At 44.4% G+C, this 72,089-nt stretch overlaps 1 protein-coding gene across 1 annotated transcript; it reads left to right on the top strand.

The window, feature by feature from the left end:
- Window positions 1-14,337: 14,337 nt before the first annotated feature.
- On the top strand, window positions 14,338-67,402 carry NTSR1 (neurotensin receptor 1). The gene is made up of 4 exons (XM_065645678.1): window positions 14,338-15,057; window positions 50,921-51,122; window positions 61,244-61,334; window positions 63,638-67,402. The coding sequence occupies exons 1-4, from the start codon at window positions 14,389-14,391 to the stop codon at window positions 63,885-63,887; spliced, it is 1,212 nt and encodes a 403-aa protein (XP_065501750.1). The 5' UTR covers window positions 14,338-14,388; the 3' UTR covers window positions 63,888-67,402.
- The last annotated feature ends 4,687 nt before the right edge of the window (window positions 67,403-72,089 follow it).

Genomic DNA, 72,089 nt, shown 5'->3' with positions numbered 1-72,089 from the left:
TTTCCCAGTCATAACTTCACAGCTAATTTGTTTTGTAAAAGACAGCAGAGTGGACCACTGGGCTCCTCTCACTTGTATTCAAAAGGTGACCTTTTAATTAAAGTTAAAGGGACTGAAAGAGGATTACCCAGTCTGAGATAGCAGCTCTGAAGGGTGAGCATGGCAGATGTACAGGCATGAGGATAAACAGGAGAAATCATGGGATAAACTCGGCCTCTGGGTCTCCTGAAGAGCTCATGGGGGTTGCAACTGCTTGGGAAAAGCTCGTCCTGTCTGATGTGTTCAGCAAAAGCGAAGCCCTGAGAACTGTGTTCGAACTTCCCGTGCTATTAATGCAAATGGAAGTGATCACTGCTGCTGCTGGGACGCATCTGAATCCGCACCAAGAAGGAAAGGGAAAATGCTCTAGTCATTGTTTTTCCTGGCTTGTGGCTATTCACAGCACTCTCTGAGGCAACACGTGGTGTCTGAGAACTTTGTGATCCTTTATCTGAATCCTCTGCTCAGTTAAATTTGGAGGTATTCCTTTCTCATTTGGCTGATCTGGGCAGAGAGCAAAGCCATATACTTTTTAATACCTGTTGGTAATCTTGGTAATAAAAGTTCCAAGCCCCCCAGAAGTCTTTTATTTTAATTTGTCTTTTTTAAATGGAGGAACACATTAGTTACTCCCAGGACTCAGGAGAAGCTTCTTGCGCACAGTCTCAGGATTATTTCTCTATATCCATGTCAAACCACATTGCATGTCTGTGATATAAGGAAAAAGAGGGTAGTAAATCCCCCCAGCCTGAAAAGCTAATGCATTAGCTTATTGCTCCCCTACCCTCACTAACACCATAATCTGATGGAATTAGGAGAGATGGTTCAAAAACCAGGAGAGTGGAATGTTTTCCTCCAAAGCCAAAGGTACCCATGAACCACTGCTTCACATTTCCAACTTCAATGAGGATCTTGCGTGAGAAGCGATGCTATCGTATCCGAGCAGATGTATAGGAGTAGAGCCATATGTTTTAATGGATTGTCGTTCCCAGGTGGGTTATTGCAATCGCTGTCCTACAGACAGCAGCACTTGTTAGGAAAGAATATAGAGGCTGAGGCAAAGCACTTGTCTTGACAGGAGATGGTTTCACAGTTGTAAGAAAAAGAGTGTTTGAGGTCTCTGTGACTGTCTGGAAGAGGTGCCAGGGTTTTCTCACCAGCTTGGCCCCTCTTCTTTTCTCCTCTCAGCACTTGGAGGGGCTCCATCCCGCAGCTTCATCTGCTTGGCTTCCTTCAGCGAGAGCTCTGCTGCCTTCTGCTCCGCTTGCTGCTAATTGAGTCATACAGCTCCTCCGCCAGCCACCTGGTGCCTTTGTTAAAAGGGGAGTAAACCTCAAACTGTTCTCTTTTCATTTCTAAGGGTAAAAATTGTCAACTTTTCTCATGTGTAGACTCATGAATATGTAGGAAATTCAGAGACCCCATCAGAGGCCTGATCCTAACTTAAACCTGACCCTCAAAGAAAGACAGACCAGCTCAGAAATCACTTGTCCTGGGCCTTAACCATTATGCAGTTGATGCCCTCTCCCATGATCTTTACCATGTCCTTAAGTTCTCACTTGAGTTCACACTAAATGAATGGAATCACACCTGTTGATGCAAACTGGATAGGGCACCCTGTACCAAATGGGGGAGAGGTTTTTGTGAATATTTCATCACGTCCTAGCTGAGGTCAAATGGAGGAATAATGAAAAGTCACAGAGTATATATAATTTCAAGCATGAGGGGATGGAAAGGGCCTCAAGAGAGGCTCTGCTGGTGGCTGGACTTGGGTTGTGGCAAGGGAGAGCTGCAGCTCTGGGCACCAAGATGGACCATCTGTGATGTGATGGTCCTGGGGGGAAAGGAGTGGTGGAGAACAGAGCTGAATCACCGCACCATCAGGACACAGAGGCAGTTTATATGCACCATGAGTCCCAGGGATGCTCATGTTTGTATCCCACAAGTCTTGTATTATTCATGGGAAGATACAGCTTTTTGACTGAGGAAAAAACTGTGGATGAATCCTGATTCGCTTCACACCCTGCAGATAATGATTTTACTCCATCGTCCTCACCTGAATAAAAGAGATTTGAATGTGGCCAATGTGTTTTGAATGCTGGAGTGACAATATGCATATGCTCTTGGAGACTGTCAAAGGACATGTAGTGATGGAATTGGGAAATTTTACAGTCACTGGAAAAGCATTAGAGGATATCACGTCTCCAGGGCCACAGAGCTGTTAAAGCACTACCTCAGCCATGACAGTACTAATTGTGCTTTGCGATTCATTGGCTTTTGGGGAAAATGTTATGCTTAAAAACCTACAGGACCCACCAGCCCCTTTTGAACCACCGGGACTTTCACTAAAACATGGAAGAGTTCCAGTATTGTCATAACCTTTCTTCTCCCTTTCAGGAGCTTTTTCAGAGTCTTAGGTGATATTTGTAGGTCTCATTGGAATATGGAAACTAATGAATAAAGGAGAAGAAACCAAAAGGAAATTAGTTGTTAACAACATTACATATGCACACATACCCAGGCCAGCCCTTTCTGCAAGGCATGTGGAGAAAGTGGGTGTGTACAGATTAATTAGACTTTATCTTCTGGTTGCCAAAGAAGTATAAATTAGCCATGCCATAAATTTGCCACTCTTTTTTTTTTTTTCCTTTTTTTTCTCTCACTTTTTATTTTAATTTGCCTTCAACAGAGTTTTAAATACTGATGCCAATGTAATGTGCTTCCCGAGTAGCATTAGTGTTGAGTCTAAACCAAACATTATCTGATTAAATCTTGACCCAAATGAGTTTGTCTACTTTCTGTGCTTCTAAATACATATTTACCATATGTTGCCTCATATGCTGCTTTTCTTTTTTACTGATACTTTGATCCAAATGTTATAGTAATCATATGTTGCTTTTAGTCACGAGTCAAACAAAGTTTCGAGTTTGTAACCACTTTTACAAGTCTGAAAATTAAATAGCATCAACATCCTGGCCAATCCTGATGTTGTCATATCTTCCCGTCCCCAGAAATGGGGGACAAAGCCTCGGTGGACGCGTGTCTTTGCCTGTACCGAGTCTGCCCGAGCACACAGCACCGCACAGCTGTTGCAGGACACCTTTTATGGTGCAATGTCATGTATGGGTTAAATTAATCTAATTCTCAGAGGAGAAGCAGAGTGACTGAAGTCAGAGCACAAAGGCACCTTTGCTTTCCTGGAGTTCTCGTACAGATCTGCCCCAGGTTGGGGATGACACCCCCTCCTGCTTTGCTACTTCTCCCTGAGGTTTCATCTCCTTTTAGCCTTGGGAAGGGCAGGGATAAAGCCAAGCAGCTCCTGGGGGCTGCAGCCCACAGGTCAGGGACCCCCCTGGGCTCTCAACATCCTCCAGCTCGACAGTAGCAACATCACAAGCCTTTTAGCAGTTGCTGTGCCTCCAGCCCCGGGTCGCACTTGAATTCTCAAACGAATCAAACAGAAACGTGTCAGGTTGGATCAAGGGCTTTCGTTTAACAGAAACAGCCCGGCTGGTCCTGGGTTCTTTTTCTCCAGCCTCCTGCAAGGAAAATGTGTGTTATCTGCTGGGGAAGGCTACATAGTCCCACCACTGCTCCATCACAGGTTGTGTCCTCTGCACGTTCCCATGCGGCTTCTCATCATCACACAGCAAATTCAGCCCCTGGTTTAGAACATGGCTGTTGTCCTCCTGCCCTTCTATGTGCAGGACACCATGCCCAGTAGCAAAGGGCAGCTGAGATGGCAGTGGCGAGCTGGGAAAGCCCGTCCAGATCCTGGAGCAGAGCTGGAGATGTCCCAGATGCGAAGCTGCAGTATCTGCATTCCCACCAGTGCCCAGCCCCACCATTCCCAGCCGTCTGGGCTGCCGTGCAGATGGGCTGAAGCATCCCAGATACTCCATCAGCCACTGGGAGCTGCAGAAGCAAGACAATAACCCGGTGGCATTTTCCTGGGCTCTGGGTCCGGCTCTGGCTGTGCCAGGGCAGGAACAAGCATGAGGAGGCGTTTTGCAGGTACCGGGCAAGCCGACCCCTTTGCTTGCTCAGCCATTCTCTCTGTTCTCCTCTTCAAGGCTGATTCTAAAATCGTCATTATAAAATCTTCAAAGAAGTGTCAATCGGCAGACACAGCAGCAAAGCAAGAGATTTTGTGAGCCTGGGGGTATTTTTATTCATTTATGAATGGTAAGCAGAGGGACACCATCTGTTATCAGGTAGTCATTTTTTTCCCTTCCTACCAATTGTTTCTGTGTTTGCAGCATGGACAGTCCCATGAGTCTGTCTTGCTATCGTTCATTTATTTTATAAAAATCCCTAAGAACATTAGAAGCATCTGAGCAGGGACCCCCACTGCATTATCTGCATCTACCTGCGCAGTAAGTTTCAGTGACCTGCAGGTCTGGACATGGCCCATTTCTTCCCAACTTTGTGGTTATTTGTCTGAGATGCACAACAGGAGAGTTTATTTCAAATTTATTTCATGTTATTGGGGGGCCAACAAGAGTAAATCAACAGACACAAACACAGAGAAGTGGTTATGCTAGCGGCTGTGTTTCCAGGTTAAAGAAAAATACTTTGGGATTCCACCTGTCTTTTAATTTACACCAGATCCGTGCATCGGTGGCTGAGGCTGTATAAATCTTCTTTGCTCCTATATGAAGATTCTCAGGCTGGTTTTTATTCCCAAAGCAAAGCCTCTGTCCCACAAACAATCTCCTTGCATAGACACAAAGTTGCTCCAGCCATTGGCTCCTTCCTTGCTCAGATGTATCAGTCAGGTCAAATCCTTATTGCGGGTCCTGGGGAACATCTTTTTTGTCCAAATTTCCAAACCAAATGTGAGAAGATTGTAGAGATCCTGTTTCTAGTCTGATGCTTACAAATGTTTTGCTTTTTAGGCTGGACACAAGGCTTAGTAAGATTCATATGTATACATAATATTCAAACTTGTTCAACTTCAATCAGATTTGACAATGCCTACAAAACCTTTGAATATCTGGAAAATCTAAATCTTTTTTTAGATGTTCTTAAGTATTTGCACTGTTCAAGTGAAAGTGAACATAAATGCAAGTTTAATATTTATCCCAGTTTGTTCATGGATTTTATTTTCAGGATTCTCCGTTCTGTGAGGGTAAAATAAATGTAAGTTATTGGTAATAAATATTCACACTTAATTCCTCTCTCCCATCCCTCTTTATGCTCACACTAGTTGCTCTTGCTTAAGCTCTTCCTTTTTTTAACCTGTTTCCTAGCAAACTGTGGTTATAGGTGAAGTATTTTCTAGTTCAAGCCAATTTCTAGAATTATTCAAGCGTTTAATTTAAAAAGAAGCATGTAATTATAGCAAAGTACTTCAGAAAATTTTAATCTCTATACCATGAAGCTGCCTTGGGAATGTATACACCTCACCACAGGCTGAGCTGGGACCCCAAAACAAAGCCTGTGATCCAAGGCGCTTCAACTTCATCGCCATGGTTGTTTCACAGCAGCTTCAGTGTTGCTTTTGGTTCCATTAAACGCACCTACAAAAGAGCATCTCAAGGGAGTGGGTTTCTGTCTGAATAGCAGAAGTTCCTGTGTTTAATTTAAATACTTAACATTTAACATCCTCTCACCCCATGCTCAGAATTTATTATAAACATAGGGATTTATATCTTCAATGGACAGAAATGAAGAGGGAAAGCAAAGTCTGCTGTTCTTATCATGGACCCAAATTCACAAGTGTTGGCCAAACAATGTTATGTATGGTATTTTCATATATTATGAATACGATCCATGATTATTGACTTATTGCACTGCTGGTGCTGAGCCTAATGATGGTAACAGCAGCTCTGAGCAGTAAGAGCAGGTTACCTGCAGTTTTATTGCAAACTGAGCTGCCTGCTCACTCCTTGCCTTACTCTAAAGCAAGAGCATTTCTTTGCTTATGATCACACAAAATTGACTTCAGTCATCTGTGCCAGGGTAGAAATCGCACTCCAGAATGGGGGTTGCTGTTGGAGCCACAGGAAAGGTGACATAAAATCACCGAATGCCATTTAAGCCATTTAGGACCAAACATTATCACCAGGATATCAGCAAACCCAAGGGCTGCAGCAATGGGACTGTTTCAAGGGAGGTTGTGTTTGAGGTGTTTGCTCAAAGCCAAAACCAAGCATGAGGATTTGCTGCTATTTTCTAGGTTGGCAAAAAATCACATAAACACAAGCTGTAATAATTAGCTCAAGACAGGAAGATAGACTTACCTTGAGTTAGAGGAAGGGGATGGGTTTTGTCCCTGCTATTTCTCCACTCATTTTGATTTAGGTGGTGGCAGGGGAAGGTTGAAACACATTGGTGGTGTCTGGTAGTCAACTCGCAGAATTAGCTGAGAGGCGGCAAAAATCAGAAATTCCTGATTTCTGGGGCAGGTCTGGGCAGTCAGGGACCCAGCATGGGGCAGGACCCGGCCACCGATCCCAGGTACAGTGGAGACAAGCCGCTCGCTGAGGGTGTCTGCATTCCCTCCCCACGAACTGGTAACATTTCAACCTAATTTGCCTTGTAATGAGTTTCATATAATGTATTTCAAGAACAATAGCAAAACTTGTGACTTCCCAAAGAGAAAATCGAAGATGCTTACCAGGAGTTGCTGTCGTTATCGACACATTTTGGGGTTCTGTCTGCGTGATCAAATAAGATAACAAGAATGGTGATGATTATTGTCGTCATGAGCAGTTCCTCTCCAGCACAATCTGATGAGGATCAATACCACTGGGACAGAAGGACAAGGCGTTGCAGCAGCTCTGGATCTGCCTCTCCCTTTTCCTCCTAATGAGACACAATGTGGGAGAAACACTGCACATCACTGTGCATTGATTTTGCACTGTTGTGTATTTCTGCCCTCTAAAATTATAACTTGTGCAAACAAAATGGGGCAGATTCTGCCACTCTGACCCAGTATTGTTTTTTAATTTTAATTATTGAGTTTCACAGGTTCTACTTCTACTTGGTCCTCTCTAGCAGAGGAACATCCCTCCTTGCACTGAGGTCAAGCCGTCATCTTGTCAGCATAGCTCCAAGAAAGGCAAAGACTGTCTCTCTGCACCATCCCCTTACACAACAGCTGTGCCAAGCTGTGCAAAATTTGCTGAAGGATTGGCTGAAGAATCAGAGCAAATCCTGGAGAATCAAATCATTTATTTAAATCTTTTTGTTAATTTAACTCTGTTCAGCTGTCTGCCAGTTCATCTCACGGCCCCATTTGTGGAAGTTATAATCATTATCACTTCTGTGTTTACCATGTAGTAAAATATGACTTTCTTTGATTAAATTATCATTGCTGAGCAAGAAAGACTCCGTTTAATTTTTCTGACCTGTTTCTCAGCCCTGTCATCAGTCTGGCTTTGCTGCTGTTTAGCAATTTCTTGTATGAATGCACCCTTCTACCCAAATCACTTTCTAGACTTTTTCCTCCAGCATTCAAGGCTGGGTGGGCAGTTTTTGCTATTTTGCTGTAAAGTCTTATACTGCACTAAAAGAGAACTGATTTTGGTTTCAACATCCCTCCGTGGGCTTTGTGAGCAAAAGAGAAAAAATGCAGCCTGTGTTCTTGCATAGAGCTGAGAAAATGCCTTGTGTATACATTGATTTGGTGCCTCACTGTAACACCCACTCGGGATTTCCTTGGTTATAACCGCACTGCTCTGCTATGCTCCCCTTTAAAATCTCTGCCAGTATGTATGAGATCTCCTTATTTCTGTGTGCTTGGAGAAATATAAACACAGTGATTAATTACTGTTAAAGGAGTATTTTGGGATGAAATACATTCACTAATTTCCTTTCCCCTCCTCCCCAAGCGAGCCTGTGTGCTGCCTTAAACCTGGTCCACCCCTGTGACTTTTCAGTGACATTAGACTATGTGAGATGGCGGGTTGGATAAAGCTTCTCGTGAAGACTCTGAGCTAGAAACAAGCTGTTATTTCAAATGCCCTTTTGCACCAGTGAAGGTCTCTTTATTTCAAAACAAGAGGTGGATCATCTTCTTTAGAAAGTATTCTGGGAGAACCTGAGAAAAAAGCTTGAACAGTGTTTTCTTTGCACTGTCTGCTACAGTATTCCACAAGAGAAACCTTCCCTCGTCTCCCAGCTACAGGTGTGTGCCCTATGAGCAAAAGATCAATTCTAGCAAAGATACCATAGGATCACCCCTTTGCCTTGACGTTAGGTTTTGAAAAGATATTTGCAGTTTGGCCATGACAACGAGCAGCCAGGGGAACACTCTGGAAGCAGAAAGGAGCACACGCTGCAAGAGCAGACATTGTTTTCTGTAAGATGCAAAAACAATTTCTTTTTTAACAATGCAACAGTTGGAAATATTTGTGCTTGGAGTCAGAACAGTTTGTTCGTGATTTATGAGAAAGTTTAGAAAGACAGCTGTTGTCCAGAGAGTTCCCCTTCTCGGTAACATCTTTCCACTAAATCAACCAAAGGTTTCTTTCACACGAGCTGGGCTTTTTTTTTTTTTTTTAAAATTTCTTCAGTGCCTGTAGCTCCCCAAACAGCTCGGGTCAGATTTACAAAAAACTCAGGCACCAAATGCAACTACAGTCAAGCCCCAGTATCACACTGAAAAGCACTGAATGAGCTCCCTCTCTAACAGGAGCTGAACTGAATTAACCTCCCTGACCATTTTTTGTAGATTTTTTTTCTTTTTTCATCTCCTGCCTCCTTTGCCTGTTTCCTTACAACTTAATTAAGAGCAGTCCCAGGACTGCGCTATGTTGCAGCCTGGGGCAGGGGCTATTACCTAAATGTGGAAGGAGCTCAGGAGCCTCTCGTGGCCTCTTGTTCCTCCTCCTGGTAATAATTTGGAGGAACATTCTCATCACTCGCAGAGGTTGCAGACCAGCGTTAGCATCCTCTCCTTGCACAGCAAGAGGGATGCTGGCATGGGCTCCAGCAAATCCAGGCTGCCAGGCTGCCAAAAATGGGAGGATGTGGGCTCTTAAAGGGAATAATAGCAGGAACGAGCCAGATCGCGGAGTACAAATAATATGTATTCACAGCAGGTCACGGTGTGCTTTGGAAGACACGAAATGCCAAGTTTTCGAGTCTGCTGAAGCGGCACAGAGTGACTCGAAGCCGGTGTAAGGTGTCCCAGGAAAATTTCCACTGGGAGCCTCTCAGGGGTGACCCTGCTGGCCCCTGCAGCCCTGGTCACCCCGATGGAAAGAAAGGGCCTTTCTGGGTGTAAAGGACCAAGGAGCGTCTGAACAAATGTCCTGTTGTTCGGTGACATCTGGCCAAGGAGAAAGCCTTACCGGCCCATGGTATTTCCAGCACTTAATAAAAAGACTCACGCTAGGACAAAGCACAAAGCATGCCTGGTGCTTTGCGTGTTTCCTGAAGTCCAAGGCATTTAATAGAGATTTGGGCTAATTTCAAACGTGTGAGAAGGTCACCAGTAAGAGTGTTTGGCTGCCAGGGGTTTTTACTGCGCTGCTTTTTCATTTGCATTTTAAAATTGCCAGGCATGCTGGCAGAGAAATTATTTGGGGGGGATGAGAAAATGAGGTTAATCTGTGATTCCTGAGATTTCCTGGAAAATGTTGGTGCGTTATACAAGGGGAAGAGCCGGTGCTGAGCTGGGAGCTGGAGCCGGAGCATCCCCTGGCAGCCAGGGCTGCGCTCCGAGCGGCACCGCTGAGCGGAGCTGTTGGAAACGCCGCTGGAACAGTCACTGCGGCTCCAGAGAGCCAGGGTTGCAAAAGCAGATTAAATCCTTTAGAAATAGAGTAATTGCCCGTTCGCGTGTGCACTGAGGGTACCGGCACCGTGCTTGAGGCTGCAGCAGACTCCCAGCTGCAGAAAATGCAAACTCTCCCCTCAGACTCCTCTGTCTCTTTTCTTTGTTCCTGGAATAAAACAGAGGATTTTTGAAGGGAAACTGTGTGCAGTGTGAGAACGAATGCCTATGTGTTGACCACTTATATTGCATATTATAAGATAAAGTGCATTTATTGCCATAAGGAATCTGATTTGGGCTTTTTGCGGTAACAGCTTGGAGGATCCGAAACCTACCTTTATCTCTAAACTCAATCATTCGCTATCTCCTGTGTGTGTCCAGTTAATCTATCAGGGACTATCAGCCAGTACATCTGTTAACTTTAAAGGAGTTTTGCTAAAGTAAGAGGCTGAATTTGAACATGCAGCACAGAGAAGATAAGACCTGTAAAAGATGTCTGGACCTCTAATTTCCCAGCTGTCTCTGCCCAGAGACTGATCTTTCTGCAGGGTACTTCTCTTATCAATATCATTGTACATATCTTGGTGTGTTCTGATTTTTGGTTTACCTTTTTTTTTTTTTTTAAATCTCCCCAGGGCTGCTCTGAGTATGGTCTGTCCACTTTGCCAACCCACACACCAATGTGCTCACACTGCAGAGTCTCAGCAGATTTCTCTGCTATGAAAATCAGAGGCAATAAATATCCCATATATCAACTGTTTTGATTTAAAATACTCTCCTGAAATCATTTCAGGCAAAGGCAGTAAATAACATGCAATCATTGGGAATCTGTTATTGCTCATCCAAACTAGCAATACTTTATTTTGCAATATGTTGAGTGTAGGATGGGATGCACTTACACTCCTGTAAGTAATCATGCAGTCAATATTGTCACCAACAAAGCTTATATATGTCCCTTTTTCTATCACCCCTTTCTCCCTCACTTCCCTGTTTTTCAAGCGCAGCATCCTCAGAAAAGCCCTGCACACCTCAGGATTTTACCTTCCTAACCCACCTTAGACACTCCTGACTTTTAGGGAGAGCCTGTCTATAGTGAATACACCTGGAACTGATTTTAAAGGCTGGAATCAGCCCAGTGTTGCCTGACTGAGGAGCCTGCTCTAACAGGTATTTGGAGCTGGGTGCTCAGACCTCAATGGCAAAAAGGTCGCTGCTGTCCCTTAGCACCCACCTCTGGCAGAGGATTCTCTCTGCTGCTTCCTGTGCCCTTCAGAAAAATCCCACCGGTGAAATCAGACTGGAATAGGATTGATATGAACAATTCCTAGTGGTCCCCAATTGCAACTGGAAAAAGCAAAGATGAAAAACACTTGGGTCAACATAAAAGGGAGGGAGGCAACCTGCGGGCCTCACGTCTGGGCACCGTGGGACCCTCAGCTCAAAGTCCAGGCACTTTTAATAGATGAGGTCTTTGGGTGACATTTTCCTGCAAGATTTTAAGTAAATGCCTTGCTGTAACATTTGAGATCAGGTGTCTCTTGGTTTCCATGATTCTTTTCCTTTTTAAGCCACAGACACACACATACAAAATATATTAAAACGAGCCCAGCTTAACTAAAAGGTCGGCTGGTTCAGAAACAAACAGCGGGGATTTAGGTTGGAGGCTTTAGCGCACAAGAAGATAGTGGTGCATCTCCAGCTCTGTTTTTGCTGGAAGGGGAATATGGATTAAAACATTGCAGGGAGCAGAAGTGAAGGCAAGAAGAGTTACTTCAGTCATTCATTTCATTATCCAACACCAGGAAAGGAACTTCACAAATTCCCCTGGCTATGCATGAGCAACAGGGAGGGCAAAGGGGTGCTGGATAGATGTGCTACAGGGTGGGGCAGGAACGGGGTCAATACCTTCCTTTGGCAGGCCTAAACGATGTGAGGACAGAAGGTAGAACCTGTCTGAACAAAAAGCTTTCTGAAAAGAGAAGAGAGAGGTGGACGCCTTTCCATCTAGAGAGATATGAGAGTTTCTTTTACCTTCTCCTTTGCAAGAAGTGACCCACACTTCTGCATGGGGGATGGCAAGGCTGCAGCCCAGAAGATGAGTCCTTTGCTCTAACCCAGATGTATGAGAAAAAGAACAAGGCAGAGATATCTATCCAGGCTTCATGTATGGCTGAGACAAACTCGCTAAGGAATTAATGGAATTTATTAAATTAATTAGCTCATGGAAATATGCTGCTGAGGCCTTTAAAATGGGAGCACCCAGCTCATTCGTTGGGTGGTCAGTTCTCTTCCAACACACTTTTATGGAAGGAGAGATTTGGCTGGTACAAACTGCACCAGTTTGTTAAAAGTGTTGATTGTAAATCAACAAGCCACATTGATTCCAGGTACCTGATAATTCAGTATGTAATTAGAATTATTTTTTAACTGTATCTCTTGATGTTCCCTGCCAATAATCGGTGTGGAGGGGAAGTGAAGGAGGCAGCACATGGAACACTCAGGGACAGTTGCTGGGACAGAGCAGGGAGATGTGACACTCCTTGTTTGCAGCTGTGCTTGTGCATCACTTGGATGCAGAAACATGAGGCAACAGAATCCAAACCAGAACATTTCTAGAGACAGCTATTGGTACAAATGTGCACATCCACACTGTAAAATTAGACCAGCAGATGGATATCTTGTCTGTGGGGATAGCAATAGCTTTCCACAAGGCCAAAATGAAGTTACAGGACCAAGAAGGGACAATGACTCTCCATTATAAACAAAGATCCCAAAGGAACTCACTTGCTGCCTCTGTGGGAGAAGTGCTTTAGTCCAGGATTAGGCGTTTGAGCTTGGACCATGGGGACAAAAGCCCCCCGCAACTTGGAGGTTGAGGATTAGGGACACCAGGCACCCAGGAGAAGGTTTGCACCCCAGCTGCAGCTCTGCTTCAGGCATCAGTAGGATACTACAACCCACCAGTTGTTTCATGTTCCACTTTCCTTCTTCAAGATAATTATTCTTGGTCCACCCCAAGAACCTGTTCAAAGACCAGGACAATGAATGAGCCCAGCCGGGAACACCAACCCCAACAATATCCTCTCAGCTAATAGAAATTTCATTACAGAAGCTTTTAAATGAAAGGAACATTGGTGTTAAGAGATTATTAGTCATTCTTTAAACTAGTGTGGGATGAATGCCGGAAAACATTTTTCTCCAAATTTGTGTGAATAATATGACTAAATAAATATGATTTTGGCTAGTCTTCCATGGTGATCCTATTGGATGGATTTAAGAGGAGGAAAGTTTGGGGAGAACATTGAGTCTCGGCAGATGGCTGTGGCAAGTTCACTGTTTGCATACAGAGATGATTTGACTGATTGCAGGATTCCACATCTTCTTGCATCAAACAGGTAAGCAGTCTGCAGGACCTCGGTGAACACAGGGCCCACTGGCTGGTAGGAACCAGGTGCCCAACACCTGTTAATGGATGGGACAAATTACAGCTATCTTTGGATAAATCAGTGATTCCCTAAATGGGATTTTCCTACATCTCCTCTACGCATTTGTAAAGATTTTATCGTGAAGACAACTGAGTGGACAAAGAGCTCGCTGGAGTTTTACAGAGTGGCTTGGCTGGCTCAGCACCCCGAGAGGGCAACCCCGTCAGAGACCGCTCATCCTCAGGGGGTCCTTTCATGTAGGGGATCCCCTTGTCACCCTCAGCATCACTGCGGCACCCCCACAGCCCCTGGTCCTGCAACAGGGCAGCTCAGAGAGGACCCCACATCCCCAAACATGTGGATAAAAGTCACTGATGGGGACAAAACCAAAGCAGCTTGCTGCTGTCACTGCTGTGCCGTGGTGCTGAGGGTGCCCCAGGCAGATCAGGGCAGGAGGAGGTATTTTAGGTGTTTTCCCTCCCCTTTAAATGCATTTCTCCTAGTAGCAGCAGGTGGGTGGGTATTTGGGGACACATGGATGTCCAAGGGTGATGGAACATCCCTGGTGCCTCCCCTCTCCCCAGAGGAGGGAGGAAGGTGGGGGGGTGGTAATGCTCGGACCCTCTCACCAGCCCCCCCAGCCCTCAGCTTAGAGCTGTGCCTGTGTCTGACTTCGCAAGGTTTGGAGAAGGCGAGTGGTGGGGGGTCTCAGCGGGGAGGGAGCTCAGCAGCACAGCCCGGACCGTGCTCCCTCCCTCCACACACACCCCGGCTCCGGTTTAAGCACCGGAGTGGGGCCGCAAAACCCCATTTCGGCGACGGGGAGAGTGGAAGGGGGTGCCGGGGGAAGGCAGAGCTGGGGCCGGCGTGGGGTGCGCGGTCACCGGCGGTGCGGGGACTCCCGGGGTGGGTGTGCGCGCAGGGAGGCTCCTGCCCTACCAGGACACATCTGGGCTCCGGGAAGCTGCAGGGAGGAGGGAGCTGGAGCTGCGGGCTGCTCACAGCCGAGGCTGCTCCGCCGGGGAGGGGGGTGGTTCTCTGTGTGTGTGAGTGTGTGTGTGTGTGTGTGTGTCTCACACGCACACGCTCGGCAGCCCGGGAGCCGCAGGCGCCTCCTCCCCGCCGCATTAAAACGAGCCAAGTTTCCCCGCCGCGGGCAGCGGCACGTCGGGTCCGAGCGGTGCTGCGGCCCCGGGAATGCACCTGAACGCCACGGCCCCGGCCGTGCCGGGCGGGCCCCCCCACCTCCACCCCGCCGGCTATGCCAACGCCTCCAACCGCTCCGACCTGCTCCCCAAAGCGCCCGACGAGGAGGACCTGGACGTCAACACCGACATCTACTCCAAAGTGATGGTGACCGTCATCTACTTGGCTCTTTTCTTGGTGGGCACCGTGGGTAACTCCATCACGGCATACACGCTGGTGCGCAAGAAGTCGCTGCAGAACCTGCAAAGCACCGTGCACTACCACCTGGCCAGCCTCGCCTTCTCCGACCTCCTCATCTTCCTCCTCTGCATGCCCATCGAGCTCTACAACTTCATCTGGGTCCATCACCCCTGGGCTTTCGGGGGGGCTGTCTGCAAGGGCTACTACTTCCTCCGGGACGCTTGCACCTACGCCACGGCGCTCAACATCGCCAGCCTCAGCGTGGAGCGCTACATGGCCATCTGCCACCCCTTCAAAGCCAAGAGCATCATGTCCCGCAGCCGCACCAAGAAGTTCATCAGCTGCATCTGGATCGCCTCCTTCCTCCTCGCCATCCCCATGATCTTCACCATGGGGGAGATCTACGGCAAGGACCAGGATCCCGACTCCCTCATCTGTACCACCATCGTGGACGCCTCCACGCTGAAGACGGTCATCCAGGTGAGGATCCCGGCGGCCGCGGCTCCCGGCGCAACCGGGACCGGGCACCTGCCTCCTTCCCCGGGCTCGGATGGTCAGACTTGGCGGAGACAGGCGAGCAGGAGAGGGAGGTTGCGAGGAGGGAAGCGGCTGGGGAAGGGGGGTGTTCCGGGCAGCCCTAATGGGGCGGACCGGCCCGGGGTGCGAGACTTGAGGGGGGTTCTGGGCTCCGCTTGCTGTGCCCCACCGCGCACCCCCTCCTGCCGGGCTGAGACCCTGCACCGCGGTAAATCCTGCCCAGCCGTTAACCCGGCCCAGGGCCGGTGTAGCTCCCCCGGAGCCCCCCCCGCCCCGGTGCCCGGAGCCGGGGCTGTCCCTCCGTGTGCAGCCATCTCGGGCTGGGGATGCTCGAGTCCTCCCCAAATGTGACAGTTCGTGGCCAGAAAACCCACAAATCTCCACCCTTTCTCTGCATCTTCTGTGTCTCCTTCCTTCTGCTGGAAAGGGGCCAGCAAGATCAAAGGAAATAAAGCCATCTCTCCTCCTCTCCCTGTTACTTTGCTTGGTCCAGAGCCCATTTCCTCTGTGCAGTGACAAGTCCTCATATCAGAAAGTTTGGGGAACAAGGTGCAGTATAGGTATCCAAAAAGAAACTGCATCTTCAAAGCCAAAGGCTGGTATTTTTGCTGTTTTGGGGAAATCATAGCTGGTTTAACTAGCAAACCCCTTCTGACTTCCAAAAGGCTTTGCTGGTCTCCACACACTGCTTAATCTAACACACCCATGCGTGGAAAGGATTTCAGCATCAACACTTGCTGTGCTCCAGTGCTCTGAGGGTTTGAGGCATCTGTTTACTGGAGCATTAGGCTTGAAAAATGCAAGAGACATGGAAGGAGAGACAGAAAGAGCAAGACACCACTCTCCACACTCCCTTTGCTGCCAGGTTCACATGTGATAGCTTCTCAATCTTTTATTTGGAACATGAATTTCAGGTGGGTTTAATCAGTGGCCAACTACAGTTTAGTAAAGCCTTTGTAGTAAAGCCTTTGAGATGTTCCCACAGTTAATCACAATAATTTCTTTCACTAGAAGAGGGTGAGGGTATGTGCAGTTTGATTTAAGCCCAGATCCTGCAGATGTTTAGACATGTTTCTCTAAGTTTCCCCCTGGACTGCTCCAGTAAACAAAAATCCACCCCACACAGAAGCACTGGATTCCCTCTGTATTTTGTCTTGATGGAGAAATACAGCCCCCACCATCTCAAGAGGCCGATACCGAACTTTCCTCTTGAGATGGTGGGGGCCGTATTTCACCTGTAGAGGCTTTGCAGGTTTTGTCAGTGGCATCCCAGCGTACTTAACCTAAATTCTGTACTCTCTAAGGAGGTGTGAGCCATCCGAGTTGAGAACAATGTGGCTGAAATACATTATTTCCAGTCATCTTCCTCTTAGGACTAAACTGATGCTCATTGTTGCCGTGATAGAGCTAAAACCAGAGGATTATTTCCTAGCCATGTCTTTGGAGATTATGTTTTAAACAATTCTCGATGTATTTTGTAGTCTTGCTATTATTCAGGCTATACCTTACCCTGTTACCCAAGTAAGAAGTAGGAAGGCATGAATACACAGTATGTGAAGTTCACCTGTGGGCTTTTCCTCATGTATTTTATTTTATTTGTGAATTAATTTAAAAGTAAAAAGGAAGAGGCAGTTGTTGGAGGAAAGAAAGGAGGGGAAAAAAAAAAGGCAAAACCACAGACCCACTACTGTACTGTTCCTTCTCAGGGGATATGGCTACAGAAGTAGATTTGCTAAGATAGGAAGGTTGTTCCAGCTTCTCCCCATTCCTGCGAGCAGAGGGAAGCGGCGCATGATGTGATGCGGGGCCCTGGGCTGGGGAAGGCTCAGGGTGAATAAGCAAAGCAGCTGCAAGTCGGGTTGTAAGTGCATTAGTGAAACCACCGCACAGCGTGTGAGCGGGCGTTCTCACATCGTAAGCTGTGCAGAGGTTTAAAAAAAGACAAATAATGGAAGACCTGTGAAAGAAAGGGCAGTGGTAATGTGGAGAGTGACACGCAAAGGTCAGAAATCTGGAGCCTTGGTCTTTCGCTTCTTTTGAGCAGGTCTTTGCATCTCTGCGTTCATTTTGTGTCTTTAAATTAAGCAGAGCAATAATGCACTTGCTCAAGCTGGCAAATCACTTGTAATAAATCACAAAACATATTTCACTCCTCTTCCTGTTTGGCGCACAGTCTAAAGCAAATTGGGATTTTTTCTGGAAGCCATTAGTTCTCCAAGAGGTTTTTTTGTTGACTGACTGAAAGCCAGTCCCAGAACAGAGCAATTGTAACCATTTATAGCCTCAGAGCCCAGTGTGAGCTGTGGTTCTGCTGGAATCATGGCAGGAGAACATTCCCCCCTGGACTGGAACAAGCTTCCCGGGATGAATACTTGAGTGTATTAATCTAACATCTCTGCTTTTGAAAAAGTTCCTCTGTATTTACTTTGAATATTTGTTTTAACTGGCATTCCTGAGTGAAACCAGACTGTGTGAACAACCAGGTTTCCTTATAAGAAGAAAAAAAAGTAACTATTCAAACAACACTCGGCATATTTGACTCTTGCTCATGTTACTTAACATGTACCACTTAAGCTCCACAACAACTGTAAGAACTAATTACTGATATTCTTCTAGTAATTACAGATTGCTCAGCACAGAGCACACTGATAAGCAGGAAGAGCAGTAAGTGAGATGTTCTGCAGGGCGTCACCATGTGTCACCACAATCCACATGGCTGGCCACTGCCCTTCTCACCTTGTGCCATTGAGATGTGAGCTCTGTGTGGCCTCTGGTACTTAATTCTTTACAAAGTACTGTTTCCCAGCTTGGTTTATCTCTAACCCTGCAGCTGCTTAAATCAGCCTGTGAATCTGGTTTATTATATATTCTTCATTGCTCAGCTCGCCTGTTACTTCTGTCAGTCAGGGACATCTGGTTTGAATATTGGCATCAGCATGGGATCTGGTAACAGGAATAATTTTAATGTATAATCCATTACGGCCACATTATTTACGTCTAGTTAACACTTTAACTGGCAGACATCCTCTAAAACACATCACAGTCAATTTCAGAGTTTTTTCCACATAAATTAAACACCTCGTAAAGCCATCCCCATACAAATTAATTCATGTTTACATGCCACTTCAGCTGGAGGAGGTTTTAAAAGTTACTCCTTGTGGCAATAACAGATATGAGAGTTCTGAGGCACAATGAGATGTTTCCCTGTTCACTGGTGAGTTGGTACCTGTGGCTTTGGCTACTCCCAGCCCTGCTGTTGACTTGGGGGTCAGCTACCCCAAAACAGGAGCCGGCTGAGTGTCCCATCCCACCACATGCAGCTTTGCATGCCATCAGCATCGTACACTCTCAGCCCCATTTTTAAAAAAGGTCTGAATTTTAATGGACAGGTGGTTGTGCAAATTGTTTTTCCTTTATTGCTGCTACCTTTATTACCTTCGAAGCTTTTTTCCGAAGAGGTCTTTAGTGGAACTGGGGAAAGAGGGGAAGTTGAAAGAAATACCGACAATGCTGGTGCACCATCAGTTCCAACACATAGAGACAGGCAGCTCCTTGACCTAAAATCCCAGGATTTTAACTGAGCCTGGACTGGGAACATGTGTAAGGGCAGACTGGGTCACGGAGGAGAGAGCAATGTGTTGTCTCACCGGCACGGCATGGTCTGCATTTGGGTGGCTCTGCTGCAAAATGTCCCCTAAGTTATGGCAAGTGCCTGGGTAGAGTCTGACACAGGCTCTTGTTTTATTTGCACGGGCAGATGTTGTGAACCCATTTATTAAAACACATGGCAGCAGGCCCTGCGCCTCCGGAAACCATCACAGCTCCATCAGCTCCAAGTTGTTTATTTGATAGGGCAGCTTTTTTGGAAGCACATTGAGAACTTCTCTGGAGCTCTGTGTTTGGGTGTTGAGCTGTTTTGTGGCAGTTCTGCTTTGCACCAGCCCACCCGGGCATGGCTGCACCTCACCTACCCCTCCAGATCCCTTGTTTATCGTGTTTTATGAAATCTGCTCATAGTTCAGATGATTTGTTGAGTAAATAACTCTTCACATGAAAGAACTGCTTGCCTTAGGAGGTTCTCTGCTTTATTTCTTCGTACACTTCTTGCAGAGCTTTCAAGAGAATGTGCCAAAGAGCCTCAGGTCTGAAGGGGACGGGAAGGAAGTACCGGGCGTTGGATCTGGGAGACACGAGGTGCGGTCTGGCCTCTCGGCATCCATTACCACAAACTCTACACACTTTTCCAAGGACGTCTATTCAATTTCCATTTGTCTGAGAGTCCCACAAAGTTATTAATTCCATGCACGATGTCGCAAACAGTCCCTTACGCTTTCCTCCGGTGAGGAGAACCTCGGTGGGCTGGTGCGATGAGCTTTCTGTCCTGACGGCACCCGCTCGGTGCTGTGGAAGGCAGAGCTCTGCCTGACAGCAGATCTGTGGTGCCATGTGAATAAACATGAAAAGCATCTCTCCATAGTACATGAAAACAGCAACCCATAAAACCAAATGGCTGAGTTTTCTGCAGGTTTGCTGGCAAATCATATCCAGGATTAGTCAATGGCTTCAGTTCAGGAATCCTGCGTTTATCCTGGTGTTGACTAGAGGAATTGAAGTTGGTTTCTTTTCCTCAGGTCACAGCCAAATTCTTGCTATGGCTTTTAATAGCAGTACTGTTTTAAATCACTCACTACAGCTCTGTGCTCTGATAATCCCACCCGTTGGGCCTGGCTGATAAAACTATTTTGGCTACACACACACACAGGATCTCTGCCCACCAGAGAAGCCCATGCCTGGGTACCACTAACCTCTCCTGCAGCACAATAAATTGCCACCTTTGTGACAGGACTGTGTCCCATCTGGTCATGGTGCTGCCAGCCCATTGGGTAAGCAAGAAAATGGAGATATTGATGCTTAAATGTGCCTGGATCTACCTCCACAGTGATGGAGAGAGACCCCCACCCCTGTGAGGATGCCCGTCTGCGATGGTGTGAGCATCCCTAAAAACCTGCCTTTTTTCCACATGCTACACAAGGAACTCAGGGCTTTAATTCAGCATATTCATGGCAGCCCAGTTTGCCTAATCCCAGCCCGTTTACACTGTGGTCCGTCTTGCAGCTAGATCTAAATTAAATAGGCTCTTGTGTTCATTGCTTTACATAACCACTTGGCCTGCTGTGTTTTGTCAGTTCTTACATAATTTCTTCTTCCCCCCCTGCCCCCATAGATTTTAATTCACTTGATTTCTTTTACCCTCCCCCTTCCCGAGATGTCAGCTGGAGGGGTAATAGAAGGACAAGGAAATGTGGCTGATCAATTTAGCTCTTAGTTTTTCCTCTTAACAGCAGTTTGTACAGGCAGAAAAGATGAAGGTAATAGTGGTTCCTCTTCCCAGAGACAAAAAAAAAAAATCCTGCAGCTGTCTTTAATCTTCTTCCAGATCATTTAAAACAGCTATTTAATTGTCTTCTCCCTGCCTCCCCCCTCCTTCCCCTTAAAGGCTTTTCCCATCATCTCTGTGCAGCATCTGCCTGAGACTCACAGATGGCACTTTCTCCTCCTGACGTTTGGAAACGCTTCTGTGTCCTGCCCGAGGCTTCCGGGATGGGCAGCCACCTAAAGAGTGGCAGGACATGCCTAGGAGGACAAGGGACAGAACAACCGCTCTTGCGTGAGCCCCGCCATGGAAAGGGACCTCAGCGCGACACGGGGCCACACGCTGCTCCTCCACCTGGTTACTGACACCAAGCACCCGCGGTGTCCGCTGCCCAGGGTGGGCTCAATAGCTCCGTTCTGCGATTTTGTGGGAGGGTGTGATCACTTGAGAAGGATTTTTTTTCTTCCTTTAAATAAAACTCTCAGGGGAGAAGGCCAGGTAACTCATCATGCTCCAATAACATCAGCCCCCACGTTTTGCTTCCCATGGATGCCTTTTTTCTATCCAATTTCAAAGCATCTTGGGTGTGGGATTAAAAAGAAAAGCTGATGATAAATCAGTTGAGCTGATGAGTTATTCAGGAAACACGTGCTTGGGGCTGGCTTAGAAAAGATGATGGTGATGGAGTACTAACCCTGTCTGGGTAGCAGAAATTTCTGATCTACTGGTTCATTCCCAGTATTTTCCTGCATCAGTCATTAAGTTTTCCATGGATGGGAGGGAAATAGCACTGAGACAATTTTATATCCTTATACCCAAAGCATCTGTGCCTGGAGGCCCATCCTCCTCCTCCCTCCCTGAGGTACCAGGAGCCAGCACCCCTGCTCCTGCCAGGCAGAGGATGCTGTGGGATGGGGCTGTATCTCCCCAAGAGCACTATTCTTGTCCTTGGCCTTTGGAGAAGTGTGCCTGGAGGAGCCGGTCACCCACAGGTGGCTCGAGCATGTGAGATTTGCTTCTCGTCTCCCATGGCTTTTTCACTTCAATAATTCTTAGTGCAGAGAGTGCACTGCCAGGCACAACTTCATGGACGTTCTTCTTCTCCTAGGGGGAAAAAAAAATAGAAAGAATAAGGTCTTTTTGACTGAACTTTTTTTGAGAGAGAAAGTTCAATGAGGTATCTTTGAAGCTTTTAAGTTCTCAGGGACTAGAGACAATTGTCAGCTGAAGACAGAATTAGAGATGAGGTTTTCCTAATGGAAAAAATAAAAAAGGAAAAAATGTAAACTTTCACAAAGTCTTCAGTATCTGACAGGGGTTGGAAAAGTATCTTCTTTATACAAAGTGCTCATGGAAAAGCTGGGAATACCTCTAAACTATAAAGCCACACACAGAGCAAAAAGCGTATTCAGTATCAGTAAATCAGAGAGGCACTGGAGTGACAGCTGAGCCAGGGGACATGCCCTGGTTTGGTGGCATTGCTCGCAGCCTCTCCCTGCCCGCCCGCTCCCCCTGTGATTTACACCCAGCTCGTGGATTTACATCTCCCCAGATGCTGAACCCCGTGCAGTAAATCTCCTTTTATAAAACCTTCCAGGTATCTCTTTGCCAAGCAAATTCCTAAATATATAAAAGGGGAACAGGCAGCCTAGACAGGATGGGATGTATTGCCTAATTTCAGCATTTTCCGTTCTCTCTGAAAATACCTTCTGGTACTTTCCTGCCAATTATTACCCCCTCTAGGTAATAAAGAATAAATTTAGGGCCACTGCTGTTACAGCCAACTTGCACTCTTGAAGTGAATGATTTACCTTGCTGCAAGAGATCTGTTCCTCCTCCAGAGGAAAAGAAGGAGTTTAGCAAACACTCCTTAGCACAGGGAGCCCCAAGAGATTCTTGGGATCCTGGAAGATGAGAACCTTTATTTCAGGGACTTGGGGTGGATCTGGTTTAACCTTTCCATGCCTTCCCGCTTGCTGAATGACACCAGGAGAGATCACACTTCAGTGCAACACTTTAGATGTGCCAACAAGCCTTGCACTGCCTGTGTTTGGAACCGTCATGTGTTTAAATATCAGAAGTGGTCCAGGTGCTGTTTCCTTTCGGTCCAATGAAAACCTACTGTCCCTTTGCTCACCCGCTGCCCCTGCTCTGCTGCTCAAGGCTTTGCACAGTCTCCGGCAGCAGGAGGAGCAATCTCATCCCTGAACCATCTCATTTTTGTCCTCCTTTCACCTTGAACAAAAGGGTCTACTGACTTACCAGCTTCACCCAGACCTGTGTAGCAAAGACCTGCTTCATATCACCTGTGAACGCTTTGATGCAGGATGGCATTTAGCTCAGCAGACTCCTATATTTGATCAGGACTCCAAGGAGCTAATTAATACAGTCATTGCAATACTACATCCTATTAATTGTAACATAATCAAGACCAAGTGCTGAGCCAAATAAATATGGTCTCAGTACTTGATAGGACTGTCATATTGTTTTGTTCCCTTGGAGAACTTGTTTAATAAGTCCATAACTATTTCAGTATGTCCAATACCAAATTAACCTGCCTTTCTTTCCTATTCTATGATTTTTTCTAAACCATCTGATAAAAATGCAACTCACACAGCCTCTGGGAAAGTTCAGCTCATTGCTCACATCACTCTATTGATTTTTCCTGCAAAGACCTTACATTTTATCCTCACGGGGACAATTTATACATTTTAATATACTTGTTTCATTCAAAAGAGAAACTCACACGATTTAATTTCCCTCCCCAAAGCCCATGTTTTGTTTTTTATCACTGTCAGTCATGGGCTTGTGATATTGTCATACTTACTTGTTCCTAAACTCCAAATATGTGAAGTGTGATACAGCACTGTAGGAGGAGGAAATAGAGGTTCAGGCTAATAAATAGATATTGGACCTCAAGATAAAACAATAGAGTGAGGTATACACCCCAAACTCTTAACAGACTGCAGTCACTAACCCAAGGGACAAACTCTGCCAAAACAAAACCACTGTTATCCAAATAAATGGGATATTTAAAAGGAGCCAGGGTGGTAATAATAACAAAAGACGAAGAGGCTGTGGGTCCCAGCACCCAGCTGCCCAAGCTCAGCTCCCAACCACAACCCACCCCGTCCGCCTGCTCCCCCCGACTCCTCCCAAATCCCATCAGGTCCTGTCGCTGCTTCCCACGATCTTGCCCTGTTTCACCAAGATTTCAGCTTGGTGCAATCCCTTAGCAACCAGCTCTTTGAATTCCTCCTCTCAAGGGTGGCTCTGAGGAGTGTTTCAGGTTACAAACATTGGTTGGGCTTTAGGATGGAGTAGCTGAGCTGAGTCAGAGGGAGTTGCTCTGCTCATTTATGAGAAAGAACAGGCATCTGGTTCACTAGTGATACTAATGCCAGGGGTCCTCTAGGAAAAGAAAAGGAAAATGAATCATGGCAGGAGCGGTTTATTTCAAGAATGAGATGCCAGGTGCATTGCTCCTTGCTAGCTCTGTCTCTTCCAGCAAATGAGGTCTCCCACCCCATCACTCCCTGCCTCACCTGGGTTCCTCAAAAAAGGGTTAGAGAGATGTGATCTGCAGGGAATTGCTGTATCGCATGGGAAAATGCAGGTCATCCACTTTCATCAATGCTTCTTTTTTCCTCCTTCCCCTCCCTTTTATTAACGGAGACATTTCAGAAAAGACTCCCACATATACAGGGATGTTACAGTCAGAAATAAAGCTAGGTTGTGTCTTCATTACTTTGAAACAAGTGTGTTTGGGAAAGGGAAAATTGCAGGGCATACTCTAGAGGTTTTCTCCTATCATGTAGTTCTGTTCTTAATTCCATCACTTAAATATTGCCCAGGCAGAAGTGGCTTTTGAAGGCTCTGAGGGGCTGCTCCCCTCATTGCGAGGTTACGTCTCCTTGCTCTTGCACAAAACAAGTTCAAATGATGTTTCTGTTTCCAGCTTGGGAGGTTGCTGGTTTCTTTCCTGTGAAATAATGGAAAACTTTGTTAAACTCACCAACTATTTAGGGAAAAAAAGTAATTGACTCAGTTTCAATTAAAACAAAAAAACCTAAAGCAATAAAAACCCCACTGGCAGCCTATAAAAAACAGAAGCAAAGAAAAGGGCAGAAACGGGGCAAGAAATGACAGTTTTATATACCTCCTGCCGAGTGCTGATAGAAGAGGCCCTTGTGCCTGCAAAACAAAGCTGGTTTTCTGTTAAAGCAACTATTGACTCAAACTCCACAAGTGCAGCTGTAGCTTTGCACAGAAGCTGTACGCCAGCAAATAGACTGATGGCCTCGCATCTGCTCGCCCTGCTCAGCCGTGCCTCTGCCTCCCAACCAAATTCAGCCCATGCCAGGAGAACCTCCAAATTCAGCCAAAAAAAAAAAAAAAAATTAGGTGATTTTTCAGGAGAAGGAGCTGGTTTGGGTGATTTGCATGACTTTTCCCTTTTCCCAGTTTGACGTGGCTGTGATGGGTGGCTTTTGCTGGGGCAGTGTCTGGCAGGGTGCAACCCCTGATTTTCCATGTGGATTTGCAATAACGCCTTTCCTGAGCTGCCCTCATGACAACGGTGAGCAACTTGTTTTTAAAGCCGTGCATATCGATCCAGCTGTAGGGATTATTTTGACTTGTGGCCTGTGGGTACTGTTGATGATAAAAAATTGAAGCACAGCTGAAAATCTTCTGGGCATTAATTCCTTTTCAGCAACGAGCCTCTTTTCTCTCTTGGATGCTGGTCCACACCCCAGTGCCTTACGCTGAAGGCAGATCTTAATAATTAGCAGATTTCCCTCTATCTCTGTCCTACAAATCTCACATACAAGCACATTTGCAAAACCCGCTTGTGCTGCATGCAGCCGGTGCATCGACCGAGCGGCGACTCCTCTCCAGACCCAGCATCCCCGTAGGAGTGATGCTGCTCTTCTGCCAAGAGCTAACCCATGTCTGGGGCCTTTCAGGTCAGTGTCTCGGCAGTGAGGAAACCACTCAGGTGGAGAATGGGTCTTTCTGCCTGGCTGCTTTCACTTATAAACAGACACTGGTCCCAAACGCAGGGTTGGTGCCGCAGCGGGGAGAAGCTGGTTTTGTTCCTCAGAGCTGGGTGAGCCTGATACTTTCAGCATGAACCCTGTATCAGCTCGCCAAGGCTGCTTTTGTTGTGTGTGTGTGTTACACCAACATATTTATTGCAGTAAATCATAGACCGGTGGTGCATCTGGAGTGCTGTTCTGGCTCCCCAGTTTAAGAAGGGCACGGAATTACTGGAGGGAGTCCAGTGGAGGGCTACAAAGATGCTGAGGGGTCTGGAGCATCTTTCTCATGGAGAAAGATTGAGGGAGCTGGGGCTGTTCTGCCTGGAGAAGAGAAACTGAGAGAGGATCTTGTTTACGCTTATAAATATCTCAAGGGTGGGTGTCAAGAGGATGGACCACATACTTTTCAGTAGCACCCAAAGACAGGATGAGGGGTAACAGACGCAGACTGAAGCATAGGAGGTTCCGTCTAATCACAAGAAGAAAATTCTTTACTTTGAGGGTGCCAGAGCCCTGGAACAGGCTGCCCAGAACGGGTGTGGAGTCTCCTTCTCTGGAGACATTGAAAACTCCCCTGGACGTGACTCTGTGCGATCTGCTCTGGTGAACCTGCTCTAGCGGGTGGGTTGGGCTAGGGGATCTCCAGAGGTCCCTTCAACCCCAACCATTCTGTGATTCCCTGAATCAACAGGAGATTCCTCGGAATTGCCCAGGAATGGGGTTGGCAATCAAAGATCTCTTCACCGGTGGTGAAGGGCTGTGCCCAGTGTCCCAGGAGGCTGATGGGGAGAAAATCCTTCACCCTTTCTGGGAATGAACCTGATGAAAATTGTTACCAGCAAACATCAAGGAAGAAGCCATGAAAAATGACTTTGCAGGCTGGGACAGTGGTTGTTTTGATAGATTTCATACCTTGGTTCACTATTCCATTGAAGCTTTGCTGGAGATAAGCGATCTCATAGAAAGCAAGGCTTTTGTGTCCAGTCACAAAGAATGAATTGTAAAGACTGCTGAGGAAAGCAGAGTTATTATCCAGGGAGACAAGAAATTCAGCTGAACATAAGCATGGCTTTTGCATTTATAATTCTAGCTACAATTTGTCAGAAATCTGGCTCCAGCCAAGCCGATTGGGCTGGAAATGGGGTAAATCGGTGATGAAATGTGCATTGGTCACCCCTAAGAAACCAGCTTGTTCGAGGACTTACAAAATGCTTCCAGGTTTGCCTTCTGCTCACAACATAGCATTCAACAAAAATTTCAAGTTTTTTAGGAGCATATGGTTAAGGCAGTAATGTCAGGATGAGGCGAGGCTGCTGCCCTGCCAGCCTCTCTCAGATGTTGAGCAAAGTTTTGTGTTTAAATTGTTTTAAGGTGAACGAGACAAGCTTGCCTGGAGCACCAGCATCAATCCCACAGCAAAAACTGACTGATTAAATAAACAGAAATTTCTCTGTTATTAGTGCTGTTTAGATAACTTTGAAACGCTTATTATTCAAAGTAGATGAATTACACAACTATTTTGCCTCTTTTTGGCTCAAGAAGGAGTCAGTGAATTTCCTTTTTCAGAGCAGAGCATTTGTGCTTTTTTACTGTGATTCAGGGAATGGCTTTGTACTTTGAAACCGATGCACGGATGACTCACGGTGACACATTTTGTGTTGGCAACGGGCCTGGTCTCGAAAGCCTCGATGCACCATGTGGTCCAGGCTGTGCCTCTCCAAAATTCAGGCTTGCAGCTGTGGTGACCCTGGGGGACCGGCTGCAAAGGGATTGAACCCTAGACCACACCAGAGTGTGAGTTAGCATCAGAGCTGACTAGGGCAGACTTTCATCACCTTTTCTAGTTAGAGTGCATCCTTATATTTGTGAAAAGTTTCATGGGTCACTTCCAGGTTTTCCTTTCTTTTTTACTTTCTTTCCTACTTTTTTTTTTTTCCCCACTTTTTTTTCCCCAACTTCACACCTGCAATAACTTCATTGCTTAGTCCTGGGCAGTGAGGAGGGTGCCCATCTGGGACTGAGGGATCCTCCTGGCTCTCGTGTGATTTTCTCTTCATTAGCAGCTTGGGAATGAGACAGGGAAGGGGCCACATGAAGGAAAACCCAACAGTGAGCTGAAGCAATCCTGCAGGACAACATGGCCAGGCATTCCCTGGGATGTGCATGAAGGAGCAGAGCCTGCAAGGTGCACCAGCTTATTGGAATAGGCTGTCCAGGGCAGTGGTGGAGTCACCATCCCTGGAGGTATTTAAAAGGTGTTTAGACGAGGTTCTCGGGGACATGGTTTAGTGCTAGAGTTAGGTTATGGTTGGACTCGATGATCCTGAGGGTCTCTTCCAACTGAAATGATTCTATGATTCTATGACCTCAGAGCTGTGGGTACACATCGCTGCTCTCTCTGTTCTTCTCCGCTCCCTGGGCAGGGACACGAGCCACATCTGCAATGTGACCCAGATCCTCTTTGCATCCTCATGGCTTCACGTCAGGCCATGTTCCTGCAGATTTACATCATGGTTTATGTCTGTGGTTTATGCCCACTTTGTGGGCATCCCCTGTTTTGGAGCTGTGGTTTGTTTGTTTGTTTGTTTGTTTTTTAATGCAAGCCAGCTAACGTGTCAGGAAGGGTGGGAACGTGGGCTGGGTCTGCTCCCCAAATCCATCCTTGCTGCAGTGAGAGGAAAGTCACTTCGCACCCGAGTTGTCCCTGGTTTCTATCACCGTAAGTGAGAAGAGACGGAGTGGTGCAAAAAGCGTTTTGGAAACTGTGCTGTTTAACTCTCCCTTTAGTGTGTAATCTATCAAAGTAATTACATGTGGCTTGGGAATCTCCAACTGCTGCAAAGATCTCATTCTCCTGTAGCTTTTCTATTTCCATCGGATTGAAATGTTATTGTTTCATTCACGTTAGTTTGCATTTTAAATAAGGAGATAGGGGCAGAGTGGCTGATTGGTAACTTATTCTCTGCATGGGTAAAGATAAGCATTAATCACCCTGTCATACTCATGCTTTCTCTTTCTTTATGAATCTCAGACATCAAATTGCAAACAAAGGGGAGAAAGAGCCTGGGTCTCTATGACACTTGATTTGCTTTCTCCATTGGGTCTCAGGGAGGGATGGTGAGATACCCTTGCTGGCTGCTGGGACAGTCACTGGCTCTATATGAGCCGCATTTTGAGAAACAAGGGAACTTTCTCTGCCTTGGAATTTCATGGGTTTCTCTCTCCTGATGCCTTTAATTTTCATTACACATTTTACCACTGCCACGTGCCTGCCTCTTCGGTGTGTCAAGGCAGCAGATGGAGGAAAGAAAGACTGTGTGTGTGTGCAAACACCTCTATTAGAAACATCATCTGAAATAATCCTCACCGTAAACAACGCGGTGTGGCTCAGCAGCCCCTTGTATGCCATGATTTGCCCCCAAAACAGCTGTCGTGCAGCAGGCACGCATCCACACTGCCCCAGGAGGCTCAGCAGCCTCCGGGTCCATCATCCCTCCGCACTCCCGGGACACGAAGCACATCAGCCACGGCAGAGATGATCAATGGAGGTCACATTAAATGGGAGCAGAGGTGCAAGACTCAACACAGCTGGGTTTTGAGGTGGGGAACTGGAATCTGATCGTGTGAAGTCTCCCAAGCTCCAGGTGGTTCTGTAGCCCTGAAGCACGTGTAGGGTATTTTTAGTAAACCTAGGTTTACAGAAGGTCACAGAGAAGTAGAGCATCAGCATCTGGGAGACCTGTCATTCCGCTTCCAGTCTAGCAGGACTAACACATTGACTTATTTATGAGAGCAGTCAGCTCCCTTCTCTCTGTGTGTAACAATCTGCTTTGCCTCTCCCAGCACAGAGAAGTAATTTTATTGTCAACAATTCCGTGTCCTCAACAAAACCTTAAAGCAAGTTAAGCAAGATGTGAGGGAAATGGAAATGTTCCCAGATATTTATTTGTTTTTCATTCATTCCAAAATATCTCAGTCTTTCAGTATCTAAACCAACAAACAACAATCCCTGCTCTGGCCAAAAGGAGAGGGAGAGGAAATCATTTTTCAAAACATGAAGACTGCTGGATAAACCCTTGGCCCCAGCAATTCCCGGGGGCTGTGCAAGCCTTTGGGTATTAATGCCATGCTCACTTCTGTTGATTTTCTGCTGGTTTGGATCTAGCTCCATCTTCTATGTTGGAAGAGGGACTAGCAGCATCCCACCAACACCAGAATTTCCCACTTAGCTTTTGTTCCATCTCTTCTGAGCTGCACCAACAACCCTTCCTTGCAGGAGTAAAAGTACCTCGGTGCACAGCAAACTCTAAGCAATTCATTAAAACTTGCAAGGCAACATCCAAATACTTTGCGGCCAGTTGGAGAAGCCTAATCTGTTAGCTGGAAAATGTCCATGTCAAGAATGACTAATCTCAGCCCAGATGATACTTGGAAAATGAAGATATATGATGCTCCCTGCAGAAAAAGAACCATCAAAATGGCAAGAGTTGCTCAACAAGCATGAAGAGCGAGTGTGCAAGCCATGGCAGCACTGTTTGGCTTATTTATATCATTGTGTGTTGATGCATTTAGGAGAGGACACAGGGAGAAGTGGCCCTGGGCAGGCTCCCACCTGCATCCTCCAACCCTGCAGGATTTTCCCTGGAGCTGTGATTGTAGCAGCTCCAAATATCTTATTCCAGGCCTAAAACAAGAGCTGGTGTGGTCAAGAATGAAAAATCTGAAGCAATAGGGAGGGGAAGCTGAAAAAGAAGCTAAGGAGAGATGAAATGAGGGCTGCCCATGTGCTGCTATTGCAGACTGTGGCCCCCGAGACTGGGGGATTCCTGCCCAGGGCTGAGCTCTACCCTGAGCTGATGTGGGCACTGTATTTGTTTGATTTCATTGATCAGACTGTGATGGTACATCAAACAATGTTTGCCATGAGTATGAACGGTCCAGAGCTGGTTAGTCAGGGCGCGGTTGTTGGGACTGTCAACCACCGAGATGGGCTTGGCTGAAGATGGAGGCTCTAAGCTAAAACACCCCTGTGCTTCATCAATATAATAATTTTCATGAAAAAATGCCAGTTCTTATTAAATAATTGCCTGTCATAATTGTCTCTAAAGCTGTCATTACCAAGGAGTCAGCTGTCACTCACACAGATGTGCTCCTGGAGATGCTTCTGGCTAATTCTAATGAAATGGCCCAGCAGGGCATTTCTACAAGATACAGAGATAGCCCTGGGGCACAGAGGAGGGTGATGAATCTCTGCCCTGCCTTTCCCAGATGTTGGTATAGCCTCTCCAGGCTGCAGTGAGAAGCTGATCCAACCTACTGTTCTTATTCATTCTTTAGTGCTGGTCACAGGAAAACTGGGGTTGAAGACTGTGGAGATGCATCTGCCCATGGCAAGAGCTGCATTTCTGCATCCAGCACTCGTGGGCTGGAGCCACTACTTCTCCTTCATCCTTTCTTTCCCCTGGAAAAATTCCTTCTGCACTTGGGAGAACAACAAGGTTTGTGGTTTCGCAGAGAACTAATTCATTTTCAAAGGAAAAAATACGTTTGGGTTAAAGAAAGAAGAATGAATTAAGAAATTTATCAGGGATGAGAGGAACAGAGCAATTAATTTGGGGTTGACCTACAGCATGTTGTTTGCAAATAAAACGTCCAGTTTGAGCTGAAGTAAATCACCTTGCTTCATGTTTGGCTTATACCCCATCTTTTTTTTCTTTCTTCTTTAGCTTAGGACAATTCTGAAATAAAACAGAAGTTCAACATGTTTTTTTATTTAATATTTAGAAATGAGATGTGTTAGTGTTTCCGGAGAGATGACAAATGTTTGTTTGAAATATTATTTTTTGTCAATACTGTTTATTGAATTTAACAGGAAACCTCAAGTAGCTCTTGATTTCCTTCCAAAAATTCATTTGTCATCAGATTCACCATTCTTGGAAGAAAATTAGCTGTATATAACTGCTGTATACTTAAGCAAGAGCAGAATCCTGTGCTTCCAGGCTTGTAACTCCCCATCCCTTTGTGTCAGCCTTCACCTGGGTGACTTGAACCAAGGATGTCCAGAAGTAAGAGCACAACATGTCACCACCTACATTAGAGGCTTCATTCTGTAGGAGGGGACCTAAAGACATGGCTTTGCGGTAGGGGCGCATATAGCAGCTACGCAACATTGACAACGCAGGTATAATAAGCTTACAACAGTGTGTAATATATCCTTAAATGGACAAAGCTTTTACATTCTCCAAACAGATCTTTCTCATTATATCTTTTTGTACATCTTTCACTGTCTCACTGCAATGAGTCAAAGCACGTCTGATTTGGCTTCATCAAACACGGAGCCAGGTTCCACTTCTTTTAAGCATTTTAATTAATGCGTAATAAATAAGGAAACACATACATAAATTTTCCCCTACAAGTTAGACACAATCTTCTTGGCGTTCTCTCTTGAGTTATTTCGTTTAAAGTATCTGTCTTCCAGTGTGTCTTTTTTTTTTCAATCTGCTCATGCTCCTTCACTGCTAAAGATCAAATGTTTTTCCTTGTCTGTGCCAGGTATATACCAAAGAGATCCTGGACGAAGAGTATTTAATAAGGTCTCTAATAGGCTCTAAATATAATAATCCAAATAGCACTCAAATGGCTGGTTCCTCTCCCTCTTTATGTTTGGTTCAGGCTCTTTATTTTTGTTCTCAGATTGTGAGACTGATTTTATCATTAAAGATCAGATAAATCCCTTTTTTTCATCTAAACGATCCCTGCTTTATCGAGAGTTATGCAGCAGAGCAGAATTTCTCAATGCCTTTTTGACAAACCCGACAGGTCCTGTGAAACGTTTTGGCGCACTCAAGTTAGGTTTGAACTCTACCATTAAAGCCAATCCTGGTATTGCATTCATGCATTTATTAAAAAAGCCATTTCTTCATGCAAAAGGAGAAAATATCAGAGACATCAGTTTCGCAATTGCCCTTCTCAGCTCCCTCCTGTAAGCTGTGAACCCGAGAAAGTGGTCAAAGTTGGCATAACCCTGTAGCTCTGCTTTCCCAAATTAAGCAGTGCAGGAAATAGAAGGTAAAATAAATAAGAACCATAAGCAATGGAGAAAAGAGGTATTTTCAAGAATAGGCTGGGTACCCTCAGAGGGGGGTTGCAGTGTGCGGTTGGGGATGGAAAGTTGCTATATGAAAAAAAAGAAAAAAAGAGAATATCAAATAGAGCTGGACCTGATGAGAGAGAAATGAAGGTAACCAGCAGCAAACTGTGTAAGATTCAGGTGGTCAAGGAGGACAATGCGAGAAGGCTGGAGAAACGTGCTGTGTTGTGGAGATGGCTGGATGTGGGTGACCCAGCTGCGGTGCCTTGTCTGCGGAAGGAAGAAGCAGCCATGAGTCTAAAGCATCTCCAGAGGAAAACATTCACTGCAGTGATTAAGTGCTGCACAGCAAATCCTCCGGGCTGGCCGAGACCTGCCTCTGCTTTGGCGATTGTCCTCTATCATCCACACGTTGATTGTAAACAACAGCCCAGCAGGGAGCTAAGCTCGGAGAACGTTTAATTTCTGTCTTAAACAAAATCAAGTGATGCCTCCCTGAGCTGGTAATTCAATACAAGCTAAATGGAGGGAATGAGTCACACCGGAGCTTCCCGTTCCCACCAGCTCTACCTGCAGCACTTTACCTTTACCAGCCCCATCTAACTGCATCAGTCGTGAAGGAAGCAGCATTTGCATCCTTGCTTACAGCTACTTTTGAAACCACTTAAACGATAGGAGGTAATCAGAAGGAAAATGCGCTCCCACACTTCTTGCTTTGCTCATGATGCCACCTTCGCTGAGCCTCGCTTGCCCGAGACCTTATGACCCATTGCTTCATGAGAGACATCAGAGTGTGAAAGAAGTGTTTTTCAGTGTAAAACAAGCCCTCGCTTTTGTTCTTGCACACCCTGCTTTCGTATCCCTCCTCCTCCTTCAGCACTTTAGTGCCAGAGAAATAATTGAGGACATGGATGTTTTAATTTCCATGACTTGATTTCAGAGTTAGCAACACAGGGCTGTTAGAAGAGTCACTTCTCCAAGGTGCCACAAATTCCTTTAAACAACCATGAACATCGCTAGCAGGGCAAATTATATCCGCATTGGTGAAAAGGAATGCTTTTTCCCTGAAATCTGAATTTTGCTTTATTCATTTATAATATCCGTGTACTCACTCTGCCAGACTGGCATTTCATCTCCCCTGTGGATGTTTTTATTGCTTTTAGTCAAAGCAATATTACACAGGAGTTAGATTGCAGTATGGAATGTCAGACTTCCCAAGGGTCACTTGAAGGCTTCATTTAAAAATAAATCTTGCTGCAAAACAGAGAAAGTCATTATGAAAATGCTTTTGAAGAAGAGATTTAGATCAGATCTAGTTATTTTCTACCTCCTTTTGTTTACCTGAAAAACAGGAATAATAAAAACTTTCTTGTACCCAGGAGAGAATGGACAGTTTTGCTTAATGAATTGCTTAATGTCTCTGTCCATAAAATGCTGAATAAATTCAAGGTACTTCCACCATTTCAGCGCTATGTATGCTAGTCTCTCTCCATGCAAATTCATCGCAGTACCTGAATACTGAGCACTAATGAGAATTCTCTGCACTTAAATGGCTGAAATTAAAATATCGCAATTACCAAAGTATCTTCTGTTAGATGGAATTATTTATGAGAATGTGTCACTTAAAAGTCTCTCAGTTTCTACTGAATCAGAAATCAAGACATTTCAGGCTGTTGTCATTTTTTTTTACCAGAGTGACACAGGAGCATCTCTTCCTACATTGCAATGAGCTATTTGGGAGAACAGAATCCAAGATTTCTTATGTTGTCTTCTCTAACCGCTGTGGTTCAAGTAGAGTCTCTCAAAACATTTAAGAGCTGCATCTTCACCGATTTTGATGCTTATCTTTCTCATGCGTGGTCCTTCGTGGCAAGTGAATCTGGAAGGACTTCAATTTACTGTTGTGGCATTCAATTCAGTCCTAACGGTTGACCATAGAGAGCATCACCCCACCAAATAATTACATTTTTCAGTATTTTTGGTAGAGACAGACCTGAACTTGGCACTCCAGGTGCTTTATACCTCTCCTCACATCTTCATAACTTGGAGGGTTCATTTTCTAAGGCCACACTCAGACCCCCAACTGAACAGGTCACCCCTCTAGTACTTCGGGGCTCCACTGCAAGAAGTTTCTTTTCAACTGGAAGTGGTAAACAATATTAGAAGTGTGTCTGTCATCCATCATGAGGCATGATTTTGTAGGCAGAGAAATATCTTTTATTAAAATAATGAACTGAACTGAAAAACAAACAAGCAAACACAAGATCTTGGTGGCTTCCTGGGCAAGCAGGTCCTTCTTTGGTCTCAGGTAGGAGCAGACAGCTCAGTTACGGACCAGAAAATCAAATTTGAGCATAACTTGCCTGTTAACAGGCCAGCAAGTGGGACTCAGTTTGGTCCCCGTGGTGCAGAGATGCTGACACAAGAGAAGGACCGTGACACCCCTGGGTGCCTGGCAGCAGGAGAGATATTAATAATAATACGTCGATATATGTATTGATATATATTACAATACATGTATTAATAATATAATATATATTAATAATATGTGTCAATATATGTATTAATAATACCTATAGTCCCTGGGGTGGGGTGAGCTGGGGACATCCTGGTGTGCCCCCAAAGCAGGATGTGTCATGGTCTGTCTCATGTTATCTAAAGCATTGACAGTGGCTTGTCTCCGAAGAAGGTACTTCTGCTTAAAATACATTCCTTGGTTTAAGGGTAGGAGGGGTCACTGTGAATCTTGGGGGTTTGTTAGCCTTTTGCAAATAGAAATGTTTTCGAGAAGTGAATAGTAATATTGCTGGTTGTCCGTCTCTGCCTCATTGTTGAAGGGAGAAAAAAGACAGGAGAAATTAATTGCAATTGAAAGGTATCAGATATTAAAAGAATGAAGAAGTCGTCAGTCACTGAAATGAGGAGAATGTTTCATTAGAAAGCTAATTTGCCCTTTATTGAGACTGATGTGTGCAGGTCCCTGCCTGGCAGGACCCATCAGCTTTTGGCTGTGAGGCTCTGAGCAGAGCCAGCCCTCCCCTGCACACACGGGCCGATCCTGCCCCTCTTCCCACCCTACATCAACCCACCTTCTCAGGAAATCCTGGAGAAAAATAGAGCATCTTTAAAGCAATTTGAGACAGAAATCAGCCACCAGAGAGACCCACAGCAGCAAGGGCAGGAGCTGGAGCATCTCGCCTCTCCCGCTTCTCACCCGGGGTTCCTGGAGCGGCTGCCTGGGGAGGTGGTTTCACTGACCTTCCCTCATTTCATGCAGTAAAGGACATGACACATGCTAAAAGAATAGCGGTGGCATCCAATAACTTCTACATAAAAGCAGCTTTTTGCAAATAGACATAAGGAAAAGGATCACGGGACTATTTCGCTGTCAGATTTTGTTCAACAGCAGCATCAAACAGAAATGTGATGCGTTGGTTCACTGTTGGAGTAGCAAAACCAGATGTTTCTGGTGCTCCAAAGAAATGGTGCTTCACTTCTCTGTGCTTGTTCTGAAACCAGTTTTGAGTAGTGAATTAAAAATTAAAAAAAAAATAAGGGCTCTATTCTTGGCTATGAATATTTATGACAATATTGGACTTGCAAATCTAAGGTAATTTAAATGTCAAAACTGGTGTAAAGTCTTTCCTTTGGAGGATAAGTCAGAGAAAATTAATCTTGATTACAAGTCATAACATTGGGAAATTTGCATCTTAGGGCGTCAGTGATAAACACTTCTGTACATCCCCTTTTTAAGTCATGTATTTTACAAAAATGAGAATTAATTTTAATTAAAAAATAGCCCCTTAATTAGCCAGTTAGGTAATTCACAGGGAAATCCTGGTTGCGTTCATGGCACTGTGATTATTTCATCTTGCTAAATCACCTCCTCTTCTGCAAGGACTCTGTCTCTATAACTGTTTGGAGAGGGATGGTTTCTACCTGAGACTGAGTCATGTCTGAGACGACTGCCTTAGTGATAAAACCAGCAATTTTTGCACTGAAAGTCTTGGGCTTAAAAAAAGGAAATTATTTTAGTTAACGCATAGAAAAGGCCAGCGTAAGCAAGTGCCAGAAACATCAGCTGCGACGTCTCTGTATGCACAGGATGATGTTACCAGCAGCCACACTCAGATCCCTGAAAAGGACCATGAGTTACTGGGATAAACCTGCAGAGATTGAGCTCCCGATTCTTGCATTGCAGGAGTCAGGGCACCGGAGGCTGGTTTCTGCTCCAGCTTCTAGGTCAAGGTTTTCAGTCGTTTCTTCACAGACCCTTGCAGTTTTGAGAAAGGTAAATCTGAAAAACAACCCTATTGTTAACAGGCTGCAAATTGCTATACAGGAGTTTGAAATGCCGTGGGGAAATAGAGGTTTTTCTAAACCTGCAATCAGAATCTTAATTTAAGGAATAGCAATTTATATCTTTGCAGGCAGCCGCAGCTCCATACAGAATCTAAAGGGTTAATTAACCCAGCACCTCAGACTTGCCTCATCTGTCAGATTTTAGCCAATCTCAATGGTAGCTACATCCAGACACTTTGGGGTAAGGTCCAAAATAATTTATAATGGAAAAGAAGCCACCCCACAGACACAACATCTTCCCCATGCCAGTGTGGGTGGCTGGATTCTGCCTTAACGCAAAGTAGGTTACATAAAGACTGTATTCAGTAATGATTCCTCAGCAGCTACAGTAGAAACAAACCTGACATTTGGCCTGTTAGTCTCATTTGCAGCCTTATCCGATAGTATTTGGTCCCACATGTTCACTTTGCACTTAAAAAAAAAATCAATTTTGGGAACTGCAAATGCAATTGGGACTTGTCTTTGCTATGGTTTGTAGCAGAAAGCCGTGAGCTTCTTGATATGTTTTGCCTTAGCATAATTTTCTGAAAGACCATGCGGATCCAGGGTTACAGTGACCTTCCAGCTGCCCAGTTGGGCTTTGGATCTGCAGCTCACTGGGAGCTGACCTGTTCAATGCAGTGGCTTTTAATTAGCCAACACTTTATCACCAGGGAAGGATGGTTCTCATTCTGCTTCCCTATCTGCGCTAGATTTAGGATTTCTCTCTCTGCTGTCACCTTTCCTTGCTCATCACTTGAGCCAACATCTCCTTCCACACTGTCCCTACTATATGTGTATTCACCTGGTGATTCACCTTCACGGTTTTGGGACGCAGCTGGTCAGCACCCTGAAAACAGGAGAACCTCTGAGCCGCTTGGAGACACCAGGTCTCTCTGCAGCCTTTCTGTTTGTTTCCTCTGCCTGGCAAAATGGCTTTTCTCCAAAACCGTGCCCCCTCCCACCTCCTCAGGTTGACACCTGTAATTCTACAGTGAGAGCAGCAGAGTGCATCGTGTTACTGTAAAAATATTAATAAGGCCCTTTTAAGTAGTCTGCAAGTCTGTGCATGAATAATCACCCCTGTTTCTGTTAGGGAGCTCATGGTTTCCCATACAATAATGTTTTAAGACCCAAGGTGATGTCTTCACAGCAGCCCTCCGTGCCCATTGCAGCACAGGTAGGCCCATCTCAGCCAGCCTTAATGTCTCTACCTGTGGAAGGTGACACTGGCTGTGGATGGAGATGTCCAGGCTGACTGTGTCCACCTGGGAACCTCTTGCAGCAGCTGCTCTTTTCCCTGAAATCCCCGCTATTGCTGCACCGAGCTGACCAAGCCATTGCTCATTGCTCAGCTCTCATGCTCTGCTGTGGCTCCAGCTCCCAGCTGGGTCAACCCTTCCATCCATCTTGGGTGGAGAATGACCTGTCTCAAAGCTTTAGACATGGAAATTGCTCAATCAAATGTAGATGCACCATTGCACTCAGTTCTCAAGCCTCCTTTTAAAAAAGTAGCTCCAAGCATCTCCAGCTATCATGCCTTCATTTTTGTCCCTTTCTGCATTTATCTGAGCCATTTGTATTAAAATTTCACCCTTATAACACAGAAAAGAAAGAAAAGAAAAGATACGTACATCGACTGAGAATGAATGGGCTTTTTTTTCCACCCTCTGGATAGATTTCTTCCCTTTCCTATTCCAGCACTTCACATCCTCAACTCTCCATCTCTCTCTTGCTGTAAATACCCTCAGCAATGGGTGGACTCAGCGAATGTGCTGAGGAACACGCAGCGCTGTGGAGAAACCAACAGCCACACTAAGATCACACAGCCTGAAAAAAAGATAGACAATATAAAGATATAACATAAAAGATAAAACAACATAATGACGTATCTGGTGATTAAAGCTGCCCAACAAAGACAGACATACAGATGCGCTCCCACTCACGCTGAGAACACAAGAGGACCAAGTCGCTCCCAGTTCACACTGTATCCCTATTTTTGTGCCACTGGCATTCAGCTTATGAACTGGGGGATGAAATGTAATTAATGGAGGACACATAGCTAGTGTGTGATAAAGGAAGAAAGACAAATGTTGTTTTGTGTTAGTTTTATGCCTTGCCCACAGTAAGAATGAAAAAAACAAAAGGATTTGGCCAGCATAAGAGAGGTGTTCCATGAAATAAATATGCGCTTTCCTCTTTCAAAAATCGAAAACTGCCTGGCTGTGACTGATATTTTCTCAGGTTCAGTAAGATCATAAAGAACCTGAGACTTCCATGAATAGTCCCATGATGATAAATCAGTAAAACAAATCTATAAATAAAAATGTGCTTCTTGATTTGCCTTGGTCACACCGCTCAAGCGCAGCAGAAGGAGATTATTTTAGTCTTCTTCAAGACACTACCCAGTCAACACTTTTTCTTGGTAGCTCATCTAATCACTCTGATTAAGAGATGCATAGTTGGGTCTCTCAGAGCAGCGGGAGAGAGATTCGGGAGAGATGAGCACACGCTCAGCGCTACTTGACCTTGCTTGTTGTTGAGAGGTCAGCTCCATTTCTGAAGCAGAACATCTTGAAGGAGAGATGGAGATCTCTCCAGCCCACTCAAAGCCTGATGAGAAGAGGGACAGCTACCACCTCATGGGAAGGGCTGACATGGAAATAGGGACTTCAAGGGGGTCTTACATCATTAAGTTACTCAAGAGAAAGCTAAAACCTCGTGCTGCCAAATGTTACAGCTGTACCAAGGTTTTGGTGTCCATCAGATGCTAGACTAGGACAGGTGTCAGCTGCTGCCTCTGGCTGTGGGGCATTACTGTAGACTGCAATTAATCTGTGTAAACTGGAAAAAAAATTAAGACCGAAGATCTGCACTGCCACAGCTTAATAATGCAACTTGAGAAGGAACTGTAGAATTTTCTCTATAAACAGAGGAATGTTCCAAACTTCAGCTTTAAAGTTCGGACCCCCAGAGAGATAGTTAGATTTTAATTGCTACCTTAATCAACATTTATTAGTGCTAACCAAAGCTCCTCATGGATTTAAAATTCAACCCATTTGTCAACTACTAATTATTTTAAGCAGTCAAGCTGTTATTTTACCAGCTATGTTATTGTGACTTTTCAGCATATGTGAAATATTGCAAACAGCTTCATAAAATTTGATCCTGAAACATAATTCAACAGATAAATCATTCTTTGCCATGATCTCACTTGTCTCTCTAGACACCTATAACACCTCTTACCCTCTTCCACCTCCACCTGACCTGGCAGAATGTGCAAAACCAGAATCAGGTCCAATGTGCTTTTCAGTAGGAGAATGATTTGTTCTTTCCATTTGTAGTGGTTTGGTTTGTGGTGGGGTTTTTTGTTCATTTTTTTTTAAATTAACACTCGTATGTCCTGTCATAATCCAACAGAGTGTGGGAAGAAAACAAGCACAAGCACCACTTGATTTAACTGTTTGCTGCTCTTCAGAGTTAGAAATCTTTGCTTATGGTACTCCCATGCTTATGCTTTTTGCTTTATTTTACTCCTAAAACACTGACTAGTGCTAGCCTGCTCCCCATGACTTCATACCCATGTAGGCAAAGCCATCTGTTTTCATTACCGGGACTCGAATGATTCAATATTACCAGAACAAGAAAAGCTGAGGAATAATTGACTGTCACCATGGTCTGATTTTTTTTTTTTTGACTTGCTCTGTGAGAGAATATCCAAGCATAATAGTCTCATTCATTACAACAACTATCCCAAGCATGAATTGAAGAAGTATGGAATAACAAGCAGATGTTAGAGAAGCAAGGATCTGGGTATGGGCTTGCAAAATCAGCTGCTGTGATTTATTTGCATGGCAAATGCACCCTCATTAAGGCTGCCATGGCTGCCACCCCTTCCTCCCTGTCCCCAGGCTGCAAAACCCACACATCAGGAGCAGGAGCATCAGATGGTTGCAGTTGTGGCATAGAAAAGAGAATGATTTTCTTGTTTTTGACTAGGACATTGTTAGCCACCCTCAGCATAGAGAATCAGCCCACAGCAGGGGAAGCACCAAGTCATGGAGGGACTTTCTTTGTGTGAATATCCACCACGTGAACCCCCACGGCTTGTGCAATGCCCAATGGATGAGAAGATAGGCAAGAGGATAGACACAAAATAACTTCAAAATCTGGATTAGGATTACTCAGATGTCAGGAGCACTAGGCACTGTATGAACATTTATTAAATTATTTAGAGGGCTGACAAGCAGCAGAACTGGAGAAAATGAAATATGTTGTGATAAGCAATGGGCGATATTCCTTTGGCAAAAAACAAGTAGGAAGCAAAATACCAGCAGACAGCGAGAACAGAAATCTAACCGCACCGGCAAATTATTTAAGCATATTTCCAACCTGTCATTTGAAGCTGAAATATTATTTCGCCTTCAGTAGAATACATCTGCTGGGGTGGGTGAGGGGGAAATAGTAATGGAGACCTGCATGTTCAAAAGGGAAAATCAAGAACATTATTCACTGAGTTTTTGTTCAACCAAAAATATTGCCCCAAAGAGTGTTATGGATAACTAAATCTGAGGAACAAAGCTGAGGCCAGTAAACTGACAGCACACAAATTGACTTTATTCTTGTTTGCAAGCAAAATTGGGTAAATTAAATTAATTTACCTTGTAGCTCAATGTTCCCAATCTCAGGAAATTAAGGAGGAGGATTTCCTGAAGGAGGGAGCGGGGAAGATTTGAAGCTTTCTTGTTAATGATGACATGATAGATGAACATCACTGTTGCTCTGTCACTTCTTCCTTCCTCCCTCACCAGGTATAGATGTGGAGGCAATAGCCATCCTGGGCCAGAACCCTTCCATTTTATCTCCCAGATATCCCACTTAAGTCAGTAGCAGGAGGCCCTGGATTAACTGAAGTGAGATGTATGAGTTCCCCAAACCCATCTTCATCATCTTCATCATCTTCATCAAGTGTAATCCTAGTGAGGATTTGCAGTCTTTTTTGTTTGGGGTTGGGACTTTTTTTTTAACTGTTTTACTCTTTCATTTTTCTAAATAAACATTCTTTTATCCTTCAGTTTTATCAAGTGATACATGATGTACAACAAGACGTTCTGCAACACACAGTGGCAAACATTAAGAGGTGGTTTGCTGGCATTTAGCAAGATAATGAAGAGCTCTGAGGTCTCCAGGGAGTTTGATACTTAGGTATTACCCTTGCGTACAATTAGGAATAATAAGCTTTATATCAAACACTTACATATGAATCATACCTTTTTGCTATTACTTATGATAAATCCGGAAATACTTTAGGCCACAGGATTGTAACTATGCATAGAAATGAGGTTAAATGATCTTTTCAGGTATCCAGTCAAGCTTAGGAATGCCGTCATTATTCAGTGCTCTGACATCTTTGCCAACCCATCATGAGTTGTTCTGCATCACATGTTGTTTTTTATGAACAAATGATTTCTCCATGGAGGGAGATTTATGAATGGGAAAGCTGGTGGAATGTTTTTTGCCATATAGATATGATGGATTTTTTTGTCAGTATGCAATTTATTTCCATCTGTTCTGTATCTGATTAACTCCTGCAGAGTATGTGATTAACTTAACTTCTTGAGATCATTAGCTGCTCTGCATTCCCATTATAGTTCATCAGTGTGGGACCACACACAGGCTTGAAAATGTTACATGTTAGTTATTCTTAATATCTTAATCCACAATGACTGGTCGTTCTCTCATGATGGCAGTGGATCTAAAGAGACAAGGCACGTTACCAGGAAAACATCACTACTCTGGAGCAAACACAAGACACTAATGAAAACGGAGTTTAAGCCGATCCTCCTCATCTACAGCTAAATTAAGTTCTTTGGAGGAGTTTGTGTCTGATGTGAACCAGTTGGAGGCAACATTGCGGGCATCTAGCCAGCCGAGGGAGGAGATGAGCACTATCCCGTGAGTGGTTCTGGCCATGACCACATTTGTGCTGAACAAGTCCTGTTTTGCAGTAGGTTGCACATACTTGCCCCTTGCACATCTCAAAGTACTGTGCAGACTGCAAACAGTGCATCCTGTCACCGTAAGCCTTGTAGGAAAATGCATTTTCGTCTGGGATAAATATCTACCAATAGAAAACCCGAAACATCTTAATAGAAGCAAGCAGCCAGAGCTCATGCACAAGTCTTGTGCATTGTCCTCTGAGTTGTCTTTTGAGGGGTTTTCCTGTAGCGAATAAGGCCATTAAATGGATGTGTCAGTAACAAAGACTCATATGTCCTTGCCATGCAATTAATTATCAGTCTCATTAACATTAATGGATACTGGGAAGTAGAATCAACAGGATGGGACCTGCTCCAGTCACTTGGGAGCATCCATCTGATAGTTTATCTTCAGGCTTGTGTGCTCTCTTTCTTAAACTAAGCAACAGCACCTGCAGCTCCCTGTTCCCAGATCCCATCAAAAACAAGCAGACAGCTGAGACTCCTGCAGGGGTCTCAAACACACAGGTTTAGCCAATTCAGGCTCCTGTGGCTGGGGCCAGCTGAGTTATTTAATCAGAGGTGGATTAGGAAAGATGTGCCTGTGTTTGAGGCCTTCCTCTTTTTTTCTTTTCTCCTAAATAACACACATTTGATGTCCTACTTATCTCTGTGTTTAGATTGGGCGCACATCTGCATCACTGCCCTGACTGCCAGATGTTTACCTGCTTCTGCCTCCCATCCCCTGTCCCCATGCAGCTGTGTCCTGGCTTCAGGGTTTGCACCTGTAATTCATAGCTGATCGTAGCATTTTGATATCAGATACCTGTGCCTGTGAGCAATGTTTTATATCACTGTAACCTTTATTTGAAATGACTGGGTTTGATATTTAACACTTTTGAAAAGGCTTTGCTGGGGCAGAGTGAGGGTGCTCCTCAGTCTCTCCGGTCTGCACTTAGAGCTCCCAGAGGTGAATAAGGGAGATGTTTGGAATGAGATTAGAGCAAGATATATAGGATCCTTACTCACCTATAGCTGGATAGAAGAGATACAGGGATAATGGCGTGCTAACAACCAGAGGATTTTGTGGCCATTTCTCAGAATGTTTTAAAGAGAAAATATTACTTGGGGTTTGGTATCTTTTCTTTGGTTATTCATTAAGTTAACGATGAGATATAATGTCCCATCACCTGGATCTCCATCAGATATTTGCATCCTGCTCCTGGTTCTGAGGCAAGGGCAGCATCGCTTCACCCAGCTGCTGAAGCCCCAGGCGGGTGAGGGGATGCTCCAGTGATGCAGGATCCGACCGTACCCTCATGCAGCACCGAGTGAGCCTGCCCAGGGCACCCAGTGCTACCCACCTACGTCACCAGCCAGCTCCCGGCTGAGGGTGACAGCTGTGTCACACCGCGTCACACCGTGTCACATTGTCAGGGCTGCTCGAGATAGCAGCCAGCAGAAATACAACCTGACAGGTGAACCTGTCTGAATTAAAACCGGCAATTTGTAAAGATCGAGCTCCTGCTCAAGTACCCTGTTAGAGCTCCAAATCTACATACGGGCTTCAGCACTTGGCCCTGTTCCTATTTATCCAGGCTTTCTGTTCCCACAACAGGATGCACTTACCTGAGATAAGGACCAGTGCTGTATCCTGCAGAATGGACGCACACTCAAGCATTTCAGATTCTTTAGTTTATTCTCTCACTTCCATACTCTTTTAAGCTTCCCCCTGCAGATTTAATTTAAATATTTATTAAACGAATGATCTGAGAGAGGAAAGATTGGAAAGCTTTTCTATCAAAATCTAGTGCTAATACACTCTGAAATTAATAAAATGGCTCATGCACTTCCAGAAGAGTTGGATTCCCTTCCTAGGCTGTGATTTTTCAGCTTTCACATTCCTCACTGTATTAGATAGTGGCTACAAAAGCAGTTGTTGTTTTCTTCCATCACTCACAAAGGCAGATCTCTCCTGCCCTGTTGTATCTAACGAATGGCATTTAGCTGATAACCGCGAGATACTTGGCATGGAAATTCGGAAAGCTGTGCAAAGATGTGGTTTAATTAGATGGTAATTTATTTACTGGGGGGAAAAAGCCCTTTGGTTTTTTCATCAGATACATCCTGTGAATATCAAACATGAGTGCCATTGCCAAATGCTCCCTTTGGCATCCCAGCACCGTGTGCCTGTCCCCTTCCTGATTGGTCTTCCACAGCTTGCTGTGTCCAGGAATGCTGGATATTGTGCTCATTAAAGGCTGAAATTCTCCACTGGGTGGTTAAAAAAATGCTAATTCTGGCCACTGAGATAACTGGTAATTTTGTAAAGTACATTTAGTCGAAAAAGATTTTTTGGCAGCCAAACATTGATCTAGCAGAATGTGCTTTTCTGATTGACATATGCTAACAATACTGCCTCCACTGTCAGGGGGAGGATAATTTACTTTTCATTTCCATTGGAAATGAGGTGAACCAGAATGTGGTAGATTGTTACATCCCAGCTATGTGGTTTCATTGATTTGCTCAAAACCACAAATCAAATGATACCTCGCATCCACAGACCTCTCCATCATCACTTCCAGGAAACCGGCAAAGACGAATCTCCTCCTGAGATACTTTACAGCTTCTTTGGGCTTTCTCAACCATTTCCCCAGATGTGCCCTCGAAGGGTGGCTGGACCAGAGGAGAGTCTCTGCAAAGAGAAATCCTCCCCAGCAGAAATCGGAAAGGCTGACAGCCATTTCACAGCGTTTCGCAGCCGGCAGACAAGTGTTCTGTGGGGAAATGGAGTATGAGAGCAGCTTAGAAAGTCCAGGTGAGATTTTACCTGCTCAGCATCATCCACACTTCTTCTCTTCATTTTAATTGTCCTTCTCACATCCCTGAAGAGAAAGGGGGAAAAATTGCTCTGAGCATCCAGCTCACTGCTGAAAGGCACCATGTCTCTGGAGACGTGGCGCTGGCAGAGACCGAGAAGTTGGCTCTGCTGTCACCTCATTTATCAGGCAGCGGGGGAACAGCTCTGGTCTCTGCCACAAAATCACTGTCACAACTCAGAGCTAAAATTGTCCCTAAATCTCAGTTGCCCCCCATGTCTCCTCCATGGGTCTTGCTCCTGCTGACAGGGGATCCTGGCATGTCACACTTCGTTTGCTTTGTGCGACGTTATTCACTTATTTAGAAAAAAAGGCTGGTTTATGGGAAAACACAAGACGCAAGTTCAAAAATCTTTTGTGATCTCAGTAAAGAAACATTTTCTTATCAAAACTCTTTCAGTGACAATATTATGAATAGTTCTAGTTCTTGGCTTTTTTATCACAAATACTTCCAGTGGAGGTGTTTAACTTGCTACTGTTTCTCCAGGAAGAGCCTTTAGCCTAGTTTTTTACATTTAACCGCATAAGTGCTCCAAGATCTCAAAAAGCATCTACAAACACTCATTAACAGTCTGAACTCCTTTGACTTCATGTGCTGACGGACCACGGGAACAGTCAGCTGCAGGTGGCTCAGGTGACCGAGTTTTGCCGGGAGGGAAAGTGACCTCTAAATGCCTGTAACATGTAATATTGCCCATATTTCAAATACATATAAGACAAAAGTCTGGGCCTTAGGAGGGATGGGAAAACCTTCTTCGTCCAAAGTGGCCTGTGAGTCTGTGTTCCTCCAGAAGTCAACCTGGAGCACAAAAGAATAAACTTTTGCAAAACTTTTTTTATAGGACTCGTTTAAGCCCTCTGGGGAGTCCCTCCGTGAAGTTACATGCTCATCTTCTCCATCACCTTTGCAAGTGAGCTGATGGCTGCTTTTAGTGGTAACCCAGGGAAACCAGGGCAGCCAAATAATTTGAGGGACTACTTGGTAAAAGCAAATCATGTCAGCGGGAAGCTCAGCAGAGCCAGGGGAGCAGTTTTCAATAGAAAATACTTAGGAAGAGTCACAAACCTAAGCGCTGGCTTCTGCTTTTGTGTCACTTCATTTTGCTCATCCCTTCCCCTGTGTCTCTCCCACACTCCTATTTGGAAGGAAGAAGAAAACTCACATCACATTGAATTCTCTAGTCTCACACAAAGTCTGATTTTTGTTGAGCTGACCAAGAGAGTCTGATAGCTGCATTTTTTCCCTTCCAGAAACATGACTTAATTTCTATTCTTCTTCTCATGAGCTTACGAAGCCCTGGTTTTTTTTGCTCTGTCTTCTGTGTCCTGCAAAACCCTGTATCATTTTAATGCTTCTTGTTTTGGCTGGAATCAAAATTCCCTTTGGCAACAGAGGGCTTAGAGAAAGGCTGTGTCATTAGAGAGTCAGAGGAGCTGGGTGCCTGGGCAGGGCAGGAGCCCCACAGCCACCAAGATGGAGCTGAGAAGGTCGGTGTCACTGCCTTGGGGACCGTGCAGGTGTTGTACCCCTGAGGACTGGCTGAATCAGAATGAGTGTCACTGTCGTGTCTTTACATCCACTGAGTGATCAGGTAGCTCAGCCGTGCCTTCATGGGGACAGGGTCTAGGTACAGGTTTCTGCTGGGGGCTCACCTGCAGATAACATCCATGTCATTACCATAAGAGAAGGTCGTTGTTCTGTGCTAGACAAAACATGATTTGGTCCTGAGGACTAATCCCATCCCACAGATGCTGCCAGCCTGGTGTTTGAACGGCTTTTAGGACTGCACTGATTACAGGAGCGACAGCCGCATGGAAGTGGGTTAGTGTTTCATGCTCTCCTGCCAGTCTCAAACATGGTAGGATTGGATTTTTTTTTTTATGAGGATTTAACACACAGTCAAAGGATTTGTGGTGTCGGGTTTTTTTACACTAGAGAGCAGCCAGTGCTAAGCCTTTCCATGCCCGGCTTTGTACTTCTGCACCATGCTCGTGTTGCACATCGCTGCCCGTCACGATGCTGAGCAGAAACCTTGGGTCTCGTGGGTTCACACTGGTACAAACATATCACTTTTCCTGGAGTGAAGAATCAAACTGAACCACACTTGGTGACAGCAGAGACACGGCCAGACCGCTCTGCTTGTGCATCCGAACAGCCCTGTATACAGAATTAGTTTAGATCCAATATCACATAAGCTGTCATTTCCATGGTGAGTCAACATAAAGCCCAAGACTTTTAGGTCGAAAAAGAACCTGGACATGGTCTAAAACCTCCTTCCCACGAACAGAGCAATCTCTAAAGGTATATAAGGATGCAAAGGCTCCCACAGGTGTTCAGCTGTAGCCACTTTAGTCCCACTGACATTAGGAGTTTCAGTGCTCTAAAAAATCCCATAAAACACTTATACAAGTCTTCCTTCTCCTGAAGACCTTTGAATGTGTGGTCCTGGGGCCCCAGACCAGCTGCTCTTGCAGCAGGTGGGAAAATTTCCACTGTTTGAGGCATCAGGTCCGGCAGCCTGCAAAGTCACCTGGAAATGAAGTGTTACTGCACCGACGTGCACAGTGCGCTGGGGTCCGGACTTGCACAACCCAGCAAGCAGCTCACCAGAAAAAAACCCCGAATACTGAGGGTTTGCATGAGGGGGATTAGCTTTTCTAGTCTTTATGGTCCTTGAGGGTTTGTGTTTGCAGATAATTCTTTCCACAAATTAAAACCTTCTGCCTCTGGGGAAAGTATTGATTTTTTTTTAACTATATGAGAGTTTTGATACAAATCAAGACATGGAAAAAATCTTTAAATATAGCCTTTCATAGAAAGAATGCAATTTTCACACTTTTAACGCAGCAATTCATAAAAGAGAAAGTCAATGCTATTCTATACAATTTCCCAAGCTCTTTGAAGACTTCCCAGTACACTTATGGAATGAATCAAGGCTTCAAAGAAAGCTCAGAAAAGACTTTTTGAGTTCTGCGTAATTATATTAGGCGAGACTAATTTACAGGTAGGGCAAAGGTTTTGAATGAAAGCCAATAAACTCTGAAGCTCAGGTGACAAAGCATTTCCAGAGTTAAAATGTTTCCTTTTGCTGATGTGCGAACATTGTTCAGCAGTAGGAAAGAAGGAAATTCAGCAACTAAACTGCACTCCAGGGCTCGTGTCTTAGTCTGATCCAGTAAATGTGAGCAAATCATTTCACCCCTGTGTGCACCAACGCAGCCCAGCTGCATCGTGAAGGTTAAATAAAGGAAGCAGGTTCTTTACAAGCACGAATTACTCTGTCGGTGAAACTGTCATTTTGGACCAGCTAAGAGCTTGGTCTGTACTGCTTAATGATCCTTCTTTGTGTCTTGAAGCAACTCCAAAAGATAACTCTTCTTTATATGCAGGTGGCTGTGAGATGTGTTATCTTTTAGAAGCTTGGAAAACTGCTATATATTTAACAAAGGAGGCCCTTAACAGTTTGCATTGGTGGGGTGTATCTAAGAATGTCCTCAGTCCACAGAAGAGTTCTATTATTATTACCAGTATAAATGAGAGGTGATGTTCTCACCATGTGGGTTGCAAAAGACAAAACCCAGCTGGTACTTTCGCTAAACGTGTGGAGCTCTGGAGCACAAAGCCATATAGAGACTTGATCCATCTAAAGAAATCTTTGGCAACAACAACACTACCTATCTTCACTGAAAGAGAAGTTGCATCTTTCTCACATTTATGAATAAAGAAACGTAAGTGCTTCTGATTGCCAATGAACCTGCTCCCCATGTGCTTATGTGCTTCTTACTTTTTTTTTTTTTTTTTTAATGGATCCTTTGTAGCATCCTGAGGTTGTGGTTGAATTCTTTCTCCATCTTTCCATTCATCGCTGGCATTTCTGGATCCCTCCAGAGCAAAGAGACCACACACCTGCACTAGATACTGGGTGTCTCCATCCCAGCAGACAGAGCACCCGGTTGTAGATGAGGCTTCCCTGGTTTCACAGTTTGCAGGGAGATGTGGGGTTGGCTTGGGTTGCAGGGTTGGTTCTGTATGCTAGAGCGCTGAGGTGTAAGACATGTGGCTGTCTGGGGAAGAAGTTAGTGACCTTGTAGCCCTACCACAGGGCAAAGTCCCTATTGGTTTTAGTAGTTGCTTCCACAGTGATTTGGAGCACACAGTTTAGTACTTGTTAATATTTTTAGATTTTAAAACTTGAAAAGGCTTTTAATTTGTCCCACACCCATCTCAGTGATGTTCTGAGCATCCTCCCGAGCTGGACAGCAGAGAGGACAAGCCCCAAGGGTTTGCATGACAGGTCACCATCCCACTGCAGCAACTTGGCCACAGACACACAGGCAAACCCTGCACGTGCCTCGATTTCCCTGGGCGGCTGTTTCTTAAGCTCAGTTCCAGCAGGGTTTTTAGACAGCCCTTAAGGCCCTCACAAAGCCTTCCTGCATTAATTTGACACAAACAGTGACTTCCACTTGATTCAATCACTGCTTAATTTGATCTTCCATTTAATTTTATCAAAACTGTAGTAACCAAATAATTTGTACTAAAAACATTACAACTTCCACTTGTTTATTCTGATCAACTTTTATCCTCTCAGGCACAAGGTTTATTTGATAATTTGATTATAAGATAACAAAACACTCATTAAATCTACAAGGAAAGGACGGAACACAAAAAAAAGTAAGTTAAAAAAATCCTAAGGACGGCTCATAAAAAAGAAAAAATACAATAACATACTGTTATTTAGAAGTCATGCTACACACAATGAAAGCTAAGAAGGATCCTGCTGTTCACAAGATGAAAAGATCAATGGCCTGTTTCAGTTGAGACATTTATGGCAATGAACTGCACTGAAAAGGGGAAGACAACATAATTGGATGCGAATGAATTTGCCCTCTTTGAATGTTGATCCATGCGAATGAACATATGTCAGTGGTTTTTGATTTTTTCCCTCTGTGCAATAAGCCTTCAAAAGCCAGCAGAGTAAGAGACGGGAAGAGATTTCCACTGCAGGCTGTTTCTCTGTTGCTTCGAGAAATAAAACACAATCTCCTGCTCTGCTGACCTTTCTCATCCCTTGACTGTGCCACATCTCTCCTCCCCGCAGGTCAACACTTTCATCTCCTTCGTGTTCCCCATGGTCGTCATTTCGGTGCTCAACACCATCATCGCCAACCAGCTCATGGTCATGTTCAAGCAGGCAGCCCAGGAGAACCAAGTGTGCACCATCGGTGGGCAGCAGACGATGCTCAGCATGTCCATGGAGCCCAGCCGCGTGCAAGCCTTGAAGCACGGCGTCAGGGTCCTGCGTAAGTACTCACTTCTTTTGGCACAGAACGGGCTAGAGGTGTCCAAATAAATACGGTTTGAAGAGTAGTAGGTTGAAATTGGTAAACGCTTTCACCCAAAATGTATCTTAAATGAAAATTAGCTCTCTTTGGAAACCCAAAGTGTCCCCAGATGCTTCGACATTTGCCAAAGTTGCCCAATTCTTGTCTCAAAGCCCCAGACTTTGTTAAATAAATTTGTTTGTTCTCTTGTTTGCTCTCTTTCCTTCTTCATCTATTTCTTGCTGAGTCACCTAAAGTTTTCTAGGGAATTTTACTGTCTATATTCCACTATTTTCTTTTTCTCCCAGAGTCACTTTTCTGAGTCCTAATCTTCCCTTAAAGGATTAAGAAAAACAAAACATATAGGGAGAGGAAGCTAAAGAGATATTTGTGTATTGTTTAATTAATTGTGCTCAATGGAGGAGAAGCTGATAAATGAAAATTTCAACTTTAAGGAAAAAAACATATTTCATGTTCTATGAAATAGAAACAACATTATATCATCAAGTTTTCCTGTTTCTTTTTCTATTTCTGGCCAGCTCCAGCCTGAGCTTCCAAACAACTACATTTAGGGTAATCACAAATAATCCTTTTCTTTTGCCTTTTCTTGTTGATATGTAGTGCTAAAGAACAGACCTGCTCACACACAGACTCTCTGAAAAAGCCAGTAGCCCAGTATTTTAATGACTCAGTCAACAGCAACTTAAGCCTTGCATATATTGCTTTATTCCTTTTTCTGCAGAGCTTTGGTTCAGACAAAGTTTAAATAAAAGATCTTACAACCAGGAATTGAGATGTCCTGCAAAATTCTGGATGGCTCAATTAAATAAGCTGAGGAAAAGACCAAAGAATCTGGTAGCTTAAACTGACAGATGATAAAGCAAAAACTCCTCAAAAATAGTACCCCAAAAAATCTAATAAAGTGTGCCAGTGCTGGTTACGAACTATGAGAGTCCTCATGCACATTCGATGGTGAGAGTTTGTTAGCAGAAAGCTTTCTGACCCTGATTTCATGGCAAAGCTCTTGGCAGCTGAAGTGCTTGGCCAAGGCTACTTTTTCAACCAGTAAAGAAATCCCTAGAGAAGGCACCAAGAACCCCCATGAGATTTTTCCAGCGGTTTTTCACTAGGAATGCACCCACACCGCGCTGTGCCCATGCCATAGCCAAGTCACCGTATGCACCCTGGCTTCGGACGCTGTGCTGGGAGGTGCCTACTGAGAAAAAGGAGAAAAAAACCCAGGAGACATTAAATTCCCCATATCTTGTTGAGCTGTGGTTATTTACTCTCCCTGCACCCTGGTTAACCATCGTCCACCCCGTTAACCATCATCCAGAGCCTTGCTTCAGTGCTGAGCCTGCAAGGACAGGGCCACGCACGTCCCTCAGTTCCCCACTATCTTTTTCTGGTTCTAGATGCTTCTGCCTGCTGCAAATAAGTGAGAAGATGCCTTTTCTCACTTGCACTACAACATCTCACACCTCTCTCTGTCCTTTTAGTATTGTATAGTCTATCAACATCAAGAGAGGAGACCTAAATTTACACCTGCTGCTCCCTGAGCATTTCTCGGGGGTGGTGGACAAGCATCCCTCACCAACAGGTCTGTGTTTTCTCGAAGACAATGAAAACCAGCCCTTCTTTCTCCAAACAATAAGCATGATCTTCTTCAAATTTTTGCTTTTGTTACGTGCTACAAAAGCTGAGAAAAGTTAGCAAAAGTGAGGGCTTCGGTCTGGAGCTTGAAATGATGTAAAAGCAGGTTCAACGTGGCTCCATGACCAGCACAGATATTAAGGTTCATCTCTGCTTTGCCACCCCGGCAGCAGGACTGAGGTCCTTCCCTGCTGGAAGACAATGAGAGAGAGGTCGCTTGCTCCCTTTCTGGGCTGAGTAAGATCAGATAAATAAGAAATCCACCATCAATTTGCCTGTGATTCACCACAGCATGCAGGAAGGCTTTTTTTATCTGGCAAGTGTGAGCGAAATCCTGCTTCATTTCATTTTTCAGATGCACTTGATTACTGGAGCTGTTTGATTCACTTTTACTTTTGTCACCTGTTCCCTGCAACTATTTTTTAATAAACCAGGCTTCTGAGCTGTCTGAAAAGTAGCAAAAAATAAACAAGGATGCACATGATTTATCCTGGATCCATGGCAGCCAAAACCATGTACACAGTCCAGGCTAGTTTATGGAAGAGGATGAGAAAAGAAAAATGACACATCCTCACAAATAAAACTGTCGGCAGAAAATCAAAGCTTCATGGATGTTAAAGTATTTTCCATTTCCAAAACTGAACTTCAGCCTGAAGTACAGAGAGCTTGATTTTGTTTTAAGGGTGAAAAGTTTCAGAACTTGTAAAACTAGTGCTCAGAAAAGAAATTTGTGCAGTTTGTGGTGTGCAGAGTTGTTGGATGAGATCAGAGCAGCAAACGCATTTCTTCCTTTCTCCAGATCTACTGAGATTATGTATTTATTTACATTGAAATAGGAGCTAAAAGTGGTCGGGTTAACAGCTTCATTCAAAACAACCACAACATCATTTTCCTCCCCTTTGGTAGCATTTATGTGTTTTCTTGGCTCTGCCTGACTTTGGTCATGTACAAATTAATTAGGGAGATCAGGACCAAGGAATGTGTCAGCCCTGCTGCCTGGGAGCCAACTCGTTATTTCATTAAGCATCTGATTTCTGATTGTAATTCCCTCTCTGGTCTCAACATTCATCAGGTGAGAGGATCCAAATTCAGAGAGTTGGAAGTGCTGGCAGCTTCCCAGCTCTTTCGTGAGAATAACGGGGCAATGTCTGCACCAGTGCTGCCACTAAAAATACCTCCCACTAAGATATTTCATACCCTCCTTCATCCACCCAATATTCCTGCAATTTCTCCAGTTATAAACCACCTCCATTTTTTGTTATTATTCCTTGGCTATATTGTAGTGCTGGGAAGCTGGGTCTCTTGGGCATTGCATGATGCTTCATGAAGGGTGAATATTCCTGACCGTACACCCTGATACGCCGATCACTTGATAACATCCCAAAAAAATCTTAAACACGTACGTACACTAATGCACCCTTGAGAACAAGGAGCTTTCAGCAGGTAAAACCTCACGTACACTGCCCAGACCATTGCGTATTCAGACATAGAGAAACAGAAGGAAAGAGTTCTGGAACGGCACAGCTGAGCCCTGCTAACAATGCTGAAACAAATTAATGGGCATCAAGGGGAGGCTTTGAGCGTCCCTTGTGGACCTTGGTTAAGCCTATTATAGTGTGATCAGTTCCAGGTAGCATTTGCTCCCTTACAGAAGCTGCTTAGTGAACACAATTATAAAGCACTTAGAGAGGTTTAACCAATTAAAAATCTATCCTTCAGTCTCCCACAGCTGGCTGGGTGATGCCTCTGTAAGTTGATTTTTAGGAGATGAAGTCAAACCACATTTTTTAACTGAACGTCTAAGAATTTTAAAACTATTATTTCAGGGTCTCTACATTTCTTCAAGTAATACTAGACAAATGCCAAGTATTAATGAAGAATCCGTGCAGCCCACATTTCATCAACTTGTGTATGAATAATCCCTTTTCTGAACAAATGTTTTGAAGAGTTCATTCATTTCTTGTCAGTGATGTTCCGAGTCTGAGTTATCCATCTGAGGAGGAAAATGTTGCTATGAGATTTAATGTAACTATCCCACGAACAGGAATAACAAATAATGGCAAATACTTCACAGCCACAATACACAGAGGAGCACCAGTCTGAAAATCTGCACCTTAAGCAGTTGTATTTTGTAATTCCTATATTCTAAGGAAATCAGATTTGTCTGTATCGCTAATAAAAAGTCTGAGCAACTGCAAGTGGAGTTCAGCAAAACCCCTGCGATATTAAGCATGAGTGGAAGCTGAGTTTAGCAGCTGAAGTGACACATTGAAATTCAGAAGGATAAATTAGTTCTATAACGGTTGTATATATTTCCCAGAGATGTTTGTATGTGTAGCTTTACTTTCCAGCCTGCCAAGTAACATGAAGCGAGCAGTATGGGGTCACTTTATAAACCACGGCGGTAGCTCTTGGGACACAGAAACTCTTTTTTTCCTCTCCCAAGACGTGTCCCTTCGCTGGCACCGCAGCTTGGGCTGGCGAGACATTTCTGCTGGGATTCAGGATCTACTGCCTGCATCTCTGAAGACAACTATAGAGTGGGTCATGCCCAGCAAGCAGATTTTCCAGGTGTTAAATCCTGTCCATATGAGTGTTTAAAAAGTTAAGTGATGTGTTTTTAAACACAAAATCTGGCCAGGGCCTTAGTCATTGCAGAAGCATGAAGTAAATACAGCCCCAGGATCCCTCTGGTGAGCAGAAACTGTTCAGGGAGGAATAAAGGACACGTGAAACTCAAAACTGGAGAGGAAAGAAGAAAAGGGCTGCAGAGGATGCCAGCTCAGGTTAGACCTGATCTTGCCAAATAGAAAGAGCCTTGAACCTGGTGAGGAGAAGACAGGAACTCTTTTCCATCCTTCAAATGGGAAATCTTTTTTCCTTCTTCCTCCTTCTCCTCCAAACACCCAGACACCCCTGGGTGGAATGGCACAAATGAAGTTCAAATGGAATAAAGAAATTTCTTTCTTTGCCCCAAAATTAATTATCTTAGAAGGAAACTGGGCAAGACACCCTGGTTTGCACTGTCATCAGGGACGTGCTGCTTGCACCCTGTTCTTGGGACAGCTCTTAACCTTCATTTTCTGCCTTGCTTCTATGGATGAAATGAGTGCCAGTGTATGATTTAATCACCAGCATGAGCAGGGGTAGGAATTCACATCCATTTTCAAATCTGTCAGCTGAAGCCACTGAAAATCAGGACTGGAGAATATAGTCTGAGTAAAATATGTTGGGTTTGCATGCCAAAAGATTTTCTGTCTCGCTTCCATTAACAGAGAAATATTTAGGGGAACATGGCTGCTTTCAAGCAAGATAGCATTTTCTACCCCTTAATCCAAAAAAAGAAACAATCCTTCTGCAGTAAAAAAAAAAAAAAAAAAAAAAAAAGAAGGAAAATGGTACAGAAAAATAAAACGCGAAGCTCTGGCTGCTGAGAATGGAAATTAAGGAGTCAAATCTAATGTTTACGCTGCTCAGTAACATGTGCAAGAGCACAGGGGGATTGTATCCAGCAAACGCTGAGTGTTTTCAGTGGTGCCTAAAGGAGCTGAGGGCTCCCCAGGACCATTGCTATTCTTAGTTTCTCCTTCTTTGCTCTCCTGAGCACTACTGGTGCATACTGGTGGTCCCCGATCTCTGCTGGTTGTTATCGACTTTTATGGAAATCCTTTCTTCTGCAGCCTTGTGACCCAAATACCAGCATAAGCAGTTTTAATTTTACTAGGCTCATCCCCACCCTTGCAGCTGCCACAATCCCTAGTTTGCGGGCCTCATGGTATAAATATTGCCCACAACCTGTCAGGTAGTGCATCATGTTAGAATAAACAGCTCCTCGGGGTTGAACTAGGCAGTGCCAGCTCCATCTACACTTGGCCCAGCTTTTACCATCTCTCATATCAAACGGTACAGCGACACCCGCTTCCCTTTGTGAGAGATTCTCTTTGACTAAGTAAGCACATAAAACCCAAGAGCTTTGAATACACGAGGACTTTTTCTCCAGAAACCAGCATTAATGCAAATCCCTGACATGAACCCCATAACACTGTCATATACATTACTAGTACCAGCTGGAGTGTGTATTTCTTGGGCAGAGCTGGAGACATGGTCATCGATGAGATGAAATGCAGAAAAAGCTGCGAGATGTTACTCAGATGGGTCAGTACTGACCCAAACATCTGCTGCCTTTGCTTAGAAATTATGACATGATGCTCCCCAACTGTATGTATTTATGCTCTCTTTGAAATGCAGCAAAAAGGAAATAAATTGGCCAAAATCATCTGAATGAAGCTATCAAGGAAGGTTGGACCTGAGCTTCTCTACAGGCACCAGTGGAGGTGGCTGGAAGAGGGAGCAGCATCTCTTTCCTTGCTCTCCTGGAGAGAAAGGAGGAGAGGACAGAGGGACACCCTCACCTGGGGCCATCCCAGAGGGGATGGGAGAGGCAAAGCCAGCAGGAAGACAACAGCCAAGTGCTTTGTGCTGCAGCAGCTCCCTGGGTCCCACATGAGTTGGCAGCAGCAGCACATTCCCCATCACCGCCCCTGCCCTGAGTCACACCGAGCCTCAGATGGCCCCCGAAGAGGGATGGAGGGCTGAAAATCACTCCCAAATGTGTCTCCCATACTCAGTTAAACCAGCCACCGTGCACTCACTGTGGTCTTTTTACACATTATATATTCCTCCATGCTCATGCTAACCCAACGTGAGCTTTTTGAGATGCTGGCCCTGGAGAAGGACTGTCTGCCAGTTTCAGCCACAGGATACACACAAGGTAAAATCAAATACTGAGTTCAGTCTAATATAATTTAACTTCCAGGATTGCTTCCACATCCAGTTTAGCCTGAAAATCAAAATTGGCACAGTTTAAATCTTCTTTTGCACAATGAAAAAGATGTCACTCAAAATTTATGTTTCTCTCTGCAGCACTTCCTGCAAGATGAACAAACAAGGGCTCGGTCTCCGCCGCTCCTCCTGCCTCTCTCCCCTTCTTCCTTGGGCTGCAGTTCAAATGGGCAGAGAATAGCACCATTATAAGACAAAATAGAAAGCCATAGGATGCAATAATTCAGGTTTTAATATGTGTTTACATTGGGAGTTTGATTTAGGGAGACGCAGCTCAGTGGAAGGATCATTTCCCAGTCCGCTTGCTCAGGTCCCCTCTCTGCTCCCCAGCCCTGGGCTGATCCACAGGTTTGGCACCTTGTTTGCTCCAATGTGGGAAATATCAGAAGTCCACAGAGCAGCCCTGCTCCTATTAAGACCATACTGAATTAATTAGAAGCGGGGGATGTATCTGGTTTATTTTTAGTTCAAAAAAAAGAGGCAGGAAATCGCAAGCCTCAAAAACACCATCCTGGACAGTCACCCCCAACACGCATTGGGTCTAATCCTTCCACTGCTGTGCTCAGCTCCACCAGGCTGACCTGCTCCATCTTGCACCAACAAAGAAACCCCTCTGTTAAGCCTTAAGATGGTGGAGAACAGGTCTTAAGAGCCAATAACAGTAATAAAAATAATTTTGGCAGCCACTTTGCCCATCACATGTTTTACAACTCACCTGTTTTGATAAGCCTGTACTCAAAGAGACAGAATACAGCTGCAAAAGGCACCAGGTATCTGGGAGAAAAGGGCATTTTTACCCTGTGTTAGATGGAAGTTAATACATCCCCACATTTCAAATCCATCTCTGGAGAGGGGACCCAAAAGGGCAGGATTGCCACCCTAAATCTGCTTCATCCCTTGTATGATAAAACTGAAACATAGGGATTAAGGGTGACAAATACAGGTCAGGGTCTCCTAATCTGCGTGGCAGGGGCTGGCAGCACAGAACTGCTCAGCTTGTTATCCAGCTGGGATTTCAAAATCAGACCATAAGTGTCTCCAATGCACTTAGCTATGTGTTTAATAGAGTTTTAATTGCAGAGTGATTGCATGTGATATTATAGAATTACCAGAGATTACTTAATTGACTATTGGTTTGCTGAGGTTAAACAGATATTTCTCTCAATATGTGTTTTTGCTGCTATAGATCCCTGCCTCTGTATTATTTGGCACAGCATTGTCTGAGCAACAGAAGCAGAGCTCTTCCACCAGGAGAAAACCACTTTCATTTAACATGTTGGTAAATTTAACAGGCAGATGTGTAAGACACTTAAAATTGGCTGTAGAAAGAATCCAGATCCTGCTGTTCTTGAAGAGCTGCCTTCAGGGGTAAGCAGCTGGAAAGTGCCGGTATTTGGAGGTTTCTGCAAAAATTATGATGTGCACAAATGAACTTGTGTTGGAAACCATTTGGAAAACTGCTTTCGCAGCCTGAAAATCCAGTTAATCCTGCACAGGCACTGGGAAAGCAGATGGACTGGAGCTGTGATGTTGGCTCCTTCCCATTGGCCCAAGGCTGATGGATGGAGAGGGAGAGGCTGGAGAGAATCGCTTCCCCTGTAGCCCCTGGAGGCATCTCCTGGGGCATCATGGGTGGAGTGCTCCATGCAGGGCAAACCAAAGGTCCACCCAATAGAGAAATTAATTTCTAGAGGTAGCCAAATGCAGGTGCCCAGAAATGTGAAAGAGCAAGGCTGGCATCCAGCACTGCCCCTGAGATTCTCGGTGGATCTCCTCGCTTCTCCTGTGCCACATGTCATTTCTGGGCTGTCCCCATAGAAGTCCCAACAAAGCTCAGGGCAGGATCTGACACAGGTCAAATTCATTCACTTGATGGCATCTGAAGAGCCACTGGCCATCTAGTGATGAATTACATCTGCGATCACAATGACCATATAGCAGCCAAAGATATTCAGATTGAAATAATGAATTCACTTGGACAAGAAAATAAAAACAGACCCTCTAGCCTTTTTTCCAAAACACGTCCCTTCAGCTGCCTAAAATTTTATTGAATAAATGATTTTTGCAGCATTCCTGGAAGATGTTCTCATACATCATGCAGCCTGATGCTAAAAGAAGATAACTATTTCCATTGTTAGTTATGTGTTTAATAACAGAAATAGCATATGGAGTGGAAGTAAAGCTGTGAGTACAGAGCTGGACACCAGGAATTATTTAATTTCTGTACAAATTAGGCAGTGACACTACTAGTGCTGACACGCACAAAAATAGGGCACAGACACTTCCCTCCCCACTGTGTCACTGAAGCCTCCCCTGTGCCTCTTGGCTGAGAAATGGTGATAGGGAAATGCAACCACAGCCAGACTTGCTCCTCCTGGACAGTGTTTTTCAAGGAAAAACACTTCTTCTGCAGATCTCCTCTATGAGCTATGGCACAGTCCCTGTGGGATGACAGCATCTGGGTTTGGGACATATCCACATAAACATTTTCAATCCCAAAGCAGAAGGAAAAGCAGCTTTTGCCTCCACGTGCCAAATCCGCATTGCACTGGTGGTGCGTAGCTCCGTAAAAGAGCTTTGCTGCTCCCTAGCCCTTTACAGGTCACATAAAGGACAAGAGTGATGTGGCCCTTATTCTCTGTAGAGCAAATCTGGGATAAAAAATTAACATAATTATTTTATTTAGCCTTGATTTTCTTCTTGTCTTTTATTGTGTTATGTTTTAACTGAGATTTCTTTATTTCCTGCTAGGATTCTGCCAGAATCCTGTCATTTCATACAGAGGTAGAAATGCATATTACAAAAGGAAACAAATCTTTCTCTTGATTGTCTGTTATATCTAGTCTTTAATCTAAATTGACAAACACGCTCTACCAGCAGCACTTTTATCCTTCAGAGTTGTTGCATTTTATTTTCCTTTGTTTGATATCCCTCGGCAGGAATCTGGAAAAGAAAAAAACTTATTGTCTTTCTCTGCTTACCATTGTATTAATCATTTTTATTATGGTAATATCCAGACCCAAGTGTCTTGTAATCACTGTCTCAGGTATTGCACAAATGTAGAACAAAAGAATGAGCCTTGATTCCAGAAAGCAGCTCCCGAGGCTGTTTAATGATCCCCAGCACTGCGGGGACTGCGGCCAGTGGCTCCTTGTAACAAAGTAATGGGATTATAGTGTCCCTGGCTCCTTGTCTACCTGGATGAAAAACACACACTAACAGTCTCTGCAAGTACTTTGAACAAAATACCCAATGCCACAAGGGCATGAAACACAAGGACGGATGCAAATACAATTTTGTTTTAGCCAGTGTCTGAACTAGACATCAGCAGTCTTTTATCCGTATCATACCTTCTTTTGTTCGTAATGTCACTGCCCCTGTACTTACAGTGATTTCCTAATATTTCTGTTATGCTTGTTTTTGCAGACATCTGCACGCTAGTTGTCCCTCAGGGTTATTAATTCTTTGCAAACGGCAACAGAAGGACAAAGTGGGGCTTTAGGAAAATAGTTTACAGTGATAAACACCACACAGACACGTTCCTTTTTCACGCCTGGTGAAGAATTGCTCACGAAAAGTAATGGGCTTTTTTTCATACCTTGCAGGTGCTGTGGTGATTGCCTTTGTGGTCTGCTGGCTCCCGTATCACATACGGCGTCTCATGTTTTGCTATGTCCCCTCCAGTCACTGGACAGAGTGAGTCACGATGTGGGGGACGAGCTCCCCCCGTGCCGGGAGGGGTGGTGGGGTCAGGCTGGGGCTGCCAGGAGCAGAATTTGGGATGGAAATGGGGATCTGAGAGCAAAGGCATTCTCCATGTGAGGGGTTAAAGCCTCAACCTCTTAATTATTGTTTTGCTTTTCCTTTTTGCATTCCTTACCATTATTGTCAGCCAAATTATGAGTCCCAGTTTTATCATTAAATCCCCCAGATGTGGCTGAAGGAAGTGTTGGCTTGAACCAAAATGCATCTGCATGCCCTTCCTTCTTCTGTGGCTGAGACCACAGACCTGCCCCTGTTAACAACAGTGATGTATATTCACCCGTGACGGTCCTTGATGAAATGACATTTGGACGAGGGGTTTTATACATCTGGAGTGGATTGCTGTCTCCATGGTGGAGATATCGATCACTGGCCCTAAGATGGAGCAGCTCCTGTCAATGCACAATTCAGCTTCACGATGTCACATTTCCTTAGTGACAGGAGGGATTACACAGGTGGGGAAATAACTGTGCTGCTTACTGAGGCTGGGGCAGCTTATTTACTGGGGTTTGCAGGGAGTGGATCAAAATTAAATTCTAGTAGTTGCCACGGATTAGAAAATGTCCAGATTCTGAGAGAATTTAGGGATAATTGCACGTCTACATTAAACGCACTTGCACAATTCACAGATGTGCAAGGGTACATGAACAGCTCTGTTTCTCAGCAAAGCAGCCATGGAACTGATGATTCGTTTTAAATATGCAATTAAATGCTAATGCTGTCTGGGGATATATGCCCAGGTAGCCTGAGACTCCATGAGATGCGCTCAGTGAAAAACGTGTCTTTCGTCTCATGGTGTTATGTCCCTCATCTCTCAGAGACCAAGTCTGTTTCCTACAATGAACAGGAAAAGAAAAATAATCTACAATACCAAAAAACAGAACAACTATGAGGCACTAAAATTTCATAAACTCCAAGTGCAAAAAATAGTAATTTAGCAGTCTACTGGATGGAACTGTACATCCGTCCATAGTAAAAAACAAACCCTACCTTCAATCAAGAGAACAGAGCTCTAGGCACACGCTGGCACAAACTGTTGTTTCTTGTTTGTTTTCCTATATGAAAGACACTTAAAGCGGCAATCAATTATGTAGCAACTGCGTTTGCTTTGAGCAAGAGAAGTCTCTCTGTAGTTAGTGCGAATTTATGCATTGTGGTTGCATTAACTTATTTTTTTCCTTCTTTTAAAAGCCATGAGCAATTTTAGGAAAACATTGAATTTACAGGTATATTACGAATGGTGAACCATCAGTACGGCAGCTTATCAAGAGCTTGCAGCAGCTTGACGTGTTCGTTTATAAACGCATGTGCCTAACCCCGAAGAAGAGAAATTTTTGCTATATTAATTCTTCACAGATACATAGAGAAACTCTGCTTGTAAGAGCTGGAAGGGCCACACAGTGCTTGGCAGTGCGGAGAGGGTGTGGAGGTGTTGGTGATGTACTCCAGCACACACCTATTTATCTTTTGTTAGACAGTACTCAGACTAACAAAAAGGTCTTTCCATGGAGATAAATGATCCTGTGGAACGTCTTCCTAAAAATGAGACCCACATTGTTTATAAACACTTTGCCAGCTCAGAGCTGTTGATCTCAGTTGTCCCAAGGAGAGATATTTCCAAAGGAAAAAAAAAAAAAAAGACTCTAAGCATTTTCAATAAATTCTAGTTGAAAACATTATATTTTAAGGTCAGGATATGTTTCCAACACATGCTATCATCAACTTATCCCCAGAATAGAGACTGCTCTCCCAGATTACAGACAAATCCCAACTCAGGGACCGCTGAATGAGCTGGTGCAGCTCTCGCTGCCAATGGGAGGGCGGCTGCATCTGTTACCGGATCCTGGCTCTTCTGCAGGCTCTGTAGACCAGAACCGCAGCCAGAAAAGTCAAGCTAATGTATATGCGTGACACAGAAACAAATTTCCATCTGGCTTCTCAGTTTCCAGAATGCCATTTTCAAAGACAAAATGAAAGCATGAGGTAAATATGATGGCATGAGGTCATAAATAAGTTGCTGCTAGTGACTGGGGTAAGACCTTTGCAGAGGCATTTGACTGACATTTGTGCAGCTCCAACTGAAAACACAGATGTTCTCCTGGTGGCTCATGCACCATTGCTAAGGCCATACCCCCAACCAAGAAAGGCTAGCTCATGGTTTTCTCACCCTTGTGACTTCATATTATTGCAGTTTTCCACACACTACTTAGATTTTTATCTTTCATCTGTCCTTGCAGCTTCCTTTTCAACTTCTACCACTACTTCTACATGCTGACAAATGTCCTTTTCTACGTCAGTTCAGCAATCAACCCCATCCTCTACAACCTGGTGTCTGCAAACTTTCGACAGATCTTCCTCTCTACTCTCACACTCCTGTGCCTGCCCTGGAGGAAGAAGAAGAAACGATTGGCCTTCACCAGGAAATCCAACAGCATCTCCAGCAACCACACGTTTTCCAGCCAGGTCACAAGGGAAACTACGTACTGAAGCCAAAGGAGGAAGGGAAATGCATTTCATCGTGGAGTAAAAACTTGAGAGAGGCCTCTGTGACTTTCATGCATGGTCTCCAAATTCACATAACACGAGTGCATTTAGCAAAGTCGTTTTTGTTGGAAAAATAGGCTTTGTGCTGCCAGTAACTTTGAGGTTATTTTAAAGCATTGGCCTTGCCTCTTGTGAGTAATGTCTACGCGTTTTGTAACTTCAGTCTGGCATAAATCCAGGTGCAGTGTTAACTGGGAAGCCAAAATATGTTAAACTTAGGCAAAATCATACTGCATTTCATCCTTTTCTCAGTGCAGAGATGCCATGTTCACATCCAAGGGTTTGTGATCACGTCTCTTGGTGGCACCGAGCAGAGAGTCTGACGAGGAGAAAGCAGGTTTGAACAGAAAGGGATGTTTTTGGAGAATGGACATGCTCATCTATGGGATGTTCAATGAACAAGGAGTGAAAACTCAGGGAGCCAGGTGGTTATTTTAGAAATATAGCTAAATTATGATTAATATGACCTAGGTGCTCAAGAGAGCCACTCTGGCTCCTTGAAATTAAATACCAACAGATGATGCCTTACCTAGATTGGGGTGGGTATGGCCTGGAGAAATGGGGGGTCATCTTTTACTTTAGGACATATATAGTGCCTGACATGGTGAACTCCCTCTCTCACTGGTATTGGTACTTAAACACCAATAAATAACTAAGTCTCTGGCAAAGAATGCAGAAACTGTGCCCAGCTGGAGTGCTGAAAATGAGCAGAAATGGAAAATCTTACTGTTGCCATACAGCCAAATCCTATTTTTCAGCAGGGAGAACAGTTAGCTGACCTGCATTAAGAGGTGAGAAAACTCTAGGCTCATGAGGGTTCCAGGCTGCTGAGATAAGAGCAACCTGCCCCAATTCTGTGGGACCTTCCAATCTTTCCCATTCTTATTCCGGTTTTACTTGTTTTTTCAACATTTTCACAAGGCTGATGTCTCATATGTGATAGCAGTTGTAGGCAGCAGGGCCTCTTGTCCTACCTTTTGTTTCTTTTTGCTACCAGACCTGTTGGCACCTTGTTCTGCACACGCAAATCTTCAGATAGTGCAAATGAAGAACACGAGAAGTTCTGACCTGGGAGTCTTCACTCTAAAACAACTTTCTTTTAGCAAGCCAGAGGAAAAAAAACAAGATCTGAAAATTCTCTTTGAAATTTCTCAGCTGGCCAAGATCAGTAGCATGCGCTTTTCTCCCATACGGTTTCCCATCTAACAGCCCAGTATGTGATGCAGCAAATCACTCCAGAGCCTTTAGCACCAGAGATCACAGGCCTCTGGGACAAGCTGAAGGGCTGTCCCCGCTGTCACATAACCAAATGGTGACTTGTATGGACCTGGAACCAGCAAATGATCCTGCACAACCTCTGCTGTGATTTTGCTGGTGGTGACCTTGTGTCCCCCATCACACCACACTTCACTAGGAGAGCAGGACTTGCCTTTTTATGACAACAAATTAAAAGAGCCACTTGGCTCAATTCAGCTTTCTGGGCTTTCCCCATAACCTGTCACTTTTCAACTAATGCGCACCTTTGGTATGTGACAGAAGTCTCAATGCTGGAGATGTGGATCTGGCCCCAGTGAACCATCACATAATGATGGAGACCAGTTACTGATCCACTGGGTACCAGTGACTTCTGCTACACACCTGGTTACCATCAGCCATTACCTCCAACCACACCTACCAAGGATGGGAGATTATTTTAATGCCTAGTACAGAACCACTCCAAAAGAAAGGGCTCAAAATAGAAATCAGTGGGGCTTTAGTTTCTTCCGATTCAGCCAAACTGCAAGCTCTGTCCTGTCATGCCTTCTTTTAACTTCTTGCCCTGGTTGTACCAAACAGAGGGTAGAGATTATATTTGACAAAGCACTTTTGTTGCTCGTGCACAGTTGACTCCTCTTTGGCAGGAAAAACAGGTAATCAAAAAAAAGAAAGGAGAGAGAGAGACTGGTCTCTTTAGAAGGAAATCTGTGAGGAACCAGCAAATGTTATTTGTGTGTGTGTTGGAAGTGGCTTGGGTAAGTTGGAAGAAGAAGCTCTAGAAGACCTGTACATACTGCCCTGTGGAAAAGTCCAGGTACGATGAGCAGAAGAAGAGGAGTATTAATATCACACACTTAACATTGGCCTTCCAGGCAAGACACTTCAAGTGCTTCTGGAGAGGACTCAAATTTTTTAACTTCACTTCTAAATAGAGCCAACAGCTGGGAGGTGGTTTCTGAAACCTCCCACAGAAGCTGTAACTGTGTGTTGCTTCGACTTTCATTAGGATTTAACATCCTGCGTGTCTCAGTTGCTTTTGAAATGCTAAACATTAATATACTTGTTCAACACCAACCTGCTGAAATGTACTTGATTATCTTAGAAAACACTGTACAAAAAATTGTTTCACATAAGATGCTTCGCTTAGATTTTCATTACTGACATACACTGGCAACTTACAGAATATTCGATCACAGCTCAGAGAAACTGGTAGGTTTATTTTTGGTTTGACATGAAAATGGGAACAAGCTGGAGTAAAAACAAACTTATCATAAACTCTTTCCACAATGTTTGTTGGGCCACTCAAGTCCCGAAGAGCTGATTATGCGGGGGGATTTATCCAAGTGGTTTGCTGGCATCCACAGCTCTGTTCCTGCAGTTTAACACGGGAGCAAACCAGAATCTATGGCCTTAATCTGAGATTGCAGCTCAAAGCTACCTCTTCCACTGGCGAAATCTGACTACCTTGAGCTGAGAAGTATAGGTTACAGCTGGCTTCATCCTCTCCCCCCTCCTCACCTAGTTTTGCTGTATTCAACCTAGAGATTTAGTTCCCTTGAGCTCGAAGAATTGAGGATAACTCACTGCAACGGCTCACGATTTTATAAAGGAAAGTGTGATACTGTAGAGAAGAAAAAGGTACAAACTGCCCAGCACATAACAGAAAAATGGTTCTTTCCATGCCTTTTAACAACGGTTGAACTACTGACCCAACAAGGTTTAGCTTTAAACCTAATCGAGCGTAAATAGCTGTTGCCAGCAGACGAAACTCATCCTCCCATGCTTTGTGTTCCTGTCTTGTGGGAACTCTCCACTGGGGCAGGGAGGCGAGTGTTGGTGCGGCACGCTCTTAATCTATGCAAATTTCCTATAAGTGTTTTGAACTGTTTGTTTCGACTAACAAAAAAAAAAAATCTGTTCAATCCACAGATGTGAAGTGCTGCCAGATGGATTCTGAGAAATTCCCATCTGAAGGGAGTCGATCAAGCAACCTCTTCAAATATTATTTTGAGGTTTTGTTTCTCTTCACAGTGTTCTTGTCAGGGCCATCCATTTGGCAGCATGTGAAATCAGATTTCAAAGTCATGATGCTATTCGGAAATTTCCCCCAGACAGGACATTCTCACCAAAGCCCAGTACACATCAGTGTTTGAATGCTCTACTGAGCTTGTCTTTTTTTTTTTTTTTTTTTTGTAAAGTGCATGAGCCTTCGCTTCAGCAACTGCGCCCGAAAAGAGAAAACTAAATGGAAAAGTCAGTGAGGCGAGTTAGCAGGACACATGCTGTAGACACAACGGTAGTAGGACCTTTGCATTTATAGCGTCAAACATTCAGCGAAATGCAGACCCAGGGTGCGCTGTTGCTGCAAACAGCTCATTTTGTAGTTTGAACCCATAGTCTGTGTGTCTGTCACCATGACCTGCCCTGGGGAGGGACAGACATCCAGATGGCATGAGAGCGCTGGAGCTTCCCCGTGCAATGCCTTGAGTGTCAGTCTGGTACCTTCCTGGTTGTGGTGTTTGGTAGCTGTTTAAACAAAGCCGTGTCTGCTAGAGTGTCTGGTTCTTAACATTCCAGCTCAACAAGTTCTTCTGTTCTCAGTCCGGATGCGTTTAGTAGGAAACCAGAAATTGCTACTCAAAAATTTCATGATGCTGTGTCCTGGCTTTGTGACCAAGAGTCCTTCCCTAGCCACGCCACCTGATAGTCCTGCATATATTGTATTTATGGCAAATATTTTTTCAAGTGCACCTTCTCTTTTTTTTTTCTGAAATACAAAATATTGATGTGCTTTATTTTCTGTGGCCTGTTGCTCAATGGAAAAAAAAATGAATGTTAAAAGTGCGTTGTCTCCTTTGTAATATTTTCTGTGGCAAAGGGAAGGAAGAGGGTGTAAAATCCTTTTGTGTAGCAATGGGAAACACTCTTTCAATGTAACATGCTATTATTGATACTGTATTTACTGATCAAACTGTAATGAGATGGTTACTTCCTGATATAGCCTTTGTACTGTATGGTATTTTATTTTATTTTGTCATTTATTTATCCTAAGAAATAAATATCCAAATTTAATTCTTGGATTGCTTATGCTTGAAATGGCAGCTGCGTCTTTATCATACGACCTGCTTGCAGGGTATCTGGCTGTGGTCTATACTGGTGCATTCTCCCTGCAGCTCCCAGTTCTGTGATGAAACAGCTCAGCTGAGCACCAGGAAAATCCACAAAATCTTCATAGTTTTCAGCCATTCAAGCCAATTGTTTTGATTTCTGGCAGAGGGAAAGTTTGCTTGGAAAGCAGCAACAAAATAACATTTAAATATTTGGAATCATTCATGCCTGGAAAATTCATCTTCTAAAACCCGGCTGAAATGCACTGCTCTCTGAAAGCATTTTGGTGCTGCTTCCAGATGAGAAGAGCAGGAGCCTCTATTGTCCCTGCACCATCAATTATTAAAGAATCAAATAGTTTATTTTATGGATACTTTTATTTGGTATTCAGCCCTGCTCTGTTAAAAGGTGTGTTTTCAGTCCACTGCCTAAGGAGCCACAGTTCCTATGTTCAGCAGTGAAAACCCACAACACGTGGCAATGTCCTTGTTTTCTGGCTGCAGGAGATTTTTGTGCAGGGCAGGATGCTCCCAGTGGAGCCTCCGTTGCTTGTGCAGAAAAATAGACCATGTTAAAGCCAGGGTGAAAAATGTTGCCCTCTGCTCGTGACTTCTCTAGCTTAGGGCTGATTCCTTGAAAAAGCAAAATTCCTGGGAACCAGAGCGTCTCCATCCTTCCATGCAACCCTCTCACCCAATGTCATGCAATGGGGCATCACATTACGCCCCATCAATTCAAAGGAAAAAGGCTATAGAGGGTCAATGAATTTCTTTGTTCTTTTAGAAAGGCACAAGGACTGTGCCTCGAGCAACGGGGAATGCTTTCAATTTAGCCCATGTTTCTCATTTCAATTATAGAAGTAATTTCCATAGTTCACAAAAGGAAAATTTCAAGCGCCTTTTGAAAAAAGTGTTACATTTAAGTAAATGGCATCATAAAGCTTAATAAACATCCACCCAGAAGTTAATTTATTTAAAATGTCTTTAAATCCTCCTCTGCCTTATTGAATTTGTTTGAACCATAGATGAGGTTGGAGTGTATTCATGAGGGTATTTAAGCAATAAGGCAGCTCATCCTGGTTATTGTTACAGGTCTCTTGTGGGCTGTGAAGGATGAAGCAGAGCGAGAAGCGACTTTGGGCAGTCGAGTGCAAAACCCCTCCAGAAGGACAGGAGCACAGACACAGTCCCGAGCGCTGGGGGGTGTCCAAACCAAAATGCTGATGTTGTTTCCCAGGGGAAAAGCACACAGCAGTCAGCCCAGTCTCCACCAGCTGCCAGCCCAGCCCTGGGCTCATGCAGCCAAGCGCCGGAGGGAAAGGACAGCGACAGAAAGTTGAGGACCCGTCAGCTGAGCTCACCGGGAACCACAGCTGCTAAAGAGAGAGAAAACACAATTGTGTCATTCTTGAAGACAGACTTACTGAAAGTAAAATAAGTGGGAAGAGTCAAAAAAACTTAAATGGAACTTGAATATTTCAGAGCTGGCCAGAATATCATCCAAGGTGTGAATAGAACAGCCACACAGGTACCCATGCGTAAACTCACTATAAATCTTTGGTCTTTCAGTGGGAAGCTCTTCCTCTTTCTTGCAAATACTGGCTGGCTTGACTGGTTTGTATTACCAGTGACATGATATTTAATTACACTTGGCTGCTTCTCTATGAAATCCTGAAGAAATGGGAAGCAAAATCCTTCGCCCTTTTAACACAAAAATGTAAAACCATCTTGTAAAGCAGGAACAGTCCACTCTGCTTTCACACTGCTGCTGCTCTGTGGAAGAGTGGAGATGTCCCAGTTCTGTTGCAAACTGAAGTTACACAAAGGAATAACTATGAACCCATAGCCTGGAAGACCTGCTTCATGATCTGCAAAGGTACAGAGAGAAGAAGGAACTCCTCTCTTGTGAGCAACGTTACTGTCTTGGATGGACCGTTTCATCCTCCCTCATCCTGATGAAACGTAGGATGAAGATGAAAGGACAGACAGACCACATTGAGCTTCAGTCGCATTAAGGGTTGAACCAGGTAGCCTGGGATTTCTTTGTTCCTTTCTTCTTCTTCTCCTCTCTCCTGTCTTTGGAAGCTGCTCAGTAGGAAGGGCACGTCCAGCACTTCTGCAACGCAGCTTTCAGCCTCAGGCACCACTAAAACACATCATAATTAATCAGGCTGCCTGATTGCTCTGTATCTCATCACTACTCCTTAACTATGTAATCTCCAATGAAAACATTCACATACCGTTTTTTCTTCATAAACATCTCAGGGCTGAGCAGGTATCAGCACTGCGTCACACAGGTCTATAGTTCATCTCCCTGCCAAAGACAAGCATGCAAGGGAAGAGTCCCAGGGCCAGAGCTCTGAATAACCAGGGTGTGGGTTGCATAACGTGATGCTTGCACCTCTGTAATCACATTTTGTGTTGAATAGCCCTGTTGGGCTCAGCCAGAGACCAAACCCTTGGCCACTTCCAACCTGTACCTGCATGCTGTACATGGTCACTTGTACACTCCAGCACCCCAACATTTCATGAACATAATCAAGATGTAATAGCAGTCATTATCAAGATATAATAGTGTTAGCGCACTGCTAACAATCTAGCACACTCCATACCTTTGTTGCTGGAAGGATGCTCTTGTTTTATGGTATAGATTTTAGGCACAGAGAGCTTAAGGGATTCATTCAAGGACTGTAATGAAATCTTCATGTAGACCAGAGATTCAAACTACAATGTTGCCAGCATAGTCAACTCTGATTCATCTTCCCCTTCATTCAGCATAACCAGGTAGTCCATGAGCTATTTTAAGCCTCTGTTCCGAGACATACATTCGCAAAACATGCCAACATTCAACCATTTAAAAGCAGCTTCTCGCTGGTTGTCAGCAACAGCAACAGCCTTGACACTCGGCAACTTTCAAAGTTGTTGTTATCCTTGGTATCTGCTTCCACATCGAAAACATACAGTTTGCAGAAGGTGAAGTATTGTATTCTGAATTTTTAAAATGCCCAAACAGGAACAAAATCCATTAAATAAGCATGACCTTAGAACTTCCATGGAGAGCTATAATGCAATCTGTAACACCTGACATTTTTAATGTTCTAGTCCTTCTGTCCACTTGAAAACAGCTACAACTGTCAACAGCATTTTTAATACAGTTCCCACACAGAGTACGTGTTCATACAAAGTTTCACATTACCTCAATAAATCATTTTTGCCTTCCTTCAGACTGTCAGATTGCAATAAGATTAATTTATCTTTACCATCCTCAGAAGCATGAAATTAGATTTTTTGTGACCATCCCAGAAAAACACCTTCTGTAGCCAATGGTGTTTCCTGACTCAGAACTTGAGACTTACCTACCTCCTTCCTCTGGGCTTGATCTGGATTAGGACAAGCAAAAGGTACAGGGATTGTAAACCTGGTCATGACACCACAGCAAGGCAGCCAGACTGGTTAGTTTTCTTGCCCAGAGAACTGAGCATCCTTCCCGGGGAGGGCCGATCTAGCAAGACATGTGAACACAAGCCTGCAGACTCTTGAAGTGAAAGAAAATACAAATTTGTGGAGCATTTGTGAGCCCAGAGGAAGGCCCACGTGCACAACAGGTATAAAACAGTTTGCATCCGCAAAGAAAGCCAGTTTGTGTTTTTAAGTGACCCGGTTTGGCTTTGTTTGTTTCTCTTTTCTGAGGCTTTTTTTAAAAATATCATTTAGCAAAGGGGAAATGAAGCAGTTCATTATGTTAGCAGCTCCACAGCCAATCTTAAATGCCAGAGGCGCT

This window comes from Caloenas nicobarica, chromosome 15 (genome assembly GCF_036013445.1).
Source record: "Caloenas nicobarica isolate bCalNic1 chromosome 15, bCalNic1.hap1, whole genome shotgun sequence".
Lineage (NCBI taxonomy): Eukaryota > Metazoa > Chordata > Aves > Columbiformes > Columbidae > Caloenas > Caloenas nicobarica.
This window is presented reverse-complemented; position numbering and strand designations above follow the sequence as displayed.

Coding starts and splice junctions, on each gene's coding strand:
- NTSR1 (XM_065645678.1), top strand. CDS start 14,389: ATGCACCTGAACGCCACGGCCCCGGCCGTGCCGGGCGGGCCCCCCCAC. Junction 15,058..50,920: donor CGCTGAAGACGGTCATCCAG/GTGAGGATCCCG, acceptor TCCTCCCCGCAG/GTCAACACTTTCATCTCCTT. Junction 51,123..61,243: donor GCACGGCGTCAGGGTCCTGC/GTAAGTACTCAC, acceptor CATACCTTGCAG/GTGCTGTGGTGATTGCCTTT.